This window comes from Argopecten irradians, chromosome 16 (assembly GCF_041381155.1).
Source record: "Argopecten irradians isolate NY chromosome 16, Ai_NY, whole genome shotgun sequence".
Classification (NCBI taxonomy): domain Eukaryota; kingdom Metazoa; phylum Mollusca; class Bivalvia; order Pectinida; family Pectinidae; genus Argopecten; species Argopecten irradians.
The window spans coordinates 11,118,154-11,179,272 of record NC_091149.1 but is presented as its reverse complement, the minus strand read 5'-3'; the positions used below and the strand labels follow the sequence as shown (position 1 = coordinate 11,179,272).

Below are 61,119 nucleotides of genomic sequence, written 5' to 3'. Positions count from 1 at the left end.
GCAAAAATCTCACATGATGGCCGCTTTGTATAACCTTTGACCTCATATGTGTTTGTTAATGGATGTTGACAGACAGCGCTAATGTATCGTCATCATTTCTTCACCGTTTTTAAGTGCGTTCATATCAACTTTATTCAAAAACTTACTTAAAATCTTTGAAACTCCATTATCATAGTTTACAGATGAAGACAGTCAGCGAGTTAACCATTAACAGTCGATTACTTCGACATAACTTAGCAAACAGTTAAACGATTACCACTATGCAATACAACCAGGTGACATTATAGCATCAACTGTATTGCTTGTCCCGGCTGCTCGAAAGGTAATCAGGCTAATCGCAGTTCAACTCAAGATAAAATAATTTGTGACAATAACAAAAATTAGCAAAATTTTATTAGGTTCTTAAAAACTCGACTTTATACTTACTTCCTGTTTTAAGTATATAGCCACAAATTTTGCAGCAAATGAAAAAAGAAAATTTCACTAATCATGGGATTACATTAGTCATCCTTTGAACAATCCGGCCCTGGGCCCGGCACCTAAAACCTTTCTCAGACAGATTGTTTACCCTATTCCATGTAAAATCATATGTACCTGAGTAAAAAATCTGTCTGAAAATAGTTTTATGGTATCGGGTCCTGGTCTCCCGGTAATTATGTTATATATATAAGAACAAATGTATTCAAATAATTTTTTTTGATTTAATTAATTTGACATAATCTCTTCAAAATTGCAATTTTATTAAGGGACCGTTTGTCATATAAAATGCATCGTTGTATAAGCGGGGGACGTTTCAAGCGGAAACATCAGAGTTTCCTTTTGAACTGGTAAAGTAAATTTAAGCAAACATAAATGTTGGCTAAACTCGATGCGGTGCCATTGTCTTATTAGCAGAGTTAACTTCAAGTCACTGAGGTCTTAGTTAAAAGTGCAGAATGCTTCAAATGGCATAAATTTTCTTTTCTAAGGCATGTGAATATTAATGAATACTATTTCAGTTGAGAATAGGATATCTCGATTTTCTCTTATTCAAATTGTGCATCATAATGATATCAGTTTGAAGAATGTACAATTTCATTTATTGGTTAGAACGGAATTTTCTAGAAATATGACCTAGTGATAATTAGCGGACATGACGCGTTCAACTGTTTTGATATAAAGTTAAATGTGCCGCAACTGAGTGAAAATTTTGATATTCCTATTTCTTCGATAATCGATTGATCGGTTGATTAATTAAGCTGCAAGAAGCATTCAATTGGGCTGAAAAACATGCATGATGCTTTATAAATATCAGTTGCAAAACAGATTGTATACACTGTAACATTATTGTTTTGTATGCCATATGTATGTTAAGATGGAAACATACCTGCAGAAATCACTTTACAATTACTAATAACACTGTAAACATGTGCAATGAAATTGTAGACAACAACTTGACTTCATGGTCTGCCCTTATGTACTTATTTCACTGCACTGTAGATAAAATATATTAAGTTTTGGCAGTACTGCAAAAAATCATTTTCAGCTCTTATGTGTACATGTTAACATAAAACCAATGCATTCTAAATATTGCAATTCTCAAAATATTGTTAATTTTGTTGCTGATGAATAAAATATCAACAGCTCTTCTCCATTCGTCAGTATGAAAATTACGGTACATATAGCTTTAAATTGACATCATTTAAACAGATATGTGCTAATTGTTACATGTACATAATTTCGAAGGACTCGCTGTCATTGAGGGAAACTCTTCAAGATGTGTTAACTTCCTGATACATTGACCCCTTAATATTCATGGCTATTCAAAGTAGAGAATTAACCGTTTTAGTTTATTGACAAAGTTCTTGCGTTCTGTTAACAAATTATCAATTGCACATAATATAAGCATGCTACAGTCACATGCAGTCTAGAAAACTTCGAAAAACGACTCAACTGGCTTAGTTTAAAACCGAGATGGATAATTGTTTTTTCGGGAATGCTAAACACAGGATATAAGTGGAGTTAGCATGCTGGTTGTCTAGAAAACCCATTTTCAATAATTTCAATATTTCACGACGAAGGATGAACGTCACAGAGGATAGTCAACATATATTAAAAGAGCAAAATAAATATATTGATTGCAATTAGTTTATAAGTGTGAAGCAGGCCGAAAGAGGCCACCCAATAATACTATGGACAATCATTTGGAATCGATTATTAGATTGTTACAGATGAATATATCATAGTTTGATAAGTGGGAATTCTTATATGATTATCGACTTTCAAATCTAATTAACCTACACAGACTGGGGTAGACATTGTCAGAGTAATATCTGGGTGACAGATAGCCAGTCACTTACACAATGATCCAAGAATTCATCAATTGTAATTATGTCATCAATATCTTATTTACCACAAGGAGGCTGGTCAGAGTATTATTAGATCTAAAACCTAAGGCACTTGTCCGATCTGTGTGGACAATGTCCAGCTTTGTCAGTTATTTCATTTATTTATCTATCTTTCATTGTACATGTCTGTGCTTGGTAGGACCGTTTTTACTCAAATAATCCCTTTCTTGAAATGTTAACTGTTCAACCGGAAAACAGTTCTTTTGGCTATATCATTTCCCTAATCTCAGTAAAGTTGAACTGAATTAAACTACTCAAAAAGTATTGTTTATCTGCTTGTAAACTTGGCAGCGATTTTTGCAATCATTTTTTAATCTATTGCAAATGTTTATGTTTCATTTGTTTTACACTGATAAGATAGAGATTTCTAAATCAATGTATGCAAAATTGTAGTATTTACAATGCTTTATTTTAATTAATTCTATTCTAATGACGGACTATTTTCTTACGTCTCTCGTTGTAGACTTCCACACACTCAGATCTAGAAAGAATCGCCAAATGTTTTATTGAATATAATAAAAATCAAATACGATTGAATTTGAAATCTAAGGATTTAATATTGCTTTGGTCGATTATATTGAGTGATAACTTGAGTTCTTCTTGAAACAAATTCAACAGGAACTGCTGCTTCGTAGTTTATTCTGTTTTAAAGAGGGACTTAATTCGTCAACTAATGAAATCGCTCAAGGCAGCGTTAGAGATAACTTTTAATATAAAATGTACGGATGTTAATGTTTTCTGGCTCAATAAAGTAGTTCAACGTTCATTATTATTTAAGTTTGAGCTATAACCTGTTTCTTTTTTAATTTTGCATTTTAGAAAGTAACACATTTGTTAAAGAAACAAAAATCAAGCCCGTTGACCATTTCTTTATGGTGGTGTTAGAAAAAAAAACAACCTTTCCCCAGTAAGTCATCAAAACGTTTTCTGAAAAGCGAGAATCTTGTCAAAAAATTATACAAACAAGATATTTTCATCTTTAAAATGTAGGAGGTAGGGGTAACATATACTGCTATTCCAAACAATAAGAATGTGCATACTGTGTGATATAGTTATTTCCGAGAGAACACGTTGATTTGCCAGTTATGTTAATATTTATACTTATGACATTAACAATTTGGAGCGTAAAGCTTGAAGTTGTCATTCGCACGATCAAAACGGTGAAATTCCGGTAAAATCGCAGGTGACACCTAATAGTTAGATTTGATTTACAATTAGCTCAAAATCAACCACACTGCCAAAGTTTTTTTTTTATTCCATTTGTAACTTTGACATTCATTGTTATTTCCAAAATAGAAAAAATCGGGTTTTCACCAGAACAGATTCTTAAGAAGAAACAGTTTTACGTGATACCGTCTTTTCTATTATGTTATTTTACTTGTCCATTCTCATGAGATTTGGTCTATGCGGGATCGGTGCGGAACCGACCGTGTTTTCCAGTTCTATTACGTAGATTCTGTATTACTCCTTACGCTGTATACGGTATGTCAAAAAGGGGTTATGGGGGGATAATTTGTCCTCTTGTTTTCAAGAAATGAAGACAAGTTTTGTAATCATACTGATTGTTATTACAGAAATGACATATATTGTGAGTGATCACTGTATAAATGGATTTTATATAGGAGTTACTTCATGTTGATATTCTTTTTGTTTACAATATATGTGACAACTCGAGACGAAGTTACGTTTCAGAAAAACATCTTTTATAGAGTATAGATTATCATTATCAGGGTTCGGTTGTTGAAAAGGCGATCAGGCTAATCGCAGTTAAACGACAATTTTCCAGTCAGTATTAAATTTCTGGTAACATGAATTTTACAAAATTCTTATAATTAGAAACTCCCTTATTGACCTACTTGCTGAGTTTAGTGAAAATATAACCACAATTTGGTCAGCAAATGAGAAATCACAATTTCACTAATTATGTGATTAAGCTTGGCTTATCAATTACATGCTAAACTCGTAGTCCCACTGTGCAAAGGGCGATAACTCAAAAACATTATGTGGATATGTCTATGACGATCGATTAGATAGTCATAATACTCTGCGTCTATTTCATATGAGAATATCTATGTTTTAATTAACTGTATCTCTACTATGTCAAATTTCCAAAAAAAAGTTGGTGTTGTGCGCATGATCTGCCACCAGAATACTTTGACGTCGTAATAATTCTTGCGTTACAATTGTCGTTCAAGCGATTAAGGAAGATGGCTCTTGAAATGGCTATTCTTTCCTTATAAAAATCGGTATGTCAACAAGAATAAGTTGATGTACTACATGTAGTTTATCTATCATGGGTGCAAATTCATTCTCGCAGGTTTTCATATTGTAAAATCTTAATCAAATGCAAACATTACCATTGGGGTATTAATACTAACGGGACAGCGGTAAATTCAACTTGAAGTGCGCATTGCCGTTGGCATTCATATTCCCATATTTCACAACTGGATGTAGAATAATGCTTCCACAGAATATTTCAAACAAAATGAAGCTTGTGATATATGTATCGCATAAACGAACGGATGCATTTTCAGTTGGATTCAAAATTACATGTAAATTTGGGTAAGGTGGTGTAAAGCTGATGTTGATTTTAGTACAATAGTATGGGAATGATTTCTGAGACAAGAGTATATATTTATATTGCAGGTAAAAAAAGCGGATTGTTTCCATATCTATCAAACTACTTACAAATATAATAAGCATATTTTGCACAGGGTGTAAAACATTTTCCATAGTGATATTTCCAAAGCGATACAGCTAGTGTATTGGGGAAATAGCTCTTGCAGTCCGTGAAAAAGGATAATCCATAGAAAATATGTTCTATGTGCTGATTTAATGAATAAATATCCAACTCTACACTTCCGAGCCTAGGCCTATAAGTGACTATACAAGTAGTACAAAAGATAATATACACAAACATGTAAACAACACTTAGCCTTAACGTGATATACATTAATCGCTAATTAACTAACGCAAGAGTTACTGGTATTGAGAAGTGTTAAGAAGGATAAATAGCTAAAGAAATACAGTCACAAATGTAAATAGTTAAAGCAATAGATCATAATAAAGAAAGGTCTATACTATTTAAAATGATGTTTTGCACTTAACTTCTAAACTAAGGATATCCAAGTAGATTAAAACATTAAAATATATTCTTACAAATGTCATAATATGAACCTGTCATGAACCGCGTTACAATACCATGGACGTTGATTAGCATGAAATGACTGATTTTAAATTCATCAATAGTCAAAATACTCTTTTCAACATATTTTCCACTACAAATACACACCAAGATAAAAAGGTGGTTCTTATTTTAACTTCAATAGAAGTGTCTTCTTTGAAGTTACACACATTTTGGTTGTTTCATTTATTTATATTGTGTAAGATTTGCGATATTCGTTTCATATATATTGCTTTTGTAACTTTTTTTTCCCATTTAACTCATGAGCTATTTAGGGCTTCGACACGTATGTTGCAATTATTAGAAAACAAAGCCAAGACTACCAAAAATATCATTTTTAAAGATAATGTAAAAGTACATTTTGTCAAGAAGTACACAAATCGCCAGCATAGAACTGGTGAAAAAACTCAGTTCGGACTTATATTCTAGATGGGTTCCAATCAAGTTCTATATTGATCATAGAGTATATGAAATGTTTCATCAAGATCAGTAAATATTTGTTCAGGATATTAACATGTCCGCAAGGAAAAGACACAAAGTCCAATATTAATTATTGTAAATGGCAATACATGCGTCATTAACTGTCGAAAGTTCTTTGATTATCATTCATATATTGCTTATTGATTTATTTCTACCCAACGTATGTTATATTGAATATGAAAATAGGAATCAAAAGGTAATAAAGCCTACCGCGGGCAAACAACTCGTCAATAAATTGTTTATTATACCGAACAAGTATATAGCTTTTCTTTCGCTACAATACAAGCCTGGCTAGAATTGCATCTGTTTGCCCAAACACTGTTGAGCTAGAGTTTCTAGTTATTGTTACATTTGTTACAGAAATTGGACCTCTTTTAGTGAAATTCAACCCCTGATTGAGTTAATTAAATTTGATTACATGAATTATTCTCAATATCGTTTGGGTTTATCATGTCATAGACAAAACAAGGAAGGACATTATTTTTCATAGATTCTTCGCGTCTATGAAGAATATCCTTTGAAGAATGCACTTCCGTTTTTTGTTTATGACTTCATAAACCCAAAAAAAAGATATTGAAAATAATGTTTAAAGAACCTACATTGTTAAACACAACCAGTATAATTAGTTTCATCCAAATATATCAAGACAGTTACGATGTAAACCACATGTCCCTTTCCTACCATAAAACCAGATAGGCATATTAACAATAAAGTAAGCTGTTTTGAACTAATACTCATACTGTTTACACACCTATAGTATCCGTGTTAATGATATAGCTTTGACATTTGACAGTGAAAATTTATCTGTCATATCTGCTTTTCACCCAACATCCTTTTATGGAACTCGTAAATATATGTCATTCGACATATTCGATTTAATTCAGTCGGGATTTTATCAGGGGGGTGACCAAACTTTATAATGAATAAAAGTAATAAAATAAAGTTGGTTTAGGATTAGAATGTAATATTACTAGTTAAAAATTATCTGAAAAATAAAGCATCTGTTATTGGTGTTAAAGGGAACAACCAACTAAATGAAAAAAGACCTTCGAAATGGGTCATGTGTATACAAGATTGAGTCAAGGATAGAATTTTGATCTGGCCATTATTGGATGGTTAATTATGAATTGCAAAAGTAAAATTGTTTGTTGACAGGTAATTATTTCTAGACACAAATGATAAGAATTTTGAAATTCAGGTTCAAAATATCAATTTTAATAATGAATAGGTAAAAACAATATAATTGCAGGACTTTTAGTGTAAAATGCATTTTATTACAGAATGGTTGAAGTTTGAGCTGAGTTTTTTTTAATCTAAACTGAACTGATATGAGAGCCTAGCCTTTAATTACAGCACAAAATAGCTAACTACTATTCAGCTGTTTTATTAATACATTACGAAATTTTAACAAACGTTTACACTATGGTTTATGTAAATTATTTCATTGGTTGGTCTCTTAAAGTTAAATATGCAGAATGTTCCTACATAACAGTCGGGTAATATGGGGTAGCGTTACGACAAAGTATTACTTTATACTTTGAACATAGCCATTTGCCAACAGAATAACAGTTTCCAAAAGTTCCGTTGTTAGAAAGACCCAAAATAAGTAAAAATCGAGTGCTGAAACCACATCCGTCCATTGGATGCTTTCATCCGTATCGGTAGTGGGCGGCTGTTCTAGACAGTCGGATCCGAGTTGCTTAGAATCTTTCACGGGCGACTTGCAATCCCTTGTTTGTTGAGGTTGTATTGTAAGTCTCTGTTTTCCAAGGGTCCTACACGGCCGGCGGCACATGATTATCCTGCTGACTTTGACTAAACATCCCAGCCACTTTGGAATCGGGAAACTTTCTGTGCTTCTATAATTAATCCGAAGTTCAACAGCTGTCGCCATGATGATAAGCGTTCCAAGGACAACCAGAAATATGAGATATTTACTGAGCAACGACAGCGTAGAACTCACCGGAAGTTGTGCGCTCACGATGGTTAGAAAAACGGCAAACGCTAAGAACATAGTCATACAGAATCCCATTTTCTCTCCACTTTCCACTGGTATTACAAACGTAAATACGGCCAGGATGGACAGGAGAAGGACAGGTAAAACGATGTTGTGAAGATAATAATCGGGTTTTCGCTTTACGTGGATACTGTAAGACACGAGAGTTTCGTTGTCCGAATCTATACTAGCCTCCGATGACGTTTTGATAATTTGCCATTCTTCATTTTCTTGATAATCATCAAGAAGGATACCTTTTGAACCCATATGGACATAAATGTCTTGGACTACACTCATCCATACTCCAAATCGAAGTTGGCAGGTCTGCTCATCAAATGGAAAATATGAAATATCAATACTGCATTTTGTTTCAAACACCTCATACGGATACCAATTTACATCGCCTTCATACGTAACTTTTGTTAAGATGAAGTTATCTCCCAACTCTTTCATCTTGCTGTAGCCATTTTCTAAAGCAATATCTGGTTTCCAAACTTCACTCTGGGGAATGTATAGGTACTGGATGCCATTATAGTCCGCAGGGGTCCATGAGAGGTACCAATCCTCCCAGATCAGTTCCAGATAGGCGGTCGATGTCATCTTCTCCTTGACCTCATCAATGTCGGTTAAACTGACCAAGTATAAATTTATGTAGAGATGCAAGGGAACGGATTGGTCGTTACTTGGACGCACGAATTTGTTGTAGCCCTCAGTGCTGAATAACTGCGTCATAAGACTCTTCACGTCTTCTGCGGATTCACAAGTGACGCCATGATTGAAAACAAAAGTCAGAGACAATGTAAGAAAACACAGATTGCAACAAGACATCTTGTAATACACACTACTTCAATCCACGATCCAAAGTCAGAGTGAAGTATGGCTCAGTAGCCTGTTTACAATTACACATGATCGTTGATACGTTACTAAAAGCAACGTTTGCATACACAAATTACTTGAATTCCCTTGAGAATGTATTATTTACATTTCTGTCGAGATAAACACTATCTGTACGTCATGGTAATGACCTTACATTGATATATTGTCTTTGCAACTGTGAATCACGTCCATTTTACCTTAAATCTGCTGATGAGGTCAGCCAGGGGTGACTACAGTCGGTATTTTGCAATTAACACAAAATGCTGTTATTATTTGATAATAATGTGGCAGAGTTTATATTAGTTACATCGCACGCTTTGATTCTAATAGAGTATAACCCAATGTATTATTCATTATGGGGAAAGTATTATTTGATAATTAGGTAATTGTTAAATTTTCATAGAATTATTGATTTATAGACGAATGTTTGAATAAACTATGTTTTAATTAAGAATATAATAATTGGTGTACGTTCTTAAAAATATATTTATAAGAAATTTGATTGATTTTGCAAAGTAATGTACGTAGTTAGGAAATAAACCACACATACATGTATTGACTAATAAATGAATAGCAAACGTGTGATAGGAAAATTCACAAGGTGTTCTATATCGATAATCAATTGCTGGAACTTACCAACAATTGTTTCTCTCTCACAGATCTTTAATTGGTACAACTTATAACATATCACGCTCTAGTGTTATTGAATATCTAAATATAAAAACCCCACAAAAAATGAAAATGCGCATTATGTTAAAACCACATGTTATCTAATTCAGCAGTAATATTATACATACAGCCTTTTTCAATAAAGCACTTTGTTTCTTTTTTGTTTGTTTGATTAATTAACGTCCTATTACATGTAACAGCTTAGATCATGTATGCGGTGTGCAGCATGTGTGAAATGTGGTGTGTGTTTTGGGAGACTGCGGTATATTCGTGTCGTGTCTTCTTATATAGTGAAACTGTTGCCCTTTTCATAGTGCTATATTACAGAAGTATGCCGCCTAAGGCACCAAGCAACGTCCAACTCGATCACTGACAACTGACGTCCCTTTGTTGTGTAATGTGACTTTTGGTGCTGATCGAAAGATTCATTTAGCGTATTTAAAGTTCAAACTTGCTTGATTGATTTATATGTATTACTTATGTACTTAATGAGAGGTCATAATTATCTTATAGTATTATATATTCCATCTCTATGATACCATTTAGACTAGTGATCCATTTACACTTCACAACGGCCATAAATCGTCGACCTCGACAGTCTGACCTTAACAAGATGAAAATACATGTCTACGGTGACGTGCTTCAGTGATATAGCACTAAAAAAGGGCAAGAGTTCCATAATAAAAAAAAAACCAAACATTACATCAATATACTCCAAAAACACAAATCACGTAAGCCATACACACTGCACACCGCATTCATGGGAGGCCGTCCATATATGACTCTGTCTGTTAATAGGAAATTCATTAATCAAATAATCAAATAATCAAACATACTTTAACCTGTTTCCCTATTATAAATAAAATTACATTCTTATTATCATGGCTATTGGTTCCATTCTCATTATTTATAAGTCGAAAATGATTGTACAATCTATGGCCATTAGTCGTGAAGTATTTTTGTTAATACAATGTTGATATCTTGGCCGGTACTATAGTTGACCCTGGAAATTTCCATAGATACCACAAAAATATTATAAAATATCCACTGTAGGGGTTTGTATATGTTTTATGTGATTAAAGGGAATCAACTCTTATAAAATCATTCTAATGTATAATACTGTATCATTTTGCAAAATTATATCTATAAAAATGCAATGTGAGGAAAATGTGTTTCTAAACGCTGTTGACTTGTTCCTCGTCCTCATTTGAGAGATGCTCCACCACTGACGAATGGTATTTTTTCTTCATCTATCAAAACGAGGAACAGACGTATCAATATTTTCTACTTGCATGAACTTTACTACAGAAGTCTGTTAAAGACACATTGAATTTTTTTTATGTCGTAATAACGACAAAGTATCTCATAATAACGACATAGTATCTCGTATTAACGACTTAGCTATGTCGTTATAACGACTAAGTATCTCATAATACGACTTAATTATGTCGTTATAATGGCTCAGAACGACTTAGCTATGTCGTGATAACAACTTAGTATGTCGTGATAACGACTAAGTATGTCGTGATAACGACTTAGTATGTCGTAATAATGACATCGCTGAGTCGTTATTACGACATACAAATGTACTAAGTTGTTATTACGAGATACTAATAGCTAAGTCGTTATAACAACATAGGTAAGTCGTTATTACGACACCCTAAGTCGTTATTACGGCGTATTCTAAGTCGTTAAAACGACATACTACATGTAAATCGTTATAACGACATAGATAAGTCGTTATTACGAGATACTAAGTCGTTATTACGGCGTATTCTAAGTCGTTAAAACGACATAAATAACCATAATGGCTTCCGTACTTTACACCATTACCACCATTTAAAAGTTAGAGCTTATTATTTTACTTCAAGATATAAATATTTAAAAAATAATTAAGTGCGTACCGAAAAATGATCCACGGCACTATGTCCTACAATGTATATGGAATGAAGTACTGATTGCAAAACCAACTGATATCGGTAAAAGCTAGGCGATTCGTTGGGTGGAAATTGATTTTCCATTATTTTAAAAAAAAATTATTCCAATGTATCATTATTTTTGTTTGGCTGAATAAATCCTTTAAACCTTTGATTTTGTTGACCTGGTCAGGCCGAGACATTAAAAGAAGGACGACTGCTCAACTGTGGACCACAATCAAGGGAACCTTTAGGAAGATTGAAGTAAATTATAGGGAGAAGAGAACATATTGAAGCCTAAATTCCTTTTTGTGGCGATGAAATGATAACAGCAGCTACATACACGGCTGAAAATAAGTTAAATTGTAGTGTCCGAGATAAAATCATCTGTCAGACAGCAGTTGTATGTATCGCCATTTTGTGTACCCATGCCGATATGTGCTGATGATGACATACCGTATTCGCCGTAATAAGCACCTCTGCCCCAATAAGCGTCCCTCCCTTTTTCTGGAGAAGAGTTGAAGTTTTTGCCGCTTTTCCATGGATTTAACGATGGTTTACAACATGTGAAACCACTAACATCAGCATTGAATCCTATATTACATGACCTTGCGATGTGATATGTGATTTACAACATAATAATGTGTCTCAACTGATAAAAGACATATGTATGTTTACTGTAACAGATTAATGTACAACAATGAGTATAGAAAGATTTAAAAATGGCTAAACTTTTGTCTACAACTTACACTTTGCTTCATTAATAAGCCCCCCTCCCCTTATTACAATTATTTAATCGCCCTGGGCGTTAATTACAGTAAATACGGTAAGTACATTGTAATTCCCTAATACGTACATCGTATTAACTCTCTATGAGATAACTTTATCTAGACAACAAATGTATCTTATTTTACTTAGTAACCCATCACTAAAGCGTGAAACAAATTCCTTTCGCGTATATACATATTTTTCGGACGAATAAGTGTTTATTATATTTTTTATGATCTACAGATTTTACTGGTTATTGACGCGGACATGTGAAGATAAACTAAAAATAGTAGCTAGGTTATAAATTTTTTAAAGTTTCCCTTCATGTTTTGTTTTATCTAAAATTACTATCGCCGAAGAACCATATAATATTCTACCGTTACAATGATAAAATCCTGACGATAAATTAACACTACGTATAATATGTATAATACGTTTGGTATACTGTCCTCTTGTAAACACTAACCTGTCACACTGCTATAATAGTTATCTATGTAGTGTCATCGATATTTAATAATGATGACCCCTAAAGGCCCCAGGGCCTCAATATGTACACTGAAGGAGAGATTACTTTGCCATAAGCAACAATGATATATCACCTGTCTCAATACAGCTTTTTTAAAACGCGATACAGTTGCAGTCAATTTATTTTCAACATACTGTATACCAACTTATTTAAGGGGGTATGGGGGTATACGTATTTGTCTGAAACTGTTGTCCGCCTTTATTATCTCTAAAATGGAGGCTACTGTAAACAAGCACATGTTACTATTAGGTTTAATTTACATACATACTCTGTAGGTATTTCACTGCTTTTTAAAATTATCATAGCATCCCCAAAATAGCTATAACCACCATACAAAACAATTAACATACAAATGTATATCGGGTTGACCACCTGTAAATGACCAAATCTACCATTATGACGTTTATTCAACAATCCAACAAAAATAAGCTGAATCCAAAGTAGCCTATCTAAAAAAAACATATGAAAGACAGAGATATATATTGATTAATTAAAGGATTGAAAAAATTATGTAGAGGTATAACATGAAAATCCGAGCGAACACCTAAGCGGTTTTACGCCTTATTAACAATCAGGATCCCTTGAGGACAGTTGAAATAAAACAGGAGTAACCGAGAAAATCCACCGACCTACGATCAGTACCTGCCAACTGTTCCGTATCGGATTCTACAAACTTTGTAAACATCTGAAATCGGCCAATATTAACCATCAGCCCATGATGAAAATTTATTTTATTTGATGTGTTGAAAGTCCTTACCATGAAACAACAAATATGTTTTCTTTGTTTTCATACTAAATATGGCTTTCTGATTGGCCAAGGTTTTTTTTTCTTTTTTTTTCTTTTTTTGCATGTCACTATGAAAAAAACCCGAGAATGGCGCGAAAGTCCGTTGTGACGTTACAATAGAGATATTGACGTTGCTATTGATTTGGAAAAATAATTCATTGAAAATCACTAGAATGATACATTTAAACATACATTATTTTATCAAATAGATCATAAAATCAATTATAACCATAGATGACACTAATTGTCAATTTCATCGGGTTATGAAAAAAAATAGTTTGCAAACTTTTGTGAGAATCCGCTACGCAAATTCACACAGTTTGCAAAGTTTGTTTCATACCCCGAGGAATTTAAAAACAAATAGTGATATCAATGCTTAAATATAATCATGTATAATATGTAAATCATGTAAGATCATGTTTTGAGGTATATATTTCTTTGGAAGTATCCCGCCGTTATAACAGCCAATCAAAGATGGCGTTTCAAACGGCGACATCGCGTGTTACGTAAGGAGATGACAAGCTAACTTGTATGCCAATGAAAATGCCGGTTACCAGCGGATTTGACTTCACAAATAGTACAACGAAATATTTTTTTTTATCTTATTTAATTTTTTATTATATTACAAAACATAAAAGACAACACACAATTAGAAAAAAAAGACAAAGTAAAACGAAAAATACCTTTTAATGCGTAATTATAATGATTGTAATACAACTAATAAAAGGCGTATGCATATTTTTGGTATAACATACCTATATATCAATCAAAGAGTCAGTCGTTTAAAACAAGAATGTAAAAATTATATTTCATGCAAATTTCACTCATAAACGTATCTTAGTACACACAATATGATTATAGATTTATGTATATGATTATTCAGATCCATGAAGGTTTCAAAAGGGCAATTTGAGTTTCATTTCCTTTTTTAAAATTTGAATTTGAGTCATCAACTCCCTTTATATATTGTGGACATAATTTAGTTTTAATTTTGAACTTTTCTAAATTTTGAACTTTTCTAAATTAGTATGTTGTGAATAAGTTTCCTTAGAAAGACGGTCCTTTGAATTTTACCTTTCTGTTGTATTTTTTAAGTAAAAGATAGATGATTATACAGAGAATGTGAACATTATTCAAGATCTGATTATAGTTATTATGTCAATTGGTGTTCTTCTTTTCCAATTGGATATAGAAATATATGTTCAGCAAGTTTTTTGACAGAAATCATTTTAGTGATTCATATACTCAATACGTATAAATTTATATTTTGCACTACATCAATTGGGAAGTATAAGTTCCGGTTTGTGTGTTAGTGAAAGATCTGTGATGTCAAACTGAGATTAAGTGATCTAGGAATGAAAGGACCCAACTGTTGTTAAAATCATTTTTCAAGCATTTATTAACTAAGCGATCTGAATCACAATTCAAAGTATTTTGTTAATTCATCTATAGTAAAAGCGTGTAATTTTATTATATCATATTGCAAAAATAAGCCAATAGTAGGAAAAAACGCGAAAGAGCGAAACTCCGACGTTGGCTTTTTCGCTTTGCATTTTGTCGTTTTTTAGCCTTGGAAAAAGTGCGAAAAAGTGAAAAAGTAACGTCGGATTTTCGCTTTTCGCGTTTTTTCCAACACGAAAAAAGCGAAAAAGCCAACGATCAGCAACCATAAGAACTCGATACGACACCCTGATGTGAGGCGTGAAAAGAAAGAAGCATTTGTGTGAGCCTGACTAAAAGGCGCATTCCGTTAGATATTTCGAGGTTTCTAAGACTCATTCGTTGGCAACAGCTTGCCATTTAATTAAAAGATAAAGAATAAAAAATGGCTTATGTTTACATTCATCATTTTACATTGGTTTTTGTTAGGTAAAGATAAAAAATAAATAAATTTATATATCAAAACTAATGGTATGTATGGTAGATGCACCATGTGCAACGCAGAATTTGATGCAGCTGTGGCTTAATACTAATCAGAAATTGTGTGTATCTAGCTAAGAGACAATGGTTATATTAATTAAAATGATATGTAATACCTCTGTTATTGAGCATCGTAATGTGTTTCATGTTTGTCACTTTGCACATACCGGTAGATCATATTTGATGAAGTTAATGTATATACAATGTATATAAATTTCAATTTCATTGATGGTAATATGAGGATGATGATTATGATGATGATGAATGATGATGATGATGATGATGATGATGATGATGATGATGATGATTTAATTTTAACCTAGGTATTTTTCTATATATGGCAATGTTATTTTGATATGCAAATTTAGAGACACAGCATTGTCTGAACCTATCAGTATCATTTTCTTTGAACTGTTCGATTCTGATTTCTATCTATCTTCTATATAAAAGTTCTATCTATGCAGGAATTCCTCGATGCATGGGGGTCTTATTTGCTTCCGGTATGGTGCAGTGAAATGTTGCTATAAAAAGAGCAATGGCCCCAGTTTTAAATAGCGACACAACTATTATACCGCAGGCTCCCAAAACATGGAGCCTACACGCAACATATTTCATACAGGGGAGGCTGTCCTGAAATGGTCATAGCAGTTAAAATGGCTTCAGTTCTAAGAACCCTGTCTGCATTTGTTAGACGCCTTCAAAACACATATTTCACCTTCATCAGACAGGGCAGCGTTTTGTTTTTTTCCTGTATTTTGTGTAAAGTAACTTCAGGAAAACTATGAAATCAGGTATCACTATTAACGATAAAGCAGTGGCTATAATGATGACACCAGACAGGCCAATAACAGCTGAGGAGGTGCGTCCATCATAGGCACTGATTTTTGCTCGCTTATACAAGGATAGTGTAGACGTCTTGAGAAGTAGTTCCCGTTTTAGCAATTCAAGCAGACATTGAAGATCGCCCTCCGGGCATATTTGATTTGTTATTTTGTAAAAACAAGCAAAACTGGTGTTAGCCTGTTGAGATGGAACTGTTGTGTAGTAGGGATCTGACTTTACAACGATTCTTACAGCTGTAGTCATATCTGAAGTTTGTGGCGTGTTGGACGTCTCAGTGTAAATGGATGGAGTGGTTGTCAGCTCAGTGGTAGAAGATGGAGTGGTCGTAAACTCAGTGGTAGTAGTATCAGTCGGAACAGTCGTGGTTGTTGTCAAATCCTTTGTTGCTGTTTCTGAAATTATATTCCAAAAAGTATTTTCATGAAGTAAATTGAATAAAACAAATCTTCTTTCACATCTGACATGCTTCCTTTACGCTGTTACTGTTGACCAATATAGTTCATCTAGTATGTACCTGGGAGTTCCTGAAAAGAATGCCTCTAGCTTCGTTTTCAGAAGCATTGTAGGCCGAGGAGGTATATTCCTTCTATCTCGATATATATGTTATCAACTTAACTACAGTGTTCATTTGTTTGATTATTATTAATAACATGTACCAGTACTGATTACTGGTATTGGTTTGTATTAAGTACTGAAATTGTTATTTCTGTCTATAGTTTGTATTTTTCTTGTTTCTCGTACAATGGAAAAAAACCCAAACATGGTAAACTAAGAAATTAAGCTAAAAATAACACAACGCGAAGTCAAGAATCAATTGCAGGATGACAACACATTCGCCAGAACCACCTCTCTATTTCGTTATGACTTACCGTCCATGGTACATGTATAGTTGACCTCGAGGTATTTGTAGGTACCCGGGCAGGGATCGGGTACTCCGAAAAATAGACGATGATGGGCCTTCAAGCGACATGTTGTCTTTCCATCACATTCAGTGCGGATCTTGTCTTCTATGCCATCAGCACCACATCCAACTAATTTCATCTGTGGATGATGACAGGTAACCTTATCAAATCGTCCGTATCTAGCGCTGTGTATTAATATCCTATTGCCACATGTAATGTTAACAGTTTTGGTATCATCTTCACAGAAAAACTTGGCTTTAAGCCCTGAAATAAACAAGACCAATCGTAATTAAAAATATGAAAACTATAGCTAAATTAGTGGAAACTATTAATATTTAGTCAGGTAAAGTCAGTGTTTGTAATATGTCGTATAAAACAGGTGTCGGTAAAGTCAGTGTTGGTGATGTGTCGGATAAGACAGGTGTAGGACGTCATCATGTATATAACATGCTCTTCTAAATTCAAACTTTTCAATGGTGGTAATGGGGTAAAGTTAGTAACTGTTGTAACTGAAGGATTTGATAATGAAAAATACCATTTGTCAGCGATGGAGCATCTTTAAATGTTTTAGAATAAACAAAACTAAGAAACTGATTACTAGATGTACGTAATTTCGTATTTTTAAAGATGCTCCATCACCGAAGAAATTTATTTTTTCTCTTGGCGGCATGCTTCAGTGAGATAGCGACCACAACACGAATATTCAAACACTGTTGTCTTTAACATCAGACGATTAAAATATTCTGAAATGAAATTCGCACACTCAGTGCATTTTACACATGGGATCTTAGCTGTTGATATGACTGTATGCATAATCAATCAGACAATCAACCAAGTAGTGGTATTATTCAGAAAGGCGTGTTTTCATGACGATAAGATTCATAGAGGTATGTTTTAAAGATGTCTCACAGTCTCACACACGTCACGCACAAAAAGCTAACAATGTCATTCTACATACATGGCCGATTGACCTAAAAATGCTCCACCGCGGATAGAGCATAAACGATACCCATCATTTAATAATGACTGATGTTTAATCATGAATGTACGTGTCTAACTATTACAAAATACATAAGGAATATTTATTTTGCTTTTGGTTCAGTGTACATGAACAATCAGTACCTCTTTCCATATATGGCATAGTGCAATGGATATTTTTGGGATGCAATTAGTTCTTTTTTATATTCCTATCTTGAAGTAAAATCAGAAGCTTAAATTTTACAATGGTAATGATGTAAAGTATGTAACTTTTTTATTGAAGAAAAATTCTAATTCGCCTGCTTTTGATTTTGAAGAGAAAAAATGTAATTTCTCAGCATTGGAACATCTTTAAATAAGCGTCATGAGTAAGCAAAGTAAAATCAAATTGTCATCAGACATTGAAATGAGAAGAAATTGCATTTACAGCTAAAATAATATGGCAAATGTCGAAAAAAAAAGATACAATGAAATAATATAAATTTAGCTATTGAAAGGCCTAATAGTAGAATTTAGATGGGAGCATTACTATTTTATGAATCAATGATACTGTTTTTAAACGCAAACACCCTTTTTTCTATGGGTTTATTCCGGTTTGTAGTAAAAAGATTAGCTGAAAAGCAATGTATTCAACGCCGGACTTTCAGAAGACTAGATTATATGGTAGATATTTTCAGGCATGCCATCTGGAGTCTGTCGCTGGTTAATATTTATGTTCTTAAAATATTATTTCTATAAATATAATAAAGGCGTCCATGCGTGTCATAAATCAAATAAAGCAGCCTAGCTTCACAGACAAGCAGAAAGTATTTATTAAACAATATTCATCTTTTAAAAATGCCCAGTCAAATTATATTGTATATTTTAAATAACTTGATTAGAACCATTGAACTAGTGCTTAGAAAACGTATTGATGTTAGACATGAAGAAAATAAAATCATAAAGTAAGTAAAATTTAAATCAAATGCAAAACTAGAGTAGAAATGAAATATTAATGCCATTCATACAGACACAAGAAATATTTCATTTAATTCATTTGTTTTTTTAGCTTCAATTTACAGAAGATCATCACTACTAGTTCCATCAAAGGTTATTCAGATTTATTTGTCCTTGCGATTATTCAGTTGTAGTTTTGTGAGCATAACTTCATATTTCTATACTATGACGTTATTTTTATGCAAAAAAATAATGAGGCAATTAGCTAAATGAGATTTTCACTGGAGTGAATTAGGTCCATATCGCTTTTATATTCACCGTAAGACATTATATATTTCGCTTCAAAAACATGTAGTAATACTTTATACCTCACCAACATCCTCGAATTTACATAGTTGTGATTTCTTAAATACAACGTTTAGAACATTAAACAAATATATAAAACACGCAAAACTAGGTCAAGTTTCATCACCATTCTGTATTTTTTAAGAACTTCAAATTATCGATAGGAAATCATTACATAAGTTATACGGAATAAATCTTAAGTAAATGAACTTTCCTTAACTTCGCTAGTGCTTTCTTAAAGTTGTAGCTCCACCGCCGACAGACCATAAATGATACTCATCATTTGAACAATTGGTGTTTAATCGTATATATATATATATGTCTAATCAACACAAAAAAATCATATAAAATAATTTATTTTGCTTTTGTGCTTGCGCAGTCAGAACTTCATTCTGTATAGAACATAGTACCACGGATTTTTTTCAGGGTGCAATTTATTATTTCTAATATTTTTATCTTGAAGTAAAATTAGAAGCTCAAACTTTCCAATGGTGAGAATGGTGTAAAGTAAGTAACTTTTGTAACAAAGAAAAACCCAAACGTTGATCCTGTCTGATAGTGAAAAAATACCATTTGTCAGCGGTGGAGCATCTTTAATGAAAATATCAAATTCCTTTAAGCCTAAGTTATTGATGACACTGGTTCGTAAAACTTTTTCATATCAACACAAAAATGTATATAGCAAAACGGATAATTGTAATCAATATTCCTCAGCTTTAAGAATGGATATGCTCTGGTTATGCTTTGATCTTGATAGAGCTCCTAGCCATGATATACCTTTGATCTAGTTATACTCTATCTTTTACATATATTGTTTAAAAGCTGAAGTAGTTCAGAGGTCCATTATCAACGTCTAACGTTTATAAGTATACTCATTGTTACATTAGTGTCTATTATATGCTTAAACTAGAAAACTCTAGCATGAGTTCCTCTGAGTGTGGTGGTTGTAATACTGATAATTACTGGTAAATATATGCCTAATTCTCCATTATATATTATAAGTCTTTTTCATATGTAATATGAAGGATAAGGATATTCTACCCTCGGCTTCACAAAGTGCTTTTTATGTGGATATGGACGATAAGGATATCTTGTCGAGGATTTTACAACATTTTGAGATCCCGAGGGTAGAATATCCATATCCTTCATATCCACGTATGAAATACCTCGACGTTTTATTGCAATTCTCATTACATTGATTTTTCCGCCATCTTGTGATCAATTCGAAAGAAAACGGGACTGCAAGTCAATTCAAAATACATGAAAAAAAAAAATTCGTTGTTTTTGTCTTTTAAACTAAATCCAGCCTTGTTTCTGAAAAAAACCAAAAGAAATGTTTAAAAACTGCTAAGTCTGTGACGTCACAAGGCTTTAATGTATTGGTAGCCTTGTAATACAGCCTCAGGCGACATTAGTGTATTGTCCTAGACCAGTCAGTATTACACGTGTAGGTAGGAACGAAATAATAATGTTTATTTTTTTTTTTTTTTTTTTTTTTTGGTAAATATAACGTTACTTTATGAAAGTAGTGACAATGAACTCATATTGATCAATTCCAATACGAAATAAACAAGCAATCACTGACAATGATACTTAAGCTATAGTGAAAACAGTTCGAGTTCATGTGAAATGGAAAAAAATAAAGACAAATGTCCTGCAGCGCTTTCACACGCCTGTAGATATTCAGACAATGTTTTTTTCCACGCTTCTGTGAGTTTAGGTAATGTTTTGGCAAAATATTGTCTGAAAAGATCTGAAACGTGTTGTGCAGGCAACAAATCCATTGGATTTTGTTACTTTAATTTGTATTCACAGAAGGTTTTCATCCTTAATTTATATTCTGTCACAGATTGTTGATGTTTTTATAAAGTAGATATCCGTTGTTTCTTGATGATTAACATATATATTTCAATGAAAGTGTGATATTTTTATACGCACTCGTGAACAAGTTTCATCTGACGAGATGAAACACAATTGTTATTCGTCAAGAAACAAGGAATATTATATTTATTATATTTTTACGTCTCTAGTTTTGGTCTAAGCTATGCCAACTGACACCAGTTAATGTATTCTAATTAGCCGCGATTCTCTAGCTAAAAAGTTACATACAAGGAATATATGTATAATCTAATGTAACACATTTATGCTTCACTAATTAAAGATTAAAAAGAATATGAAAGATGCACGTAGTATTATATTTTTTTGATTTTATTTTAAAAAAGACATCAGGCACGGTTACTGTTTTCAGAACAGATAGTATGATCGCAGAATAATGTATCAATATAGGTTTGAATATATATGTACATGTACGTGTGTAAAGACAAATGTAGAATATTTCTATTTATCTCGTTGGGCTACAATATCAAAATGTACATCCCAATGACGTCGTATTGTTTACATGTTGTGTCAGCAACGTTATGTTGTCCGCTTGTAACATTTGCGTTGCGTGCAAATGGATAAGATATGGTGCATAATTACATTGAATTTGCTTGTTTGATAAAGTTAACGTCCTATTAACAGCCATGGTCGTGTAATGAAGGCCTCCCATGTATGCGGTGCTTAGCGTGTATGTAGTGTTCAATGCGTGTTTTGGGAGGCTGTGGTATATTCATGTTTTGTTCTTTTCTATAGTCATGTTTTGTTCTTTTCTATAGTGATATATCACTGAAGCATGCCGCCGAAGACACCAAGCAACACACCCCACCCGGTCACATTATACTGACAACGGGAGAACCAATCGTCCCACTCCCTTTATGATGCGTTGGATAAGTTTAACCAAAACGACAAATTTCTAGTAACACGATACAGCTCAGAGGACTGATAAGTCCTGTTTGCTATCTATGGTTGAATTTATCAAAGAATTGAAACAACGATGAAGCTTTATGCTAACATTCCGAGGATCGGTAGTCTGTACCATTTACAGTACAGTTGGCTAACACACAGTTGTCGAAATGTATGAGGTCTGGAAATAGCGATTGCTGAGTAAAATTCAGGTAAAATGAAAGCGATATTTGACGTTTCTTTTAATGATTTTAAAGACTTACATAATTTCAAAATTTGTTAAAACATATTCAGTTGTTTTGTCTTGAATATTTGCAACCAGTATGATATGATAAATATTGGTACTGTAATCTTTCTTCAACAGGGCAACAGTTTGTTTGAGAGTCCGACAAATTATATGTTGCCCGCAAACCCAGTCTATTACTGATTTGTAATACCCCATTGTGGCGTCACTCTGGTCCAACAGCACGTTTTAACAGTCGATTTTCCGCTTCGCGGAACAGTTCATTTATTGGGATTTTTGTTAATAGAGTTCATATAGGAACTATTTTTACAGGGGTATAACAAAATAAAATGTTAAATGAAGTTGTAGACTTCATGGTCTGACCGTATTTATTCCTGTCACTGCATTTAAGATGTAAATATAATGATTTGTGACAGTATTGCTAAAGATAATTTTCAGCTCTTGTTTGTATTTATAAAATGAAGCACTATGCATTGAAAGTATTATAATCCTCAACACATTGACACGTTATAATGGTTTATAAAATATTAAAAGCTCTTTTTGATTCGTGAGTATAAAAATTACGGCACCTACATAAATATATATTAATACTTATCAGCCATTCACAGACAAGTCAAATAACCGTTTATATATCAAAGATCATAGTGATATGAATGAAATTAAATTATACATATAGAATCACAAAATGTTGATGTATAAGAAATTGTGCATATAATCAAAACCGTTTTCAAAATAAAACAGTAGATGTGAATACAATTATATACATCGACAAATCGATCTTAAGAAACTTCATCTTGCTATTAACGTACAACTATTTATTAAAATAACATCTAACACTAAACTCGTTCCATAACATCAAGGATAGCATTTCATAGAATATGTCACACAAGCATGTTATTCTTATTTCAATTTTTACCTACCTTCAGTCAGAGCGATAAAGGATATCCCACTCTCAAGAAATAATAAAATTATCGACTTCATGCTTTTTTGGTTACAACAAATCGTCAGATTCAAATTCACTAGTGTTTCTTTTTCCTTACTCAGTCACCAGTGATCACAACGGTACTGCCTGCAACATCCTTGTGTATAAGGATGTACCTTTGCTATCGACGTTATCATAGATATATATGCCATCCAGCATGTGAGGTATCGATCAATATGCACCAGAATATTAAAATAGTTAAAGATGCTCCACCGCTGACAAATGATATTTTTTTTCACTATCAAAAACAGGAGCAGACGATTTAGTATTTGTATTCAGTTATTTACTTTACTCCATTACCAACATTGAAAAGTTTGAGCTTCTAATGTTACTTTAAGTTCAAAATATTAAAAAGTACTCGTAATTAATTGCATCATGAAAAAAAAATCCGTGGTATTATATCCTATAATGAATGGGTACGGGTTGCGCATGCACCAAAGGCAAAATAAATTATTTTATATTATTTTTTGTGTTAATTAGACATATATATATACACGATTAAACACCAATTATTTTTTCAAATGATGAATATCATTTATGCTCTGTCGGCGGTGGAGCATCTTTACAAATAGTCATGTTAGATATGTCAACTTCATGCTTTACATATATTTTCCTACATTAATACCTGCAAAAATATGTTATAAGTAAACATTTCTCCAATGTCAAATTTCTCTATTATTGCAAAATTTGACCTTTTTTATATTTGTCACCTCATTTCCAACGATGTAAGTCACTTGAAAACGTAGTATCCTTGCACAAGTCAAATTAACCCGTTTTCATATTTCATGCAATATTTACCTTGAAAAATGAATGATAATCCAATCTCAATAAGCCAAAGTATGAATGTTTCCAAATTGTCACTTTTCTTATATAATCCTTCAATCGAATCATCACCACCATAATAAGCACGTGTACTGTGTGAAATCGCCCACTGTGCATGCTCAGATGACAACCAAAGGGAATATTACATTCTAAAACGATTTCCCTTTGAATTATAATTATAGTTATAACTTTGCATAATATCCCATATTTTCCATTTTTGACCGCTCGCTCACACGGTCTCTCTATATATAGATAACAGTCGATCAACTCCAACTCATGGTTTGCTTTGCTAGATGGTTTTCGCCTTTTTGATGTCTTTGCAAATTGTGTATGAATTAGAATTAAGATTCGATAACTATACTATAATTAGATAGTCTCCAGTAATCTGTTATTTAAAACACTAACAAGATAAATTCACAGTTCAATTAAGGATTGAATCTTGCTTTGGTCGATTTCATGGGGTAATGAATTTAGTTGCTCTTGAAACAAATTGAATGAACTGCAATTTAATTGTATTAGATTTCTGTTGATTTTTGTTTAAAAAAAGTTTATGGGCTTGTACAACGAGAGACGTAAGAAAAAAGAGTGCGTCATTAGAATACAACTAATTAAAAATAAATAGCGCAAATATTACAATTTGTCATACATTTATTTAGAAACAACTTTATTATCAATGTTATTCACATGAAACATAAAATAGATTTAGAAGTGATTGCAAAAATAGTCCGCCGAAGATGCGGATGGAAAATGCCTATACTGTGTGATACGGTTGTCTCCCGCTCGATTCAAAATGGAGAGTCGCCGTAACGTGATGGGAACGGAAAGGTTCTAGTGGTTTATGTAGCCTTTAGACTTAATACAAGTTAAACAACTGATTAAAGGTAAATCAACACTCATTGACTTTTATAAAGTATTTCTTATCGCCGTTTATTCTTCATCATTTGTTTGTAACTGAGACGATCTAACCTTTGTTTTGACACACGTCACACAGTCACAGGGACATGGCACATTTTATTTTTCTTCGGTAGTATGTTGCTGACTCGAACGATACACAGGAGTCAGTAAAAGGAGAGTTCATAAAAATGCTTTTAAAATTGTAGAAATCTGTCCGTAATATTTGCACATTTTTAAACCACCGCTGTTTAGATCTAGGCCTTGTAGGAAGCTACATGTAGACCTTCTTAGGCAAAAGTAGGTCTAGATAAAGTATTTTCTTGCGCGAAAACCGATGTTAAGATACTCAATTTCATACCCAAGTTTATGGGCAGATGAAACCGGATTTTTTAAGTAGTTTCATTGAGTCCAACTTAAGTGAAAATTGAAATATTAAGTTATCCCTGATGAAAGAGAACATTCATGTATCTGATAGGTCTACTATTAGGTGATCACCATATGGTACACCTCGAACGGTACATGTAAATCTGGCTATGGACACGTTATGCGATAAGAGATGTTTACTACCACTTAATCAATTTATAGGCCAATGTTCACAGAATCTAATCATAAATTTAAAGCCATTATTTAAAATAAGTCGATTCGCGCTTGTTGTATTGTTTAGTTTTCTTGAGTATTGTTTTATGAAGCCAGGTATTATTGTTAATTTGACGGGAACTATTACATATATATATAATAAAGGATATCCGGTGTAAAATCAAATTCATATAGCAAACAAACATATTTTCTGGACGACTAAGCGGTTTTTTTTTATGGTCTATAGATTTTACCGGTTATTTACACGAACATGTGAAGATAAACTAAAAATAAAGTTAATACATTTTTTATAGTTCCCCTTCATGTTTTTTTATCTAAAATTACTATCGCCGAAGAACCATATATTATTCTACCGTTACAATGATAAAATCCTGACGATAAATTAACACTACGTATAATATGTATAATACGTTTTGTATACTGTCCTCTTCTAAACACTAACCTGTCACACTCCTACAATAGTTATCTATGTAGTGTCATCGATATTTAATAATGATGACCCCTAAAGGCCCCAAGGCCTCAATATGTACACTGAAGGAGAGATTACTTTGCCGTAAGCAACAGTGATATCTATGAAAGTCGATTGGTACAAAAGACGATTGGGGTCATATTTTTATGTTAGGGATTTTTTTTTTAATTTCTCGTTATAACGAGGAAAAAGTCGTTATATATATAATATTAATCACTAGAATAATATATTTAAACACACTTTATTTTAACAAACAGATTATGAAATTAATTATAAGAATTGATGTCTTTTTTTCCATTTCATCGGGTTATGAACAAAATTGTTTGCAAACTTTTGTGAGAAACGTGAATTCACACAGTTTGCAAACAAAATGTTTTTCATACCACCCAGGAAATTAAAAGAAAATAGTGACATCAATGCTTAAATAATATTATCATTTATGATATGTAAATCATTTAAGATCATGTCTTGAAATTTTTTCTATTAAGTATCATGCCGTTATACCAGCCAATCAGAGATGACGTTACAAACGGAGACATCACGTGTTACGTAATGAAATAGCAAGCTAAATATTTATGCCAGTGATAATGCTACCAGCGGTATTGAATTTACAAATAGTACAACGAAATATTTTTCAAAACTTTATTTCTTTTATTATATTAAAAAACATACAAAAACAACACATAATTAGAAAAAATGTGTCTGTTGACATACGTTTTAAGACGTAATTATAATGATTGTAGTACAAATATGTAAAGGCGTATGCATAATTTTAATATAACTTACCCATATATCAATGAAAAGAGTCAGTGGTTTAAAACAAGAATGTAAAAATTATATTTCATGCAAATTTCACTCATAAACTTATCGTTGTACACACAATATGATTATAGATTTATATATATGATTATTCAGATCCATGAAGGTTTCAAAAGAGCAATTTGAGTTTTATTCCTTTTTTAAAATTTGAATTTGAGTCATCCATTCCCTTTATATATTGAGGAAACAATTTGGTCAAATTGAACTATTCTAGTGTTTGTCTTTGTAATGAAGTATTTTGTAAATAAGTTAGAAAACTTATACATGGTTTACATAATAAGTAAAGATTTGATTCTACCTCTGTTGTATTATGTAAAAAAATGGTTTCTTCTTGTCCAAGTGGATATGAGAGATGTGAAAAGTTTATCTTTCCAAGTTATAAGAGATTTTTTTTTTGTCTGAGATCAGTTTATATTCAATACCTAAGAATTTATATTTTGCACACCCTCAATTGGGATATAAATTATAATTCCCGGTTGGTGTGTTAATGAAAGATCTGAGATGTTAAACTGATTTTAAAAGTGATCGAAGATTAAAAGGACCTAATTGTTTTTAAAACCATTATTCAAATATTTATACATTATAAGCCTTCTGAATCAGGGTTTTGGTTATTTTTCATAATTTAAAGTGTTTTGTTCATTCATCTAAAGTAATAACTATCAGCTGTTGATATATGTGCAGAAATAAGTCTATTTTCAGTAGAATTAACTCGAAACGACACCCCGATGTAAGGCGTAGAAAATAAAGAAGCATCTGTGTGACCCTGACTAAGAGGCGCATTTGGTTAGAGATTTCGAGGTTCTAAGTCGCATTCGTTGGCAACAGCTTGCATATTTTTTTTCTAAAAGATTAAGAATAAATAATGGCTTATGTTTACATTCATCATTGTACATTTGTTTTTGTTGGTAAAGATAAACATAAATAGATGTAAATATTAAAAGTAACGGTATGTATAATAGATATATCATGTGTAACGCAGAATTTGATGGTAATACTAATCAGCAATTATGTGTATCTAGCTAAGAACCGGAAATAAAAACCATTTTTCTCAACAAATACTTGTCTTATCGAGTCAAACGAAACACCATTGTAAAGGTTTTTTTTTTAAATTTCACAACGTTTCTCACTTGCTTTAAGAACGGAGGATATGTCTTAAATTTGTGTTAAAAAAGTACGACAGCTCCTGAAATGACGGCCCGCTTCAGAATGTAAGATAAGATAAGATAATTTATTAGCATCTCACATTCAAAGATTACAATCATATTAAAACATTAAAAGGTACAAATCTTAAAAAATCTACCCTAAAAAGATTTATGAGAGACTACTCCTAAAAAGTCAATGTCAAACTTATTTACATAAAAAATATTGTACATTTCTCTTTAAAATATATCATACATTTATAAAGGTATTAAGAAAAGAACATGTTGCACCTATTTCAACACGTGATTCCTTGAGTAAATATAATGTATTAAATAAATGTATGGCTTTAGTGAGTGGGACAAGCGGTAGTGATTGGGTCCATCCCTACCTACAATTCGCTTATCTCACATCAAAGTGTATTTATTATAGATACACATCAGTTAATAAGATGCAAAAAAAAAATCGTTACGTTCAGAATCATATGGTAAAACAGGCACAGTATGTACAAAATAATGTCAGTTTCGTTTTACAGGTATCAAATAGAATAATAGTAGCATAGGTAGACAGCATTACTTATATATTCACGGCGTTTTTTTTCAAAATTTCAGAGCAGGTTTTAGCTGTTAATTTCCAAAGTCTTTTATCAGCTGCAACCACAGTAAATTTATCCAAAGTAGACATATTATCAAAGTTTTGTATGATCTCCCTAGCTTTAGGAAATAGTTCACTTCTGATATCATTGTAAGACGGTGACCCTCGCACCTGTAAGCTACATCAAAGGCAGCGCCGACGGATACCAAAGGAAAATCAGTCGTCGCTCAACGTCACGGTCAGTGCCTAAACACAAAAGCTCCTGCCATGTATTCCCCCAAAACCCAGTGTGACTTATCTTTCTCAAATACGTCCTTGGTCAGGTCATTTTGATTTCCTTGATCATATACCATGTACTGATGACATACAAATGTATTATAGTAGGGTTATTAGCATTGACATTAAACAATTTTGTCTTAAACAGAACAGGCATGGTTTTCAGAATTTTAAATATGTTAACAGACCAGGTCTGGCTTCGAGTTATTCACACAATTTTAATCCAATGTGGGACAGTAAGTTGTTGGATACTCCTGGTCCATGTTTGTTTCTCTGGGTACTCTGGCTTTCCTTGAGCATCTTACCTTAGCACGTCCAAATGCGTAAAATGGAGGATGTTGAGTCACTGGACGGATACAAGTTACAAACATTGAATAAAACCCCAACAAAGACAAGAGATGTAAGTTCTACATGTACTGTACAGTATGTACTGTACTGCCTTGTCTTTGTTGACAGTCAGCGAGACCTCCGGTTTATAGGCATTTTCCCTTGGCTAAGTGTATTCATTCAGACATGAAATTTTTGCATCAACACAAATTTTAAATATTATATCATGGTTTGATGTGACCAGTTTTCCCGATTGATGTTATCTAACATGAACTAGCCTTTCATGAATTTATTGTACAAACTCACATAGTAAGCCATGTATTATAGTCTAAAACCAAATGTTGAAATAGAAAATATTTAAATTGATATCTCTCTCTCTCTCTCAATATATAAAGCCAGAAGTAGATCACCGCTATACAAACAAACATTGTAGATGTACATAAAGTTTTACTAAGAATGTCTCATTTAGCTATATTCTGAAAACATATCACTTTTTGCAAAAAAATGCTGGCTGGTGCTCAAACTTTCCTGCAATTTTGGAGTTATCTCCCCTACTGACAAAACTCAAACACATGTCCATGTATTCACTGATTAAAAATGCTTTACAAGAACCTATGTAATTTGTTACACATATAAGATATAATACATATGGAACTCTTTGAAATCTTTTGTTTGATTTTGATGACATGATTTCATCGTAACAGCATTTTAATGTTTTACTGCAGTTTTACTGAATTTTAAAAATAGACTTACAATGCTGTAACTTTACACAAGACAAACATTTTTCAAAGACCAGTACTGTAAACGCAATTCTAACAAGGGGTGGAAAACAAATTTTGGAAGGATTTTGGATGGGTAAGGGGAGGTAATTGGCTTAATTGCTCAATTTCGTGGTAAGTATGTAATGTTAACGTTAAATAATTCAGCTGAACTTCAATCTTTTGTTTTATTCGAAAAGCTTACTCATGCGATAAGATGGAAGGATTTGGGATGGGTAAGGGGAGGTAATTGGCTTAATTGCTCAATTTCGTGGTAAGTATGCAACGTTAATGTTAAATATTTCAGCTGAACTTCAATATTATGTTTTATTCGAAAAACTTACTAATGCGATAATAACTTATTGGGTGTCTGCTGTCATACAATCTATATAGCATGATTTCTGGTTATTTAACTTGATTAATTGATTAATTGCCCAATTCTGTAAAAATACGATTTGACTTTTTGTTCTCTAAACAACTTATGTGTTTTTAAGACTAAAGAGATTGAGTGTTCGGTCAGGCCAAAATCATATCATTATCAATTTCTTATTTATACAACAGATTCTCTTCGATAAAATGTTGGTAGCGGAGACTTTTAAATGATTATTTATGAAAATGCACATTTCCAGGTTAAAATTCAAAAAATGTGGTGTCATATGCATGCTTTTTCCACTTCTTTGATATCATGCCATTATTACTATATCAGAATCAGTTTATATTTTGGCAGAACAACAGTGTAATTAGGATTTGTGCTGATATAAGTGATGTCATTGATTATTTAGTATTTATTACATCATACATGTAGATACTGTCCATACATACTGATAATGTCATCTGATAACTATATGTATATATATGCTAGGATCAAGGATGAAGAGCTACTAAGTTTGTTCAAATGAATGACCTTGACCTTTATTCAAGGCCACGGGATTGAAATAGGCTAAAAATTTTAAGCAACTTTTTATCTAGAACCTAGTAGAGGCCTAGACACCTGATATTACCTGGGTCATACATAGATATTCCTAATGATTTTCTTGTATGTATGAGGCAAAAAAATTGTCTGTTTAGTGTAACCCGACTGACCCTAATGACCCTATTTTCCCTATTTTCCCCCCTTTTTCTCTCTCAAAAAAAAATAAAAGTCGGGATCTCAGACTCCGGTTCCGGCCATTTCTTAGAGTGAAAAAAAATCCCGTCCTACCGACCCTATTTTTTTTGCCAATGTAACCCTAAACACATGTGTTTTTTGGGCCATATAAGTATACACTATATAAGGTATAGCAAGTCTAATCGCCTTTTGTCCGTTGTTGTTCGTAAACAATTTACATTTTCGACTTCTTTTCCAAAACTGCTGAAGAAAATTCAACGAAATTTTGCACACACCTTTTAAGGCATAAGGCCAATCCAAATCGTGAATTATATGGTCCCCACTTCTCAGGGGGCTTTGGGAGGGGGCCAAAAGGGGTAAAATTGACTGAAATTTCAAAAATCTTCTTCTCCACTTGAGATGCGGTGGAATCAAATACTCTTCATAATTTGAAAGATTCAAAGGCCCTCTACAAAAAATTGTGAATTTCATGGCCCTTGGGTCTCAAATTTCCCCATAGGGAGGGGGTCAAATTTACTAGAGTTTATACAGGAAAAACACATTTATGAGCATTATTTGCTCAATTTTCACAGGAAATGAGTCAAACTTGGTTAGAAGTATTAGCCTTAGATAGCAGTTTAACATCATATCCATATTGGTCATAGCTGGCCCCCTTGGGGAAGAGGGGCGGGCCAAAAAGAGTCAAAAGTGCTAAAATTTCAAAAATCGTCTTCTCCACTCGCAGATGTGGTAGAATCAAAATCTCTTCATGGAGTTAAAGGTCCCAAGGCCCTGTACAAAAATTGTGAATTTCAAGGAATTTCTCAGATTTTCCCAAGGGAGCGGGGTCAAATTAACTATAGTTTATTTAGGAATAATACATTTATTTGCTAATTTTTCAGAAAGGAGTCAAACTTGAATGGAGTTATTAGCCTGAGATAGCATTTCCCTGGCTGACTCCCAGGGGCCAGAGGGTTGAGCCAAAAGGGATCAAAATGCCTAAAATTAAAAAAAAATCATATTCTGAATTCAAAGATATGATGGAACCAAATGCTCTTCATATATTAGTGGTCTTTGGGTCTCTGATTTTTCTCTGGGAAGGGGGTCAAATGTACTTTAGTTTATATAGGAAAAACACATTAATGAGTATAATTTGCTCTTTTTTCATAGGAAATGTCACAGATGTAATGGAATCAAAAACTGAAAGGTCAAATTGATATAATCATTGACTGATTTCAAGAGCCTGATGAGCATTTGTATAGTGTTCATATGTCTTTGTTTCATTCTTTATTTGAACTCAGATGACCGTTAAGGCACTTGGGCCTCTTCTCTTTGATCAGATCTACTTCAATTTACTTCAAACTGTGATATGATTACCTAACATAATGAAATCGCTCCAAGAGTTATCTCCCTTTCGCAAGTCTCTTCATTTAATCTGCGACACTCCTTCAGGTGTCGCCCCACTAGTATATAACCAATTATTTACACGATATATGCAAGATATTTAAAATGTTCATAATAAATTTAAAGCTACATATGGTTACGTATGGTAATATCTTAATCATTCATAATAAAGCTGCATATGGCGACATATGTAGATATTTAAATGTTTCATAATAAAGCTGCATATGGCGACATATGTAGATATTTAAATGTTTATAATAAAGCTACATATGACTACATAGTTAAGTAGATATCTAAATGTTCATAATAAAGCTACATATGACTACATATGTAACCATATGTTTTTGTCATGAGTAATGATAATTTGTGAAGGGATTGAAAAGCTGCGTATGTATGTATTGTAAGGAAATATCAATTTGCATTGTTATAATGGCATAGATGATTCGTGAAATGGTTGTTATTGCAATGGAGTCAAAGACTCGTACTTATTTTCATTTGACGCGACTGCTTCCTTGTGTTGTATGCTGCATTACATTGCTGGATGACATCATAGCGTCAACGTCATATACAGAAACCGAACTGAGATCATCGAGATTTGTGTGGCATAATAAAATAATATCACACAATTCCCATGTTTAAATAATAATATCAAGAAACGGTTTTCTTAAGACTTATCAACTGGAGAGTTTATACAAAAATGCTTGGTAATATGTATAAGGTAAAAATTGTAATATAATGTCTCCGTATAAAAATAAACTACACTTTACATTATGTCAGTATCATTTTCTTTGAATTGTTCTTATCCTCTTCTATCTAACATTTCTATCTATGCAGGGGTAACTGTTATATTTCGGACATTTTCGATGCATGGGGGTATTATTTGTTTCCGGCATGGTGCAGTGAAATGTTGCTATAAAAATAGCAATGGCCCCACTATGAAATGGACACAGAACGCTACCATACGGCAGGCTCCCAAAACATGGAGCATACACGCAACATATCTCTAACAGGGGAGACTGTCCTTAAATGACCAATGCTGTTAAAATAGCTTTAATCCTAATACCTCTGTCTGTAATTGTGAGACGCCACCAAAACACATATTTCACCGTCATCAGACAGGGCAGCGTTTTGTTTTTTTCCTGTATTTTGTGTAAAGTAACTTCAGGAAAACTATGAAATCAGGTATCACTATTAACGATAAAGCAGTGGCTATAATGATGACACCAGACAGGCCAATAACAGCTGAGGAGGTGCGTCCATCATAGGCACTAATTTTTGTTCGCTTATACAATGAGAGTGTAGACGTCTTGAGAAGTAGTTCCCGTTTTAGGAATTCAAGCAGACATGGAAGATCGCCTTCCGGGCATGTTTGATTTGTCCTTTTGTAAAAACAAGCACAACAGCTGGTGTTAACATGTTGAGATGGGACGGTTATGTAGTAAGGATCTGCTGTTTCAACAATTGCTACAGCTGTAGTCATGTCTGAATTTTGTGGCTTGTTGGACGTCTCAGTGTTTGTGGATGGAGTGGTCGTCAGTTCAGTGGTAGTAGCTGGAGTGGTCGTCAGTTCAGTGGTAGTAGCTGGAGTGGTCGTAATTATGCTGGTTGATGTTATCGTAGTTAAAGCCTTTGTTGTTGTTTCTGAAATTTATTCCACAAAATATTTTCATGAAGTGAATTGAATAAAATAAAACTTCTTCAATATTTATCATGCTGTGTTTATATTGCCCTTGTTGAACAATATAGTTTTTAGATTATCCCTCGGATTCCCTGAAAAAATCGAGGCTTTAGCTGTAATATTCCACCTCAAAATACCTCTAGACAGATAATGGTGTCGTTTGTAGAAGTATTGTAGGCCGGGTACGTATATTCGTTCTTATCTTGACTTATGTAATCAACTAAACTCCAGTGCTCATTTTGTTTGATTATTATTACTACATGTAACATGTACCAGTATTGATGGATATGACATTAAATGCTTTCAAGCAACATTTTTATAATTTTCAATTGTTAAATGGAACACAGATGTGTTAATGTGCAATTGTGTTTCTATTATATTTGAATTTTATATTTTCGCTTTTAGTCCGAGATGTAGCTACGGTTCTGAGCCATAACTTGAATATTTATTTGTATTTAAAAATTATCTGTGATCTATTTATTTTTCATTTATAACATTTTGTAATGTAGTAAACGATGTAGTTAAGATTAGGTTTCTGCATATTTGCATTCAATTTTCAATATCTGTAAACATGTCTTATACTTAATTATATCGTTTATGATCTTTAATGCATATCTATAAATAGATAATATTGATTGATATATTTAAACCTATCTCGAACCTATTTTAAAACCATCAAATAAACATATTTAACATGATACCGTATCGTCTCTTATTTTCGCGGGGATGATATGTTCACGCTTTCGCGGCACATTGCTATAATCGCGAAATTTTGATCCGCGCAATAATAAGAAATAGCTTAATGGTATATACCTTTAAAATTCATATTGCGAAAATCTAAATTCGATAAAATTTGATATTCAAGTTTTAAGATCAAAATTTTGGCCCACGGAAAAAACGGCTATATGATATGTGGTGTTATAACAAGGGGAAGATACAAAAGTCTCAGATTGGTGAACTTTCCATACATACTAGAAGCTGGATTCAAGGGAAACATGAAAGAAATCCGTATTTTAAAAAAGAGTCAGAAGATGACCATATTTATTTGCACATTATTCTTTCCCTGGACAGTTGTGGTATTATGATTTAAAGAGAAGATCTTACATGAATGGCTATGTGATATGAAATTTATCAAACGAGTTCAATAATTTGATATGCCTTGAGCCTTCAGGCGAGTGGCATATTAAATTATTTAACAAGTCTGATAAATTTCATATCCCATAGTCACAAATGAAAGATTCTATTTATCATATAACTTCTATAAATAGAAATATAAGCAAAACTTTAAATTTTGTCTCTATATAAAACAGTAGAAAATCCGGCACGTATGTGACGTTCCCGTCTACTGAGACAATCGTGCAACGTCATATATATATTAAGACATCAACACTACCTGTGACGTCATAATAGTGTTATTACACATGTGTCTTACGATATTTATGACATGGCCGTATGACATGGCTGGACAAGCAATTTATGTGATAAATCATATTCTGGAAGAATACCACTTTTAATAAACGGAATTCGGGTCTGGTTCCTAGTTCCGTTTAAGTTAAACGGAATTTGGGTCTGGTTCCTAGTTCCGTTTAAGTTAAACGGAATTCGCGTCTGGTTCCTAGTTCCGTTTATCAAACGGAAATAGGAAATAAGAACTCACATCCAATTCAACCCTCCCTGAAACTGTTATTCTTGTCTTCAGTTTGCATTTTCCCTTGTTTATCGTCTGATATAAAAACACATGGTAGACAATGGAGATTAGATAAAAGATAACACAACGTGAAATAAAGATATCATACCCGAGATGGAACCCCTCTCTATTTCATAGTGACTTACCTTCCATCATACATGTATAGTTGACCTCGAGGTATTTGTAGGTATTCGGGCAGGGATCGGTAAAAAGGTTATTCAAAGCTTCCAATCGACATATTGGCCTTCCATTACATCTAGAGCGGATTTCGTCTACGCCATCTGTACCACATCCAACGTTTGCCATATATGGATGAGGACAGGTAACGCTATCAAATCGTCCGTATCTAGCGCTGTGTATTAATATCCTCCTATTGCTACAATTTATTGTTTTTTCATTACCCTCACAGACATGTTGGACTTCAAGCCCTGGAATAAACAAAACAGTCTTAATTACAAATATGCAAACTTTAGTTAAACATATGGAAGTTCTTAATATTTATAAAAAAAACTAAAACACATTTTAATTCATTCGGTCAGTAGCTATGCTCATACTGTCTGTGGTCAATAAGTCGTAAGGAATGTAGTTTATGGGATCATCACAGTAATGATTTTACATGTTTGAGATCGCTTTTCGTCAAGATACACCACTTCATCACTCACAATTACCTGGTTATTGTAATGGTAGTAGAGTGAATCCTGACTTTAAAGACAGGCTGTGGGGCTGAGCAAATGTGTCGGATAAGACAGGTGTCGGTAAAGTCAGTGTTGATAATATGTCGAATAAGACAGGTATAGGTAAAATTAGTGTTGGTAATATGTCGGAAACGACAGGTGTCAGTAAAGTCAGTGTTGGTAATATGTCGAATAAGACAGGTATCGGTGAAGTCAGTGTTGGTAATATTTCGTATATGACAGGTGTCGGTAAAGTCAACGTTTGTAAAATGTCGTATAAGATAGGTGTCAGTACAGTCGGTGTTTGTAATATGTCGGATAAGACAGGTGTCGGTACAGTCAGTGTTTGTAATATGTCGGATAAGACAGGTGTCGGTTAAGTCAGTGTTGATAATATTTCGTAAATGACAAGTGAGTATTTTGTTGCAGTTACAAAAGTTACTTACTTTACAAAATTACCACCATTGAAAAGTTTGAGCTTCTTATTTTAATTCAAGAAAAAAATCTTTAAAATAATTAATTGCGTACCGAAAAAAAAATTATGGCACTATACCCTACATGGAATTAAGTTCTGATTATGCATGCACCAAAAGCAAACTGAATTATTTTTATGCATTTTTGTGTTCATTAGACACCTATAAATACGATTATACATCAGTTATTGTTCAAATGATGGGTACTGTTTATGCTTTGTCGGCGGTGGAGCATCTTTAATATTTTATATTAACCAAACGATGTAGTTTTGAAAATTCATATATTGTTATACAATGTAACACGATTAACATACTGGTAATTTCATAAATGTAGAAGAACTAAATATAACATATTGTTGTTGTACAGTATTTTATCATATCAATTACCAGTTGATCTCCTTATCAGAAAAACACAACCAACAAACAAACAACAAACAAACAAAACAAACAGAACGCCAAACTGACTAAAGAGCTATTATTTATTGTATTAAGCAAATATTGAATTTTATAGATTTGATTATTCTATAAGACATTACACTCACGCTACAAGCAATAATTTTAAAATTTAATTTTTAATTTCGTTTTCGGTTTAATGCAGAACGCATTTAAATCAGCCCATACAATATTACTGAAATTGGTAAACACAAACTTTGATTGGTGGTGAACAAACAAAATAATTATTTTTGATTGGCTAATTTTTTTTTCAATTATTCATTTACGATGAACGTTTCCGGGTTGGGTTGTATTACTTTCACGTTTTACTATAGAGAAGTAATAACATCCTGTCAACAATCACTCGTCAGTGCCAAAACTAACCCACACACTACGTATACATTGTAAACAAATGATTAATATATTGTTTACTATTTGATGAACCTAAAAATGCTTCGGGCGTGTTGATAACACGTGATTAATTTGATCGTTTTTATTCAAATGCAACCAACAATAAACTGTTTTCAGAGATCATCATGTGGATTTTTTTATAGATGATAAAATATTAATTCAAAACTGGTCATTGAGGGCCTAAGGTAGAGGTCTCATTTAAAAACACGCTATTCATACATGTAACTGTCAACAAAACGTCAAGTTAGATTCGACACCGATATTGGTAGTATTTGTAAATGTTGTAAAAAATTAAGTTATATTAAAGAATATTTATAACGATTTCTTTATAACTTTGGTAGAGCGGTTGTTGAAAGTCGATACTAATAAACATGCCTTCAATTTAAACTGGTCGCCATAAAAGTTACGATTATTTTCAAACGGAAGTCGGGAATTCGGACAGACATTACGTTGTTACGGTAGTCAAATGACGTTCTCGGCAACGACGTTACAATGTCGGTCAACTTCGGCTTGTTTGACTAAGTGGGACCCACCTAGCGATATCCACTATTTATTTGATTCATATCAATAATTTCCGAATTCTTATCGCTCATGTTGACTTCGATTTAGTCCTGTCTCTGCATGATTTACAACGGATTGTTTTTTTTTAAATATTCTTCTGAATCATGAAGAAAATTAGACAAATACGGATATTTTCGAATTTAAGATATGTAAATATGAAAAAAAAAATAAAACCATAAAGTAAAGTAAAAAAAATGTAAATCAAATGCAAAAAAAGAGTCGAGATTAAATATTACTGATATTCATAAAGCAACATAAAATATTCTTTTGAACACATTTGTTTTTTCGCTTCCATTTACAAAAGATCATCACTACTAGTTCCGCCAAAGTTTCGCGATTATTAAGTTGTAGTTTTGTGAGCATAACGTCATATTTCTATACAAAACTATGACGTCATCTGTGTGCACAAAAATAGTGATATTACAATCAAAATGATATTTTCACTGGAGTTACACTTTATACCTCACCAACATCCTCGAATTTACATAGTTCTCATTATTTGAGCAAAAGCAAAACTTTTAAAACATTAAACTAAAATACAAAACACGCAAAATTTATAAGCAAAACAAGGTCCAGTTTTATCAACATTCCTTATATTTTATGAATTCCTTAACTACACATTTTCGATAGGAAAGCATAACATTAGTTATCGGGAATAAATCTTAAGTAAATGTACTTTCCTTAACTTCGCAAGTGTTTTCTTAAGGATAATATGAAATTTCTTCTAGCCTAGGAATAATTTCGACACAGGTTACATAACAGATTCTCATATCAACCCAAAAATGTATATACCATCAAGGATAATTGTAATCAATATTCCTAAGCTCTTTAAATTGAACAGTCGGGCAAGGATGGCTAAAGTCGGTAAAAATGGTGTGAATGTATCCAGTTTAATTTCTTATGAAATGGAAAAATAAAATCTCTCGTCAAAATCTGTCTGCGTACGAAGAAATTAATTTAAAGTATGGAAATTCTAAAACGTCCTCCTGGCTGACTATGTCCGTGGTTACATTTCCACGCAGCATCGCTTTCAATGCTTTCAACTTTTCTTTATTTCAATGGTCATAACTGGGAAACTAAGCAGAACTTGGCCGTCGTATTAATATGTTAGAACTTTTGGAAGGCCAATGAACGCATTTAGACTGGTTTTCTTTGCCCGACTATTCACTTTAAGAATGGATATGCTTTGGATATGCTTTGTTCTTGATGGAGCTCCTAGCCTGTGATCTAGTTATACTCTATCTATCTTTTAAGTCTATTGTTTGAAAGCTGAATTAGTTCAGAAGTCCATTTTCTTTCATACCTGCGGGTGTAATACTGGCTGGTACAGGGCAATACACTCATGCCGTCTGAGGCTGTATTGCATGGCTACCCATGCAATAAAGCCTCGTGACGTCACGGCGTCAACACAATTTCTATTTCCTCGGTAACATTTAAACATTTTTTCAACAAACGTGACTGGTTTTACCATAAAAGATGCAAACAACGGATTTTTTGTTGAAAATATCATGTTATTTTTCATGTATAAAAAATTAACTTTCAATCGTGGATTTCTTTGAATTTATTTCAAAATGGCGGAATATTATAGTTGTAAAATTGCAATAAAACGTCGAGGTATGAAAGAAAAATACTCCTTCATAAGTGGATAGGAAGGATAAGAATATTCTACTCTCGGGTTCACAAATTGTTTTATATGTGGATATGGACGATAAGGATATATTGACCAGGGTTTTGAGATCCCGAGGATAAAATACCTCTACCCTTCATATCAACGTATGAAATAACTCGACGTTTTATTGCAATTCTCATTACATTGATTTTCCGCCATTTTGTGATCAATTCGAAAGAAAACGGGACTGCAAGTCAATTCCCCATACATGAAAATTGCTTAATATTTTCAGTTCAATAACCGTTGTTTCGCCTTGTTTCTGAAAACAAACAAAAATGTTAAAAAAATTGTTAACGCTATGACGTCACAAGGCTTTAATGTGTTGGTAGCCTTGCAATGCAGCCTCAGGCGACATGAGTGTATTGTCCTGGACCAGTCAGTATTACACGTGTAGGTAGTATTGTAGGTATGAACGAATTTTTTTTTTTGTTTTTTTGTTGTTGTTAATATTCATATTGATCCATTCCAATATCAACAAGCAATCACTGACAATTATACTTAGGTTATAGTGAAAACAGTTCGAGTTCGTGTGAACTGAAAAAAATAAAGGCAAATTGCCTGCAGCGCTTTAACACTCCTGTGGATTCTTCAGACAGTGTTTTAACATACGCTTCCGTGAGTTATGTTCAGGCAATGTTTTGGCAAAACATTGTCTGAAAAACTCTGAAACGTGTAGTGCAGGCAACATATCCATGGAATTTTGTTTCTTCCATTTGTATTCACAGAAGGTTTTTATCTTTAATTTATATTTTGTCACAGATACTTGATATTTTTATAACGTAGATATTCCTTCTTTCTTGATGAATAATAGTTTTATTCCATCGAAACTGTGATATTTTTCTTCGCACCACGAACAAGTTTCCATCTCACGAGATGAAACATAATTGTTATTCGTCAAGAAACAAGGAATTATAAATTCATTACATTTTTACGTCTCTTAACCATCGTTGACCTCTCGATGGTAGGCTAAAGTCCCCCTAGATGAGAAAAATCCCATCAATTTTTTTTAATTTTTTTTTTTTTTTGGGGGGGGGGCAACAGCTTCACATTCTTTCGCCGTGTCTGAACTTGCTAGATTATTACGACGGGTGTCCAAACTATACCAAATGATATATCAATACAGGTTTGAATATATATGTACATGTACGTGTGTACGGACAAATGAAGAAAAGTTGCATTGTTAATGTTTCTATTTATCTAGTTGGGCTACAATATTAAAATGTACATTCCGATGACGTCGCTTTGTTTATATGTTGTGTCAGCAACGTTGTGTTGTCCGCTTGTAACATTTGCGTTGCTTGCAAATGGATAAGATATGGCAGGAGTCATTGAGTTGAATAATTGTTTGCTTGCCTGATTAACTTAACGTCCTATTAACAGCCAGGGTCGTGTAAGGACGGCCTCCCATGTGTGCGGTGTATAGCATGTATGTAGTGCTCAGTGAGAGTTTGGGAGACTGCGGTATATTCGTGCTGTGTTCTCTTCTATATTGGAACTCTTGCCATTTTTATAGTGTTATATCACTGAAGCATGCCGCTTAAGACACCAAGCAACCTACCCCATCCGGTCACATTATACTGACAACGGCCGAACCAGTCGTCCCACTCCCTTTATGAAGAGATGGATAAGTTTAACCAAAACGACATATTTCTTGTAAGACGATACAGCTTAGGGAACCGATAAGTCCTGTTCACTATCCACATTTGCCGAACTGTATGAGATCCGGAAATAGCGATTGCCGAAACGAGAGAGTAAAATGCGATAAAATGACAGCGATATTTGAAGTTACTTTTAATGATTTTAAAGACTTACATAATTTTAAATTAGTTACATAGGTTCCTGAATATTTGCCACCGTATGATGCGATGAATATTTTTACTGTAATCCGATTTTCTTTCGCGTGTGATTTACTTTGGGGAATTTCGTTATCAAGATAAATTCTCCAAGTTTATCTCTGCTTCAGTGTAGGTCAAGGAATGAAAAATCATGGATTTATAACGATCTCTGTGTGTTAGTTTTGAAAAACTCGTCGAAAACAATTTTCACTACCGGTAGAGTCGCAGTATGATTTACAGCCATAATCCCTATACACTAAACAGTATAATTTACACAAGTAGGTCGGTAAGAATACCAAAGACCAGAAAAGAAAAATAAACACTGCCGAAGGTAGAGCCGAACGGAAGGTGAAGGCAGATGAAGCAAACGGACAGGATTCAGGAGGTTCACCCCATACAAATGGAGGCGAACAAATCACCCATCATCTGCATCGAACGCACCGACATAGACCTGCTTGAAACGGAACATTTTACAACAAAAAGCCAGGACTATGTTTTCAGTGTGACACAGAACACTGGAGCGTTGTTTGTCCGACCACAAAAGTACTTGCTAAAGCTGGCGTATTTTGAAACTTTTAAAATTAAAAAAAAAATCCATATTCAACAACCGCTCTTGTGTGACCTCTATATACTGTAGTTGTGTAGGGGGTGTAAGACAGCTCACACTCGCTAGACAATAACGTGACGTCATCGATACATGCAGCGTAGCCGCGTCGTGCATTGTCGATCACGTAATCAATTTTGACGCATAACGACGTACCTGTGATAATGACGCAATGAAAAGCCTGGAAAGCAATGAGAATTTCGGATTTTTCCTATTTAGTATGGGAGAAAAAGAATCAAACATGGATCTGTCAAGTGGACAGGGATTGCTCCCATACTTCACAGGGATATCCCGCGGTTGCTAGGGAAAAGATAACTCTATCTTACACAGGGGGGTGTAAGACAGCTCACACGCGCTAGACAATTACGTTACGTCATAATAAAAGCGGCGTAACCGCGGCGTGCATTGTAGATGAATTAATTTTGACACATAACGACGTTCCTGTCGCAACGAAACAGCTAGAAAAAACAGGAATTTCGTGTTTTTTCTCTACTAAGTATGGGAGAAAAATTATCAAACATGGTTCTGTCAAGTGGACAGGGATATCTCAACCCTCGTGAAAGATATTGGCCGTCAACCCAAGGCTTGACCAGCCAAAATCGTTCACTCGGGTTGAGATATCCCTGTCCACTTGACAGACCCATGTAAGATTATATTAATCCTGTTTAAATTAAGAACACCTATTGGCATTGACATAACTTAGGGAGGTAGCCGACCACAAGGTACGATAATCGCATTGATTTTATCTATTTTTGTGTGAACAATCGTTGTTACTGGAATAATGTTATTTTTATCATTGATTGGTCTTCAAAAACATTACTAATTTTGCATCCATCTTATAATGCAACAATAATAAAATGGCACAAACATGTCCTTTGCTTAAACATAAATTACACAACAGACATTATGCACATTAAATTTCCTTTTTTTACGCCTTATATGTATATGTAAATGAAAACATACTAGTATATTTTACTTTATAATTAGTTACTAATAACATTACAAAATGTTAATGAAGTTGTAGACCGTAAGTTGAATGTATGGTCTGACCATATTAATTCATTTCACCGCATTTTAGATGTAAATATAATGATTTGTGATAGTCCTGCTCTTTCAGCTCTTGTTTGTATTTATAAAACTATTAAAAGCTCTTTTTGATTCGTGAGTATGAAAAATACGACACCTATATATATAATTTTGATACTTAGCAGCCATTCACAGACAAGTCAAATAACCGTAAACTTCATAAATCAAAGACAATAGTGATATGAATAAAATTAAATTATACAAATACAATCACAAAATGATGCCATGTATATGAAATTACATACAATCAAAACCGTTTTCAAAATAAAAGAATAGATATAAAAACAATTATATACATCGACAAATCGATCTTAAGAAACCTCATCATGCTTTTTTATGTCCAACCGTTGTATCAAAATAACATGTACATGTAATACTAAACTCGTTACATAACATCAAGGATAGCATTTTATAGAATATGTCAGACAAGCATGTTATTCTTATTTCAATTTTTACCTACCTGCAGTCAGAGCGATAAAGGATATCCCACTCTCAAGAAATAATAAAATTATCGACTTCATGCTTTTTTGTTTACAACAAATTGTCGAAACAAATTGTCAGATTGAAAGTCACTAGTGTTGACTTTTGCTAACTCGGTAACCGGCGATCACAATGGTAATGCCTGCACATCAATGTGTATAAGGACGTGGCTATTACTATTGACGGTATGATAGATATATAAGCCATACAGCATATGAGGTATCGATCGATATGCACCAGGGTCGTAACAGATGAATTACATAACCATATATCTAGTGATTTTGGCGAATAAAACAAAATCTGGTTGTACCAAGAAAACCTAGAAAATTTAATTTTAATTGATGAAAACTACATGATTAGTTATTTAGGAGTAAAAACATATTTTTGTTTTTTATTTTATGTAACTAGAATGGATAGTGTACTTTATATCAAACACGAATCGATTTACGATGCTACGCTTTTGCAGTTAATCAATAATATTTTGATTTGAAACAATGTTCTATTTAGATAATTACGCAAACTGATCTATTAAAAGGTTTCTATAGCTAGTATAGCAAATCCCAAAAGTTTAGAAACATTATGATCAGTGCGCATGTCACTTGTTACGTCAGTCGTTGTTATCTGCCATGTAAGCATGCCGTTATTTCAAATATCCGTTTCGAACAAAACTAACTTACCTGTACATCTGGAAGTCGTCTAAACTGTTTTGTGGCACTTTTTTGAAGATTGTAAAACTATTCTATGGCGTTTGTAAGGAATTTTGGTTTCAATGCCACCTTCAGTAATGGTTGGATCAGCTCATGCCTTTTCATGTCAAAACGCTCCATTATTAGTTGAAGAAATGTTAACAAATTTGTCTGTAACATTGATAAATGACTTTTTTTCAGACACAGTAATCTGAGAAATATAAATAGTATAAATATTTCATAGTTCCGCTTTCTGGCATTGGTTTTTTCAGGATTCTCTGGATTCACGGTGAGATGACTAAAGCTTTCTGATGACAGCCCTAAACAAGATTTACATCAATCATTAATAATGGTTGTTTTTCTTCTGTTAATTTTAAAAAAGAGCCTTTTGTACGATCTTCTACACATTTAAAAAGAAACGTCTTGATTTCCTTCTGATCCCCTCAAACACCCTAACTCCATTCACTTCCCGTTCCCTATGGTACTTTCAGATCTTTTCCAAGATTTACTTTAATTGATTTTCACGGTTTTGCCGAATCCTTCTATTTTTGATAGTTTTTTTTCTAAAGTCACAGTGCACATTTTACGATTAAATTTAAAATAGTTAACAATAGTCAGATTAGATATGTCAACTTAATGCTTTACATATATTTTACTACATTGATACATGCAAAAATATGTTATAAGTAAACATTTCTCCAATGTCAAATTTCTCTATTATTACAAAAAATGACCTTTTTTGCTATTTCTTACCACATTTCCAACGATGTGAGTCACTTGAAAACGTAATATCCTAGCACAAGTCAAATTAACCCGCTTTCACATTTCATGCAATATTTACCTTGAAAAATTAATGATAATCCAATCTCGATAAGCCAAAGTATGAATGTTTTCAAATTTTCACTTTTCTTATTTAATCCTTCAATCGAATCATCATCCATCATAATCAGCACGTGTACTGTGTGAAATCGCCCATGGTGCATGCTCAAGTGACAACCATTTTTGACCACTCGCTCACACGATCTCTCTATATATAGATCACAGTCGATCAAATCATGGTATTTCTCGTAATAATCGCCTCTGCTTTGCTAGATGGGTTTCGCCTTTTTGATGTCTTGCAAATTGTGTATGAATTAGAATTAAGATTCGATAACTATACTATGATTAGATAGTCCCCAGTATTCTGTTATTTAAAACATTAACAAGATAAATTCACATTTCAATAAGTTATGAAAGTTAACTCAATTATATTTGATCTATTTATGTCATTGATTTGTTTAATGCTTTAAATCGGCAACTCTTGATATTCTAAAATGTGTCCAAATATGCATGAACATATGCAGTGTTTAATACATAGGGTAAAATATGTAATTTATTATAGTTAGTTATATGGTCCCTCATGAAATTATTTTATCGTTAAGTTAATATAGCATACACGCTCATAGTAAAAGGTTTATTTATATCACACCTACGGGTGTAATACTGGCTAGTCTAGGGCAATACACTCATGCCGCCTGAGGCTGTATTGCATGGCTACCCATGCAATAAAGCCTCGTGACGTCACGGCGTCAAGGAAATTTCTAATTCCTCGGTAAAATTTTAACACCTTTTTCACAAACTTGACTGGTTTTACTATAAAAGATGCAAACAACAGATTTTTTTGTTGAAAATGTCACGTATTTTTTCATGTATGAAAAATGACTTTCAGCCGTGAATTTCTTCGAATTTATTTCAAAATGGCGGGACGTTTTAGTTCTAAAATTGCAAAAAATCGTCGAGGTATGAAAGAAAAATACTCTTTCATAAGTGAATATGAAGGATAGGGATATTCTACCCTCGGGATCACAAAATGTTGCAAAACCCTCAGCAAGCCTCGGGTTTTACTACATTTTGTGACCCTCGGGTAGAATATCCCTATCCTTTATATTCACATATGAAAGAGTCTTATATTCTTGCATTAGATCTATATCTTTTTCATTCCATGTTGTTAGATGTAATGAGAACTGAAATATTTATATTGCCACCACACAGAACATGGTAGTTCACAAACGCGAATGACGCAAAGATTTCTAGTTCGTATGTTTTGGGTTTGGTTTTATTACTTTAACGACCAAGGTCATATAAGGACGTACCAGGGGTGTTGGTGGATGAAAGCTGAACTACCCTGAGAAAAATCACCGACCAGCGGTCAGTACCTAGCAACTGTCCATATGGAATTCGAACTTGCGACCCAGAGATTGTGGCAATATGTCGAGACATCTACACAACTCCGGGACCGCGGCATCCAATTTGTATATGTGCATTGATATATAAGTTGTCATATCCTGAAAAAAATATAAATATTTTCACCTACAAATTTTCAAACTATAATAAAATGGTGGTGATAATAGAGAACATTCATGTATCTGATAGATCTGCTATTAGGTGATCACCATATGGTACACCTCGACCCTTACTCTCTATATAGAATGTCTTTATCTGTCCAATATACATATGGACACAGTACATGTAAATCTGGATATGGACACGTTATGCGATAAGAGATATTTACTACCACTTAATCAATTTATAGGCCAATGTTCACAGAATCTAATTATAAATTTAAAGCCATTATTTAAAATAATTCGATTCGCGCTTGTTGTATTGTTTAGTTTTCTTGAGTATTGTTTTATGAAGCCAGGTATTATTGTTAATTTGACGGGAACTATTACATACATATATAATAAAGGATATCCGGTGTAAACCAAAATATTATCCAATGAACTTCGACGTGACATGTATACAATGCACAGTATTTAGATAATGCATGTACATATAAATCAATGATAATTGATCTTATTACTATTAAACGTTATCATGACCATGTATTTGTAAGTCTAATCGTTATGTGTGAAACAAGCGAAAACAGTAAGTACATTGAGAGTTCGTGCTTACACAAATACAAACTGTTTCGCGGATTTGTTATTGAATGGAATAATCATTGATATTAATTTTGCAAAAAATATGGAAGATATATTTTCTCGGAGATAAATTTTCGCATTTACCTTGATCACGAAATTCACGAAAATAAATCGTACGCGAAAGAGGTTTTAGGTCTACAGTTTGTGCTATCGTTCATATCAGTAGGATTGTTATTTATGTTCTGTCTTATCGTAAACGGTATATCTATAGCTCTTAGATTAACACTGCACTGTCGATATTTGTTTGTATAACTACAGTGTTAAATAACAATTGGTTTGATGTAGAGTATTAAATTAAGTTAAATATTGTTTTCGTTTTTCATTTTCAGAAATTACTATTTAAGTCGAATTATCGCTCAATAAAAATTTCATCTGCGTGAATATAACTAATGTCTAGCGTTCAACACAATATAACTTCAGAGGCAATTACAGTATTTAGTATATATATGTAATATTCTATATGATATTGTGAAATGTGTATGTTTACAGTGTTTGCAAGAACCTTGATCATTGTCACGTGTCGAATACCCTATACCATACACAACTAGCATGCCTCAGTCGTTACTTAATTAGAATTATTTTAAAGGCGACAATTGATAGCTATCGTCTAGAATTGATAGCAAAACATTATCAAACTGGTGAATATTCACTCGTTGGCATAGCAAAAAATACTAAAACACGTTTTCATCTGACAATACACAACACGATCATTCTGATAATAAAGTACATTTTTATGGATGCTACATGACTAGAACAAATTAATTAATTAATTATTTCCATCATTAATGCTGATGTCGATATGATGTATAAGAATCAATTAAATGTATTTGTCACTTTTGTCTTAAATATGTATTTCACCCTAAAACTTGTCATTAAACAAGGTTCCGTTTTAGGGTACAACGTTTAACGTGTAAACTACAGTCAGGTAATTTAAGGACGACCTCTCCTGTGTGCAATGTGTTGTGGTGCTTTTTATGGACTTCATGATCTTGTATCCCCCATGGGCGTAATGGTGATATGTCTGTTTGTAATAGTGAAATTATTGCATTTGTGATAATACTATCTTATTAACGCCTACCGCCGAAGGCACTCGAACAAACACTGCCCACCCGGTCAAATTAAACTGATAACGGTTACACCAGTCACCTCACTCCATTTATTCTGAGCGCTCGCTAAACAGAAGCAGAAACTACCGATTTTAAAGACTAGGATGTTTTTCGGGCTGGGAACAGAACCCAGGGCCTACCTCACAGGGTTGAACGCTCAAGGTCAGCCAAAGATGTCCTTAGGAAGAAGAAATTTAGATAGGAAGAAAACATCAATATCCTAAATATAGTCGATTTTTACAACCGTGCAAAAGGGACAGTGCATGTATGTACAATTCTAACGCCCGACCTGGATGATTGATGTAGGAAGTGTAAGGTCGGGATAATCTATTAAGTTAGACTGTAAATACAATACTTCCTGGCACGGGTTTTCCATATTATCCTTATGTTAAATGTTCAGAAAGAAAAGGCATCACTGTCTTGGATAAAGAAGTTCAATTGGTCTGTATACATTTTTAACAGTTCAGTAACTAATGAAACGATATCGTCCACATGAGCTTGAAATTCATTGTACTAATTAAGTGGTCTTGACCCCTGATCCAATTATGGTTTGATATATTTATAGTCGAACCCGTTTAATTAAAATTTGGACTTACAAAAATGTTGCTGAATTTGAAAGGAAGTATTATCATTGCCATCACTTTGGATGTATTGAAATATAGTTTTTGCATTCCCCATGGCATTTTTCTTTTGACTTTAACATTTTGAATTCACCGTGGACTTATTGTATTCTTCATTGAATTCAAGATTTCGCTTTCCCCATCGACTTCTTTAAGATCTTGCATTCTCTTTTGGCGTCAATATCGTGTTTTTTACCTGGGCATTCATATTTTAGATTTAGATTTTAGATTTTAGATTTCTGCTGCAACTTCATATTTGTTGAGATAATGTACTGGATTACTTTTCTGGCGGAGTACATCTAGAAGAGTGTTAGGGATTTGTACTCAAACTGACGACAGGGCTCCGGTCATTTTAGGTTTAACGTTGTATTAACAGCCAGGGCCATTTTAGGGAGTGCCATGTTTGTTGGTGGGGGAAAGCCCGAGTACCCGGAGAAAAAACCACCGACCAGAGGTCAGTACCTGATAACTGCCCCACTTGGGTTTCGAACTCGCGACCACAGGTGGAGGGTTTGTGGTAATATATCGAGACATCTTAACCATTCAGGCCACCGCGGTCCTACCGATAGGACCATCTTGAATTCTTTTGTCATAATTATCATTACTTTCCATTCCATTTCTGGGTTCTATGAAGTGGACTGTTAAAATCAATGAGCCATACGTCTTTTGATCTACACCATTTTAGAAATCAGAATCCATTTTAGAATTCCCATTACAAGTCAATGCCGAATTCAAGTGGATGTTAACATCATAAAACTTACTGTGGATATATTTTGATACCTCACTCCAGTGAAAATATCAATTTTGAATTTGATGTTTTCGTTCGCTTTTGACAAATCGGGATGCATTGACAGTGATAATATCATTTTGATTGTTACTTCATTAGTTTGTGTGCGAAAATTATGCCATTTTTGTGTAGAAATTCTGCTCACAAAAAATATGACGTAATTATCACAATATACAATAGCAGAATAACCTTTGGTTGAACTAGTAGTGATGGTCACCTGTTAATGTTACAAATACAATATTCTTTGTTTGTTGATGACTACCGGTAATATTTCGTTTCATCAGGTGGAAAATTTGATGTTTTTGACTTGTGCTTCGCACTCGCGGAAAAAGTTAGTTTTCACCTCACTTGATGAAATAAATCTGTTACACATTACGAAACAAGGAATATCCTCTATGTATACCTGTAAATCTCATAGTACAAACAATCCGTTGGTGAGTCACCCATAAGAAGTTGTTGTGACATATGTATGACACATGAAAACTGTCACAATTTAAAATTATTTTGGGTGTGTGTTAGTTTAATGTCCTGTTAAAAGCTAAGGTCACGTAAGGACGTGCTAGTTTGTTAGTGGAAGAAAGCCGGAGTACCCGGAGAAAAACCAACGACGAGCGGTCAGTACCTGGCAACTGCTCCACTTGGGATTCGAACTCGCGACCCAGAGGTGGAGCTAGGCTTGTGATAATATGTCGGGACATCTTAACCACTCGGCCCCTTTAATTATTTTCACTTTAATGTACTGTATATGTATTGTAAGCATTATACGTGTATTGCTCTATTACATTTGTAATAATAAAATCATAAATATATAAAACCTCATATGCCATGTACCTCAAGAGGCATTCATAATATATCGATATTACATTCCATAAGTAATCGTCAGATTTCTTTCTCAGTACATACGTTCTTGTCGCGTATCGATTACTCTTGATGATATAATCTGCATGCTTTATGAGTTATATATATCACAAGCAACAGAAGGTAATTATAATTTTATATATGAAATCATAAAAGCAATTTAAAATCCAATACAGCAATATTCAGTTTTTGCATATAACAGAGTTAGCTCCCTTCCGGGTAGGTATCTATTGTGATGCATTATTTTGTGGACGCAATATTCACGTCGTTTTCTCCGAAAAGAATTAAATTACGCTCACAAACAGATGACGTCACGATAATTGTCTACTCGCAAAGGGCAGATAACTCTGTTATATGCAAATATAGAATACTAGGCAATATTACAATTAGGTTATTTTTTTCATTGTCATGCCATTTTCAGAATGATTTCATTTCATTGATAAGTTAAATGGCGGGGAGAGAATCCCATTAAGGACGACCACTCATGTATGCAGTGTGATTTGGGAGGCTGTGATATATTCGTTATAATGGTACTCCTGTCAATTTTATAGTGCTACCCCACTGAAGCATACCACCAAAGACACCATACAACCCGCCCCACCTGGTCACATTATACTGTCAACGGGAAAACCAGTCGTCCTCGTCCCTAATGCTGAGTGCTAAGCTAGAGAACACAACTACCAGTTTTATAGAGTATAATGTGTCTTGGCCAGGAGACAGAAAGGGCCTATCTCACAGGTTTTCATAATTCAGCATTCGAAGCAACCAAAATTGGGGATTAGCTATTCATGTAAATTGAAGAGGAATTCATATGCAAATAAGTTTCTTTTGAATGATTCAACTTAGGTCAGTTTGTTGTATATATCAAATCAATTGTATTCACTGAATTAAACAATAAATGTTTTATTAAAATTATAATAATTATTATTGTAGAGTGTAACTATTATAACTTGTAGGAAAAAGTTTTATCCTTAAAATTCGTGTATTCAAAAAAAGAATGTCATTGACAATTGTCGTGTGCGAGTTTTGATTAGATTAATTTGTATGAGTAACTTCACCTCTCTGTAAAACTTCAAAAAGCCTTCTATTTCCCTGTCTGGGATATTTTCTTGTAACTAGAACTACCTAGTAAGGTTATAAAATATTTATTAATCAAATCCTAACTGCAGGACATAAAATCTAAATTTGAAATACAAACACTACGATTTATCTATTAATATCAATTATCAAATAAAATGATAATGCAATAGGATTATTTTAAAGAATAAAATTTAGCATTATTGTTTTTCATTTGAAACAACTTTTATTTCCTTTTCTCATTTAAATGACAGCACAGGGACTGATCACAAAAGACATCACTTTCTCACTTGGAAGACTTGGAAGATGTACTTGATTTCAATTTGCCTTGTCTTTCTGTTTTGGATTGATGAATATCTTATTATTCATATAGAATATTATGATCACAGTATTAATTACTCCAATAATAGTTGATGTTTAATATTTTGAACCACTCACTTTGTACATTTTGTAAGCAGAGATCGACACATACTCACTTTGTGAGCAGAGAAAGAGGAAACTTTCGTAAAATATGAATATTAGTTAAAACTAAAATCGCTCCTCATGCAACTGTTCCGTTCTCATGTACGTAATCTCAGACGCTTTCATTAATATAATGATATAAAGTGCCGCCGAAAGCGTAGCGTCAGAGACGGTATGTAAAGTATGTAATGTAATGAGGCATAAAACAATCTCAAACTAGTTCCTAAAATATTAATATGATGTTTTTTCTCCTTTGTACTGGATGTTCCGGACCATCTACATGTACTTTAAACAATAACCGGGCTCGGTTATTCAATGTATGGTTAGCTTAATCACATCATTAGTAAAATGTCCAGTTCTTATTTACTGAGTATATCTTCGGGCAACGCAGCATCAACGAAGATTCTGATAAAATTTCTTCAAATTTGTTTTATCAAAAATTGTGATATCTTGATTTGAAAATTGTTAAGCTTAATAGCGTTTGAACAAATGAGCCCTGATATACAAGCGAAAACAATCTGTGACATTCATTAACATTTCATCAACATCTCCGGAGATTCTAGTAAAATCATTAATGCAAGACGTTGACGTGAAAACCAGGTGATCCCCACATCAATCAGAGTTAGGGTACATACAGACCTGACTATTACAATACAACCTTCACGTGATACCTATGTACCTAGTCCTGACCTGCACGCCCCGTAATCACAGCTCATACATAATGCAGTACTGAAATCAACCTTTATCAATGTCACTTATGGCTTAGAGTTTCCTTTCAATCTTAGTGACTGTATAGTTGTTATAATTTGTGATTTACGGTTTGGAAAATTGTATTTTCGTGAATCATCTTTGAAGCCTTTGGAAACGTGACATAGTTTCATATGTAATTAGATAGGTTTTTGAAAAAAAAATATAAGGTTATAAATATCGCAAAGAGATAAGGAGACCAAGTGATGGGTCGAGCAGTAAAATCTTCTGTTTACATTGTTACGACTCAACAACAATATCGACACGGGTCTGTTGCCGGGAACTGATTTTACTTTTAGTTTATACGCAGTCTACCTTATATTTAAAGATGCCCTGATAAACAATGTTCATCATTTAAACAATAAATGGTGTTTAACCGTTTGTATATATGATGTCAAATTAACACAAGATAAAATGATATAAAATAATTTATTTTGCTTTTGTCCATGCGCAATCAGTACTTCATTCATTATAGGGTATAGTATCATTGATTTTATATGGACGCCATTTATTATTTATATGTTTTTAATTTGAAGTAAAATTAGAAGCTCAAAATGTTCAGTTGTGATAATGGTGTAAAGTAAGTAACTTTTGTCACTGAAGAAAAATTCTACAATATCTGCTCCTGTTTTTTGATAGAGTAAAAAATGTCATTTATCAGCGACAGAGCATCTTAAAGTTAATGGATTTTCCTAAACTTCGCAAAGTGCTTTCGTAAGGATAATCTGAAATTCCTTAAAACACTCTTTGAGTGAATATTAGCAAAATTAAAACCTCCGCCAGAATTAACAACTATGAAGCACCTACTCTAGCAAATATTGCTGGAATATTAGACACTGTTAACACATGCAAAACATGTTTCTCTAGAAAACATATCATCATTTACGTAAATATAAACTCGATCCAGTAAAATAAAATCTGGTGAATACAGAAGATATTTCACCTATGTATGATGACTATAACATGTGTGAAGCTACACAAATGCTCTTCCCACTGGTTCAACTAAGTAAATTTACAGCAACATTTCAGTTGTATCATAGCAATTGCTTTGAGTATTTTAATCATTTTTGTTCCATCCTCATGCAATTATTGATTGAATTATTATATAGTTGTGACAGTAAAAAAACAATCGCATTTCCAGCAGTTACGTAAAATCACATGGCTGCTGTTTCGTGACAGTTAATAGCTCATGACTACAATAGAATTATTATTTTATTTCCAGAGAATTAAAGTTTAATGATATTATTGGACAGATGCATCTGATGCATCATCAAAAATCCGTATATTAAAATTGATTTCTGACATTGTGTTTGTTTGTAAGCCGGTTCTCAGTACTCATTAAACAGTGATAACAATAGATCGCATTTTTCTACACAATGGGGTAGAATCATGTTTCTGGTCCCACACCACCAGTGTCATAATCTAAACAAACATTTTGACGGCTATGATATTAAGTTACAGAATAATTTTTGATTATGATTTTGTTTCTAAATGACGAAGCAATTCCTGGTTTTTTTTTTCATTTTTAATAATTTTTATACCTTGGAATTATTTGTTATTGTTTTGTTTCTAAATGACGAGGCAAATCTTTTTTTCGTTTTTAATAATTTTCATACATTGGAATTTTTTGTCATTTTGGTTTTTGTTTCTAAATGACGAAGCAAATCCTGTTTTTCATTATTTATTTTTTATCTTCTTCAGTCCTAATGACAGGGTACAGGCTTAGTGGCGTTCAGTCACATGATATGGGATTAACCATAAGTCATTTGACAGAACAAGGCTAGTATAGGCTGCGGGCAGTGTGTGGCGTCCTCTGTCCTGGTTGAGGTCGGGCTTGGAGGCGGCGATGTAAAGTGATCGCAGAACCAAATGATTTCGCTATATACGATATGTTAACGTTTGCCACTTCCCAGGTTAAATGGAGTTTTCAAGTCTGGTCACCTGTCACTAATTTTGAAGAATGGCATCTCGCATACCTGTGAATAAAAAGAAATTAAGATTTACCATCTTGCTAAACTTTTATGTGGGGGGTGCCATCTTATGTTGAATTCCGCACCAAAAATTGACCAAAATATTCATGAAATTCCAATATTGATTACCTCCCCCTGTCAGACACACACTTGACAGAATTTTGAAATTTCTTTATATATTTTACATCTACATGTATTGCCCAAACCATACATTAAACATTTGAAACTGATGCGCCCTGAATACCAAATCAGCAGGCTCCGAAATATTCACCTCTCTATGAAATCTTGTGCCCAAAAGGGGATTTCCAGGAATCTATTTTTGGTTTGATTTTGCGGTCCCTTAATGGCCTCCCTAGCACCACGTTGGAACCAGCGTGGATCTAAGTCCAACACTCTAGTGTTGTCTGGTGAAAAATTGTGGGAGTGGTATCTCATATGAGCCTTAACCGGAGACGAATCTCTGTGATGACCAGCCATCCGTTTAAGGAGTGGTCTTTCCGTTTCCCCAACATATGTTGATGGACAGTCAGCACATGATATTATGTATATGGGATCTGACTTGTTCATGATGGCGGTTTTGTCTTTGGGTGCAACCAGCATCCCCCGAATGATATTATGGGGCTTGGTGTGTACTGTAACTCCCTCTTTTCGGATTTTGCGGTCTATGGCCTCCGCAATACCTCCGATCTATGGTAGGGTTATGTGTCCCTTGGCTGGTTGGCACTAGTGTGCCCGTGGTCGTAGTCCTACTACTCGGGAGGTCCCAAGCCCATTTACTATTATATCCCGAATCACTGAGAACTTTGTTCAGGTGATCTTCTTCCTGCGTTTTAGCCTGATGAGTGGAGCATATAGAGTTGGCTCTATGGGTCAGAGCTCTAATAACACCACCCAGTTTGTGTTCTGGAGGTTGATGACTGTCAAATTGGCGATATTAGTCGGTATGTGTGGGTTTAAGGTACTCACTGAACACAAAGAATCCATCGTCATGAAGCCAAATGTACATGTAAAGTACTGGGATAGAGTTGTCCGAAGTATATATTTATATCGACGGTGATATTTATTTCTTGGTTACAGTTGTTACGATGGTCAGTGAAATCGTCTACCACATTGCAATGTATGATGGCCAAGGTATCATTCACGTATCTCCCCCAATACCACTGTCCTCGAAGATCCTCAGAGCCAATTCCTCGAAGTGTTCCATGAAGAGGTTGGCTACGATCGGATTGACTAGAGAGCCCATAGCCGTACTTTCATTTTTTTTCGTTACATTTACTATCAACAACGAAGTAAGTGGTACTTAGGCAAACTTCTAGGAGATCCGTGATCTGTTGGGGGGATAGTATCGTTCGTTCGGCGAGTGTCTGATCCACCTCGAGTCTCTGTCGGATGATACGTAAGCTCTCCTGTACTGGTACACTGTTGAACTGGGCAGTCATATCGTATGACACTAAACACTCATCTGGACTCAGGTTATAGCGTGATAGTGTTATCATCAGTTCAGTACTGTTCTTGATGTGGTGAGCTGTACAGCCTACCAGTGGAGATATAGGATTTCAGCAAGAAACCAAGCTGTGTAATAAGTGATAGAGCCTTTAGATACTACAATCGATCTGAGAGGGACAGCTTCCTTATGCACCTTAGGAAGACCATAGAACTTCCGTAGGACGTCCGTGGATGTAGAATATCAGTACCTATATTGGTCAATAGTCAGAAGTCCTTAGTCCTTAAGAAAAATATTAACTTATTATTTTTTTATATAATTTTGTTTCTAAATTTTCAACCAATCATGGTTTGGTCCCCACGCCATGTCATAACCTAAACAACCATGTTAACATCTCTGCTATAAAGTTTCATGTTATAACTTATTTAAAAAAAATGTTTATAACTTACCACGCAAATCCTGATTTTGAATAAAATATATTCCAATTTCAATACATTGAAATATGTATAAAGTTTGATGAAATACTTTTATTTTTTATTTTTATCATTGTGTATCTAAATAACCAAGCAAATCCTGATTTTTTAAAATATTTTTTCTATTCCAATTTCAATACATTGGAGTATGTATGTGAACTTTAATGAGATGTTGTATTTGTTTTTATTTTGTTTCTAAAAGACGAAGCAAATCCTGATTTTTTTTTTCTAATCCAATTAAGTTTAATGAACTACATTGTATTTTTGTTTTTATTTTATTTCTGGCTTACCGAGAAAATCTTAATGTTTGTATTCTAATCCAATTTCTAGGTGATCTATATTTAGAAAAATACATCTTAATGTATGCACAATCAGTACCACGTTATATATATAGCATAGTACCATGGATTTTTTTCGGGACGCATTTAATTATTTTATTTATTTTAAGAAAAATACGTCCGCTCGTGTTTTTGATAGAGAAAAAATACCATGTGTCCGCGGTGGAGCATTTTTAAGTAAAAACACTTAAAGCAATTATTAAAATAATTGCATAAACATTCTACAAACAAGTGCATTTTTCATGATTTTTTTTATTAGTTTTCAGCAAGATAATAAAATCGATACTTCAATAACAATAAATACATTACATACAATGGACAATACTTATTGGTGCATTGATAGTATACATATACGTCACGCTAACAGGTAAGAATTATAGATCTATTTTGATTATAAATCAACTAAAATGCCATTGTATCAAGAGAATACATGATATGTTTGACAAAGTTCGGAATTTGTAACTTATTGATAAATCTTAATTAAAACTCTTAGACATTTTTCATCTAGTTCTAAACAAGACTCTAAAGATACTAAAACATCATCAGAAGTATATATCCTTAAGATTGTTTGAACTTCTCTAATATTAATCTAGTAAAATAAGAGATCGGCGATTTCATCAGAACAGCCTTACCATTACCAATACACTATGGAGTCATAACAACGATGCAGTCAAATCATTTCAAAGTTTTGAAAATCAAATACAAAAAATGTCCAATAATCTGTAAAATATATTTTTAATATTTAGAGCATTGCTTGAGATTTTTGAACTCATTTAGCATTTTTACTCTGAAACAACACTGATACATCCTTTGGTTTTATTAGCTTAACGTCCTATTAACAGCCATGGTGATGTAAGGACGTGCTGATATATCGTACAATAGTCTAGGTATTATGTTTTGTGTTATTAAATGATATTATCAATTTACTTTTAATCGAACGTTCAGATTGTTAGTTGATTAGACCTCCACTGTATGCAGTGTGTTGTGTTTCCATGTAATAATGGGACTCATTTTATAGTGCTGTCTCGCTGAACCGATTCATCAATTCGTCAGCATACACCACATGGTCACAATGTCAACCAGCAAACCCTACACGGTCACAATATACTGTTAACAGCAAAACAGTCGTCCCACTCCCTTTAAGTCTACAAAAATATCACACAGGCGGCAACGAAATTAGTCGCCAGGAAGAACCAGAAGCAATAGAAATCAATAGCAGATGTCACATCCTGCCAATTTATGTCCTCAGAATCAAAGTCTTGCTGCATGTTTGCCTGATCATTTTCATTACCATTGGAAATGACGTTGTTCGAGTTGTTTCGCTGCTTGTCGGACACGTCGGCGTTTTCTTTGTCATGTTTTCCATCCGATATTTGGCCTCTATTTGACACCATGAAACGACGTCGGCAGTGTATCTTCCAGCTGATATACACAATACCTTTGAGTAAAGCTGGGATTGGGTACACGGACGTGTTTCGATAGCCGATTCGTAGTTGAATTGTTGTAATCATTACGATGACAGTTCCCATCACCAAGAGACTAAATAAATATTTACTCAGTTGGGACTGGGTTGACGTGACAGGCAGAAACGAACCAACAATTGTAAGAAAGACAGCAAATGCCAAGTAAACTGTCATACAGAATCCAATTTTCTCCCCGCATTCTACAGGCAAGGCAAATGTGAAAACCGCTAAAAAGGAGAGAAGCATCACAGGAGCGACAATATTGTACATATAGTAATCTGGCTTTCTCTTGATTGTGAATGAGTATGACACAACGGAGCCACTGGCAAAAGATATTCGGGAATCAGCAGCGTTTGACAGAAGTTCCCATTCACTGTGATCTTGGTACGATTCCAGATTTATGGCGTTTCGGCCAACTTTAAAACCCAGTTCAATACTGTCACTTGACCACTCACTTAATGTGATATTACACGTCTGCTCATCGAACGGAAAACTTGAAACGTCTATTGAACATTTTGTTTCAAAAACCTCATATGGAATCCAAACAACATGTCCATCATTATTCACTGTTGTCAATATGAAATCGTTCCCCAAGCCCATCATCTTCAAGTAGCCGTTAGTAACGGCGATATCCGGTTTCCAGATATCTGTTTGTGGAATGTTAATTTCTTCTATGCCACCATAGCTAGCGGGTGACCAAGTTAAATAATCATCCTTCCACGTAATATATAAAAATACCGTTGTAGCCATTTTCCCCTTCACCTCATCGATATCGACGAGACTCACGAGGTTGAACTCTATTTCAACTTCTGTTGACTTCGACTGGTTCAGTGTAGGCCGAACTCTTTTGTTATACGATTCATTGACAAAAAGGTGTTGAAGTAAATCCTTGACATCATTTGATGTTCCGCATTGTACGAGTATGGGTGATGCGAGTAGCATTACGAAGCAAACAAAATCATTGGTCATCGTGTTTACAGCGAAAGGCTTGGTCACAACGAATTATCCTTAAGTCGTGCTATTTATCAAACCCTGTTGATCGCCGTTGCTACCAATAAACCTTTAAGATAAAGTATGGAAATATGTAGTCTCCTAAGTCACGCTATTTATCCTCATATGATTGGTGAAGCATTTCTAAAGACGTTCCAATAATAAAGAATCTTAATGATCTATTATCTTCTAGACAAAGGCATTCAAGGTTATTGATTGGCGAGACTAATTAGTATTCAATAGGAAATATGTGTTAGGATATGTCAATGCGTTTGCATACAGTGTCTTGTGTTACTTTAACAGTATTCAAAACTTATAAGAAGGAAGAAACCTATGTTTTAATATGTTGATGTTAATACATTAATATATTTATAATTTAAACATGGCTATGATGTCATCTATTGTTATCACAGGTGCTTTATTTGATCTATTATTCAAGTTATTGTTCTCTCTGTAGATTAAAACGCTGTACATAAGTTTACTTAGACCGGTAGATTAGACAAAACAAAAAATATGTCTGTTTAGGTTCACTTTGGAAAAATAATAGGGTCGGTAGGTCGGGAGGATTTTTTTGGGGGGTAAAAAATTAGGGTTGGTCGGGTAACCCTAAACAGATATATTTTTTTGGCCTTAGTTGTATGAATCTTATCTACAGGCAGGTTCAACAGATTAATGTTGTGTTGTAATCATTTTTGAGACGTCACTATTCTTCAAAACGTAGAATATGTAAACAGATTATGATTGGAAACATTGAACTTCCGCCTAGATATTCAGCCAAATTTGCATTTAAGTTTCTACTTAAGAATCGTCAAATGTCAATGTTATCTTTAGGTAATTCTAATAC

The 61,119-nt window shown here is 33.6% G+C and overlaps 3 protein-coding genes across 3 annotated transcripts; all 3 read right to left on the bottom strand.

Moving 5' to 3' along the window:
* Nucleotides 1-7,316: 7,316 nt before the first annotated feature.
* On the bottom strand, nucleotides 7,317-8,875 carry LOC138310906 (neuronal acetylcholine receptor subunit alpha-6-like). The gene has a single exon (XM_069252233.1). It carries the CDS (start codon nucleotides 8,873-8,875, stop codon nucleotides 7,577-7,579), a length of 1,299 nt encoding a protein of 432 aa, XP_069108334.1. The 3' UTR covers nucleotides 7,317-7,576.
* Nucleotides 8,876-33,449: 24,574 nt separating this feature from the next.
* On the bottom strand, nucleotides 33,450-57,006 carry LOC138310904 (latrophilin Cirl-like). The gene is made up of 3 exons (XM_069252229.1): nucleotides 56,844-57,006; nucleotides 36,216-36,497; nucleotides 33,450-34,345 (listed from the first exon to the last, which is right to left on the bottom strand). Exons 1-3 carry the CDS (start codon nucleotides 57,004-57,006, stop codon nucleotides 33,816-33,818), a joined length of 975 nt encoding a protein of 324 aa, XP_069108330.1. The 3' UTR covers nucleotides 33,450-33,815.
* A 1,961-nt stretch (nucleotides 57,007-58,967) lies between these two features.
* LOC138310902 (neuronal acetylcholine receptor subunit alpha-3-like) lies at nucleotides 58,968-60,227 on the bottom strand. The gene has a single exon (XM_069252228.1). The coding sequence runs from the start codon at nucleotides 60,225-60,227 to the stop codon at nucleotides 58,968-58,970; it is 1,260 nt and encodes a 419-aa protein (XP_069108329.1).
* Nucleotides 60,228-61,119: the final 892 nt, after the last annotated feature.

What these genes read in the sequence shown, in the direction of transcription:
- LOC138310902 (XM_069252228.1), bottom strand. Translation starts at nt 60,227, where the DNA reads ATGCTACTCGCATCACCCATACTCGTACAATGCGGAACATCAAATGAT.
- LOC138310904 (XM_069252229.1), bottom strand. Translation starts at nt 57,006, where the DNA reads ATGACTGCCCAGTTCAACAGTGTACCAGTACAGGAGAGCTTACGTATC. An exon ending in CACTTACTTCGTTGTTGATA is followed by an intron (nt 36,498 to 56,843) that starts GTAAATGTAACG and finishes TGTTTATTCCAG; the next exon opens with GGCTTGAAGTCCAACATGTC. An exon ending in CTATACATGTATGATGGAAG is followed by an intron (nt 34,346 to 36,215) that starts GTAAGTCACTAT and finishes AATAAATTTCAG; the next exon opens with AAACAACAACAAAGGCTTTA.
- LOC138310906 (XM_069252233.1), bottom strand. Translation starts at nt 8,875, where the DNA reads ATGTCTTGTTGCAATCTGTGTTTTCTTACATTGTCTCTGACTTTTGTT.